The following is a 72089-nucleotide window of genomic DNA, read 5'->3' as shown; positions in this document are numbered from 1 at the left end:
GTACTTTATACTCCTGAGAAAATATATAACATAAACTAAATTTGCCATACTTTATATATATTCATTTATGAAATCTGATTAAGTAGAGACTTCCTAGAGGGTTATCCCAAACTATACCCATTATAGTTTATTAGAATTTGTATGGAAAATGCTTTGTAAAAACCTTTCTGAAAGCTATGAAGTTAGATTTCCAAAATAATAGTTTCCCTTATGCTCCACATATTACAAAAAGAGATAAAATATTCGAATATGTTATTAAACGTGAAAATCGTTGGACTGCATTAATAAGTTTAAAACTTAATAAAATACTTTGAGTTTGGCTTGTATTCCCCCCTGAAAACATTAAAAACACGGAAAATATAGGGGTATGAACTCACCTCGGGTGATTTGAATGGAGGGTCGAAACGAAATGTTGGGTGTTCAAGTGAAGCCTTGAATACGACTTGATCCTAGATAACATGTAAGGGCACATAAAGGAGTCAAATGAAGGTATTTCACCAGTAAATGTGATGGAGAACCACTCTAGGAACTTGGGACTACTTGCACTAAATGTTAGAACCTTAAAGGATTGCATGAGGGGAGTGTGTGGCCACCTTAATGGCGTGTGCGGCCATGGGTGTGCGGCCCAAGGAGTGTGTGGCAGTACACTCATGATGGAAGGTGTTCTTGGGGTGTTTCAAGGTCCATACTTGGAATCCATGAAGTGTTCTAGGCCTATACTCAATTGTAGTGCAAGTTAGGGGTCCTAGAAGTGGGTTTGTGGCCCTAGAATGAGTGTGTGGTCGCACACTAGGGTGTGTGGTCGCACACTAGGGTGTGCTGCCGCACACTTGGAGTGTGCTGCCGCACAAGGGTGTGTGCGGCCGTACACAGGTGTGTGCGGTCGTACACCCCACACAAAAAATATCCAAAATGCCATTTCCAAGGTGCAACAAGGCTAGGGTCCCATCTATCTCGAATATGGAAGCCAAACTCTCACTTTGGAGGGTCTTTTAGGAGTGTGAGGCCACCACAAGGGGGTGTGCGGCCGCACTCCTTCAAAGAGATGAAGACCACGTCGGGACTTGATGATTAAAGGCTTAGATCAAGTGGTTCTTCAAGCACAATAAGTTAAGGGATGGATTACTCACGTTTTTGAAGCCTTGGAGGGTTTGTGGTTGAAGAAGCTTGAGAGAAATGGTGTTGTGTGCTGCCAAGGTGTTAAAGGAATGAAAGGAAAGGGGTCTACCCTTTATATAGGGTGGGTGTGCTGCCTAGAAGGGAGTGTGCTGCCAGGAGGTGTGTGTGCGGCCGCACACCCATGTGTACGGCCGTACACTCCCTCTAAGGGTGTGTATGGCCCTGTATTGACAGTATACGACTTGCTGACTCATTCCTAAACTCAACCTTAGTCATACTCAAGCTTAGAATCACTTAAACGAACCCTCAAACAGTGTAAGGAGTCAACAAAACACGTTTAAATTTGATTGAATTGACTAAGTGTGCGAGGTAGGAGTTTCTGGGTTGTCACACCTGGTCTCTATTTGTTCGCCAATCATCTGAAATATCGGGTTCCTACCCGGCTGCGGAGCCAATGGACTCCCACTTAGTCGCCTCACACGACTTCTGAACGAAACCTTCTTTGGAACTAGTTGCCACTAGTTATCATGTCACTGTGGCTCTAATAACCTTCTGATCTAACTGATTGGGTCCATGTGTCAAATCCTGACATACTCAAATCCAGGACTAAAAGTGATTGCTACCTAACCAATGGTAATCTTACATTACAAACGACCTTAAGCAGTCCATTGCTTCCCTGATCTCATGACTGTAGTGACGTCCCTACCGTCTCATTACTGGCTTAACCAGATCTAATCCATTTGGGTAAATCCGAAGTCCAATCCGTGGATTTCCATATCCTCACTGCTACACCCGAACTGGTGGGTACTACTGTTCCTTTCGCGTCCTACCAACACACTCATGCTATCTACCAACCTAGTGAATGCTACAGCTACACCCGCAGACTTACAATACTCCATCGCTATCTGGCTGCTAGTGAGTGCTACGGCTACACCCGCAGACTTACAACACTCTAATACTATCTGACTGCTAGTGAACGCTACGGCTACACCTGCAGACTTACGACACTTCCCATGCTAACTGACCACTAGTGAATGCTACGGCTACCCCCGTATTCTTACAACACTTTCCATACTAACTGACCACTAGTGAATGCTACGGCTACCCCCGTAGTCTTACAACACTTTCCAAACAATCTGACTGCTAGTGAATGCTACGGCTACCCCCGTAGTCTTACAACACTTTCCAAACTGGGTCGAACACGCACTCGACCTAACACACAACTGAACTCGAGTCCTAACCGGAACTCTAACCTGGTTCCCGAAACCTGCTATCATGTGACCCCACTGTATCAGTACCGTACCCATGCCCGTGATCAAAGCGTCACAGTAACCCACGAAATCATCTTCACCCTCTGGTGGGGTGAGAATCGGTGCCTCGCACAACCGCTGTCTGAGAGTCTCGAAGGCTGCCTACTGCTTAGGCCCCCAACGAAAAGCCACCGATTTCTTGGTCAGTCGGGTCAAAGGAACCGCAATCTCGGATAAGTCCCGTATAAATCTCCGGTAATAACCTGCTTGACCTAGGAAACTCCGAATCTCAGATGGAGACCTCGGAATCTTCCACTGCATCACGACCTCTATATTGGCCGGATCGAGTAGAATACCCTTCTGGTTGACAGGGTGCCCAAGAGATTGCACCCCGCGCAACCAGAACTCACAGTTGGAGAACTTTATAAAAAGTCTCTCCCCCACTTAGATTCGACTAAGTCTTCACATTACATGAGAATTGAAGGATTCCCAATCCTTCTCGCTTTCTAATATCCCACTGATGACATCCTGTGCCTGCCAATGCCAGCACTTAATCACCGATTAAACCTTGAGATCTCCCATCCTCGAAAATCTCGATGAGTACTCTTGAACTCTGATCCAGTCTGACACCTCAATCCATCTAACATGCTGTCAATGGAAGACCTTAATCTTCACTCTAGCTGACGAATCCTCGTTCCCACTCCCAATCTTGCAGTACCACTGAACTCTAACCGAACACAGCCCATGCGAAAACACAATTCTCTTGAACATCCAGTGACCAACCACTTATGCATCTAACACCCGCGACTGACACTACCCTCTTCATGTCACCAGTTCTGTCCTAGCAACGGTAGTGCCTTGAACTCCAAAGTTCATCCATAAATAATTACCGACCATACCTGAACAATGGTAGAACCTCTGAACGCTGACTTCATTGGAGAACAATCACTCCAACCCTGATCGAGTATCCTCTAAATAATACTCCTGCATAGATCCCGACAAAGATCCGAAATGATAACGGTATGCGCGAACCCACTCCGCAAGATGCGTCCCTCTTTGGGTTCATCAAGGACCTTTCGACATGCAGGATGGCATATATGATCCTTGGTAACCCAAACACTAGCAGAAAAACTGACCTGAGGTCTGACTTATCCAAACTCACTCACAATTCCAAAGCGGTACGTATTCCAACATCCACCTAATATCATAGAAGATAACATACCCGCAACATCTGGAGGAATACCGACCCCCTTCTGCTGATATGACCAATCCTGCTACCCTGTAGCATCCTAAACCCTTGGAGTGACAAACTCCCTCGTGTACTTTCACGTACGCGCTGCACTGACTCAGGCCCTGCTGGCCTTTCACCCGATGATCAGAAGTCATGGGTCTCTTCCCGGGACCCTCTACTATACGCACCTCTCTTTCTAGGGTGCTCCCAAATCGATCCCGCATCTGCAACTCATGGAAATCATATCCTTCAAGGTCTGACACCCTGTCACGCTCACTAGCTCGCTTGCCAATGGCTAAGCTGCAACAACTGGAACATCCTCTGTCCCCAAACTGGGTCACAAACTCTTCCCTGAAGCTTCTTAGATTCTCCAAGACTCTCACTGATTCGAGTATGGATCCTGTGCTTTCAGTAGTACGGGACCAATACTACCTTCCACACCTATCCATACTTTCCTCAGCAATCCTCCCGAATCCTCCAAGTCACTTCCTCAAACTGGTACACCCAAGTCTCATTGAACCTCACTACTAACTCACTGAAATATATCCTAGGCTTCCCTAGGTTCCCGAACTCACCCAATCCTTAGCTGCTGAAAGATTCCCAGTAATGTCAACTAGCTACCTCATGAATATAGCCACATGCAACAGAGATCAGATAATCCTTCGAGTAAAAGACCCATCCCTAGAACGGTTGGACTCAGACAAGAGTTGTGCAATAGGGTCAAGTCTCTCACTCTGAGATTATCCGGCTTGTGTCCCATGTGACCTAGCATATTCACTTAATAGTTAGCTCACATTACTAAGAGTCCCACAAAGCACAAAGCAAGCAACATTCAGACAATGGAAAATCTAACCATCATATTCCAATCAGATCATTCTATCCTCTAATCAGGAATCTGTACATGCAATTCAAAGGCTCATACAATCAGGCATAACCTAAACAGGCTATCCTATCACTGACTGATCGGTACTAGCATGCAAGTCTACAAGCACATACAGTAGGCATATAAGGTATCCTCCTAGATCCTCAGCCCTAATCTAGCATGCAGTTCTCATAATCATATCAGATCATAACATAACATGTATGGGTATCTTGGGGAAAACTTACTTGAGCTCGGCTGATTGCACGCATCACACACTTTGTTCTTCTCAAAGTTCTCTTCTCTTTTCAGATTCTTTTCGAACTCCTTTTTATAAAATGGTTTTACTTTTGAAAATTTTCATACCAAGCCCTTAGTTTGAGTTCAGAAACACCCGAGAGTATGTCCGAATCCCTCAAACCAAGGCTTTGATACCAACTTCTAACATCCCAAAAATGCAGGCCAAAAATTTCATTTTTAAATACATTATTATAAAACCAACAGTATAAGAAAACATCCATAATATCATATCATTTCAAAACCCAAGTAGAAATAATCAAAACATGTTATCATAAAACAATATCAGAGTGTAATCCCAAAGATCTCGTGTGCGGAAAACCATAGTGTGATGCGCTGCGATCAAGCCGGATCCTTTCCTTCAAAAACGAAGTTCCTGAAACCAAAACTGAAAACTGTAAGCACAAAGCTTAGTGAGTTCCCCCATCATACCACATACCATACAATCACATAGCATACATACTGCCGGACAATTCTGGGGTGCCCGACCTACCCGATACGACCATTCTGGGGTGCCGACCTACCCGGTACGGCCATTCTGGGGTGCCGACCTACCCGTGTCAAGCCATTCTGGGGTGCTGACCTACCCGTGTCAAGCCATTCTGGGGTGCCGACCTACCCGTCGGTCCTAACAACCGACCCTCGGGGACTATTCCACCCCCTACTGCTACTATCACATATATCATAACATAAACATACTATCAGACATATCTGGGGTGTCCGAACTACCCTTCGGTCCTAACAACCGAACTTGGGGACTATTCCCCTCCTACTACCACTATCACATATAACATATCATGCCAGGATATAAACATATCATCACATACTGTTAGACATATCTGGGGTGTCTGACCTACCCTTCGATCCTAACAACCGAACTCTACTACTATCACATATAACATATCATGCCAGCATATAACATATCAGGTAGTAGCAAACCTAGATGATATCACAAAGACAATCATCTAACATACAACTCCTACTGGTGGGCCGACATTGTGGCCGTAGACCCACCGCTACTGGAAGGTAACTCACCTCACACTGCTGAAGTCCCGTAGACACAATCCCACACTGCTGAAGTCCCGCAGACTCAACCCCAGCTGCTGGCTGACAGATTCCCGAACTGTCAACACCAAAATAACACCCAATTAATAATTGGGTTCCACTACATAACCATAAGTACATACTTTGGATAATTACTACATTACCCCGTGCTGGGCTTTATTCAAGCCCAAGGCCCAATCCAAGGCCCAAAAGTCCAACTATGGCTCAAAGCCCATCATATGGCCCAATTTTCCAAATTGGGCCCAAAGCCTTACAAGGTCTTACCATAAGGCCCAACTATTTAGTCCAGTCCAACATTCAACATTCTAATGGCCCAATATCATATAGTCATAAAGGCCCAAACTATGGCCCATCTATGGCCCAATTTTCCAAATTGGGCCCAACTCCTCATATGGGCCTTACCTCAAAGCCCATTAATTATTCTAGTTCATTTGCTTGATCTTGGATGGCCCACTAATAACTCAATCATCAAGGCCCAATAGAAAGGCCCAACAATAAACCCAAGTGAAATTAGGGTTTCACATCAAATGACGATTAGGATTAAGTTTTCCTACTTAACCCATTAGGGACTTAATCCACTAAGGACTTAATCCATTAAGTCCAATATTGCTTAGATTAATTTTGCCAATGATTATTATTTAATATCTCCAGCTATTAAATAATTCCCGTATGTCCCGATTAATTCCCTAAATTAGGGTTTTATTGGCATAATGGTTTTCCAAATCCTACTTAGGGTTTCCAACCCAAATACTAGCTCATTTATCAATTTGTTGGGCTTTTAGGTCAATTAGGGCTTTATTGGGCCCATTAGGCCCACAAGAATATCATTAAGCCCATTAGGGTTTTATTGGGTCAATTAGAGTCCATTAGACCCATTAGGGTTTTCACTAAGCCCATAGGCTTCATTGGGCCCATTAGGGTTTCAAACACCCTAAACGAATCAATCTCACAAGGCAAGCGCACCGTCACTCGACAGGGCGGCCGGTGGCGGCAGCCGCCACCCTACGGTGGTGGTTTGGGTTTCTTTTCATTATACTTTAGCTAATTACAGTTTACAATGCCTTAACCAAGAATAAACACACACACTAACTACATCAACACGCACCCATGGCTGCTTATGGTGGCAGCCACCACCTTACGGTGGTGGCAGCGGCTTTTCCGGCCAACAAGCTACACACAACACATGCTATAGAAAGAACAAACACACACACTCTTTTCTTGCTTGCAAACAGGTCCAGCCACCCTCCTGGTGGCGGTTGACGACGGCGGAAGTACAAAACCACGGCAGCAGCGGAGATCCATCGCAACCTCTTGACGGCCTTGCTTGCTTCCGACGTAGAGGTTGGCTCCGGCGGCTGGAGATGGGGAGCCGGCAATACAGCAACGGCTTGGTGGTCGGAGGAGCAAGGGTGGCCGGTGGTGGGAGGCATAAGGGAGGAAAAAGAGGGTAACGGCTGCACATGTCCTTAGGGTTAGGGTTTACTTGACCCTTTATACCCGGTTCCCTTAAGATCTATCCCATAATCGCATAAATGGTCCCTCTTTCCTTATTGTTTCCAACTAACATCCGAAATTTACGATTTAGCCCCTCCAGCTAGAAATGATTTCAAAGTAAATCCCATATTTACCTTTTAAACCCTGTCCCGGAAAATCTTTACTAATTAAGTCCAAGATTTACAAAACAGCCCCTTGCTTGACAGATTCTTTTCAATTAAGGTTCAGAATTTACCATTTAGTCCCCGCATTCATAAATACTTACAAAATCAGTCCGGAACTACACTTTTAACCCTCAACTTCCAGATTATGACAATTAGCTCTGGGAGACCATCCTTTTACATGTAATTATTTATTTTAGGGCTACTATTCGCTCATTAATTAATTTATTTATTAAATAAATAAACAGGGTGTTACAACTCTCCCCCACTTAAATTAGATTTCGTCCTCGAAATCATTCCTTACCATCTCTTATGCGTCGAACCACTCAAGTAACATAGTCACCATCCTGGGCACACCCTAGCCTTTCCAGGGTAGTCGTGACCAATCTTTGCAAAGCCCTAAAATCCGCAGATGAACGAATTCCTCGCAACAAGATAACATCTACTCGGTCCGAAATCTGCTGTCTCGAGATGGTTCGAATCCTTGACAGACCACTCATACTGAATCATTATCGTTGAACCCAGTCCGTTTATCCCTCAACTGACTACTCAACTTCTGATAACCTGTGGTTCCCACTAGAAAACTAAAATCAAAGACCCAATTATCCCTGTAGGTCACTTATACTTGGCCAAGGCTCAGCTGATCCCGCTGTGGGTGACTTGTCACTTCCCAGATCAACCAGCTATTTCGTCCGTAATTGCAACCTGAAAGACAAATGCTAGTACTGCCCTAACACTGAAACTGCCCGAATCACTGAAGGTGCCCTCAAGTTTTGGAATTTGTAAAGTTACCCCTCATGTATACTTTAGTTCCAAAACCTTGAATTTTAATAGTTTAAAATTCAACCCTTATACTATTATAATATTATAGGTTTAATATTTATATATATGTATAAGAGTAAAAGTCAGTCTTACCGTTAGTAGGCCTCATTCACGAAGCCAGTCTATAAGGGGGTATAAGGTTACTGCCTATAAAACGGCAGCTTAATGGGTGTCCACTCTCACCCACCGTTTCCTTGACTGGTGGAGGGTCGTTAGCCGAACGAGTAGGACATGACTCTGATCTCCCTTCATTAAAAGTATAATGATAAATACTAAGTAACTAAACACTTATAAATTCCCAATCTTAGTTACTTAGGAAAATGTGAATTTGGTGCTAACCCATGAAATTGCACTTTGCACCGCACCCTTGTTAAGTCGTTAGTGGAGCGTGTGTGGTTAACCGGTACACTAACATGGGACTGAAAATGTGTGGCAAAGGGTAGCTTGATGTTAATCATAGATCAATGGAGCGTGTGTGGTTAACCGGCACATTGATTAGGTGGTTGTTACATTGGGTGTACCAAGTTAATTTGCATGGTTATTCAATCCTTGTTTGTGATCCTCAGCATCCCAGTCACAAACTTGAAGGGCACAATCGAGATTTAAACATGTCATTGAATAGTTCAATGAATCTCAAAGGATCTAGGAGTTTCAATCCAATTAAAACTTAATGAACAATTTCGTTTTTCATGGTGGAAATTGGTAAATCGTCATTTACCTACCTGCAAATATTTTGTAGCTTGGATTACGACATCCCTCTTCTAGGTTATAAAATATTGTGTTGGGTCCTAGCCTTAATATTTTATTTGGGTGTTATATTAAGGACTTAAATCAACTAACTTGAATTTCTCCCTTGTAGATGTCTAGTTCAGACAACTATGGTCTTCCCAAATCTTTAGGAACAAGCTTTCCCAATGAAGACGATATACCACATGACAATCAAGGTGAAAGATTAATCCCTTTGTTGTGCATTAATGGGACTGGAAATCATGCTTCACTTCTTCCACCTTATCCAATAATTCTCCCTAACCCACAAGTTCTAGGTCACTCAAAGCCCTATTGGCAGGAAGGAAAGTCTGTGTATACTCACGTATTGGAGATGAAGTTACATATTGACAGGCTGGGAGAGTTGGGTGTCGAAGTCTCGAGGAAGTTGGTTGTTGATTGGGTTCTTCAGTCACTTCCTAAGTCATATAGCGGGTTCCCTTAAGGACTACTATATGGGAGATCACGACATGACCCTTATTGATCTAACATATTTATTTGTTGCTACTGAATCAGAAATGGTTTGGTGCACTGGTAAAGCAAAATTGATTGGAAGATCTACTCCCCAAGCTTCCATGGACAGTGACAATGGTAACATTAAAAGTCCAGAAAAGCTTTCTCTTCCCTATGGAAAGGGATCAGCCATAGTCAACTCGGTTGACCAAATGGTAAAGAGAATGGCTAAGTCTGAGATTGTCCCATGTGCCATTCTGAAAAAGTCTGTATGTTTCTATTGCCAAGAGAAGGGGCATTGGTTGCGAAGCTGCCATATTTACCTGAAAGATCCAAGGATGGTAAAGTCAGAATATTTGACTCTGCTTCAGGTAAAATCCACTGTCTAAATCTATTAAGTTCCTATTTGGAGATTCTTAATACATGATGTAATGTAATTACATTTTGATGTTTTGAAGAATCGAAGAAATGAAAGGAAGTTTAAACGAAGAGTATGCCGAGTCTGATCGCGAAGAGATGGATTTCGATCGCATGGTTCAATGATCAAATTTGTGAGTTGCTGCTTAAGAGTTATGATAGATTTCTTAGGAATAGATAACAACATATTTTCATTTGTAATTGCATTGTAAGGAAAAGTTTTCCGCGTTTTATAAATAAATAAAATTTTGATTTTGTATTATTTTATATCTCCTTACAATGGCATTTGTGAAAAATTGTTGCTTATATGTTTCCATTGATAACAATATTGGAAAATGGATTTGATTCTTTCATTTGTGGTAGTGTCAAAAATTTACCAAATAAAGGGAAGATTCTCATCTCCCAAGTTTCAGTTGAATAGAAACTTGGAATCATGCAACTTGTATTGTGTGATGATGTAGAACCTTCATCTTTGGGAAATTAAGACTAATTCCTTGTTCACATGAATTTGTGAGTCAAGTGAAGGAGTAAGGGATCATGTACACTGGGTGTGCGCTGGTCAGGTCCACCACAAAGAACGATAAGACTATTCGTCATGATTTACTAAAGTTTGGTAAATATGGTTATGCTTACAAGTTTAAGTATAATTCTAAACATTGGAAAAGTTTCAATGTATGGCAGGACGAATAAGAAGAATCAAATTAGGTAGAAAGATAGAAGTTTCTCCAATCTGAAAAGATGGGAGAATACTTGAGTATCGTGTTTTATGATCATATTAATGATTATGAAAACCATGTCACAATTGATCCTCTAAGGATATCTTAGTGCATTTGTATGGCTAAGAAGAGGAATCGTAAATTGTTGAAATGGTTAAATCTAGAAGATGAGTCATACTTCGTTCCAAAAAAACAAGTCTTAGAGTCATACTCCAAGCTTGTGCCTTGAGTGACACTAAATTAAGAAGGTTTATAACACTCATCAAATGTAGAGTAACATGTTTCTTACTCTTGTACATTTGAAATTGGTAAGTTGTGATGTTTTGGATAAAACAAAGACCAACTAAGACCAATTGGTAAGTTGTGAAGTGTTTTTGATAAAACAAAGACCAACTAAGACCAGAAGAACTAGAGGGTATTCATAACACCTTCCATGTGTGTTATTTGAGGAAGTTCACGGGAGATGTACCCGACATAATTCCAATTTTTGAATTAAGGTTGGATGAAAACAAGAGGTTAATTGAAGAACCAGAGGCAATCGTTGACCGTAAGACTAAGAAGTTGCGACGCAAAATGGTCGATTTAGTGCTTGTGCGGTGGAAACATACGAATGGGCCAAATCTCACCTGGGAAACGGAGAGTGATATGACGAGTCGCTATCCGCATTTGTTTGCTGATATGTGATTTCAGGGACGGAATCATCCTAAGGGGGAGAGAATTGTAACGCCCGTGTTTCCAGGATGGGCATTAATGATGATGTAATAGTCTAGGTCAACCTTTGTAACCCATTTTGAAGAAATGAAAAGGAATTTTGTGATTATTATGTGAATTATGTGTTTTATGCTTAATTATTAGGATTTAATTAATTAAGAATAAAAATAAGCGTTGAAAATAAATATTAGATAAACCCAATATCTATAAAGGAAGTTGTAGTGGTCGTGACAAAGATTCCGGATATATAAATAATACCGAAATCCGAGTTATAACGAAGAAGTTATGACCTGTCGAAGTTCCGCGACAAAACCGGCACGGCGCCGAATGACGTAAAAAGTGAGTTTTTGATAAACTACTTTTTAGCCTTGGTGATCTAAATGAAAGTCGTAGTGTTTGTTAAACCGAGAGTATGTATAAAAAGAACGCCCAAATCTGACTTCGTATGAGGAAGTTATGATTTTTCTAAGTTTCAGCTTAGCAGTAGACAGCTAAAAACTCGAATTTTAGATCGAGTGATTTTTAGCCAACACAACGTAAACGAGAATTGAAGGTCTCGTCAATAGTAGTACAACGGTAAAAAGACAGACGAAAACGGACGTCGGATGAAGAAGTTATGAATTTTTAACGGATTTTCCTGTCCTGGTCTGTTAAAAATAATAATATTAAAATTAAAGTCAAAATTAGCCGACGAAGTCTAAACGAAAGTTGTAGAGCATAATTTTACCTACGCGTGCATATAAAGAACGTCAAAAACGGAGCCTGTATGCGAAAGTTATGGATTTTAGAAGTTTTTGGCTCAAAAATCGAGAAAAACACGAAATCCGAGAAATTTCGCATGGTCCGGAATAGGCCACGTCACCCACTCCTTGCAGGCGCCCCGTGTCCGATCTCGGTGAGTCATCAGACGCGTGTCCGATCCGGAGAGTCGTCCGAAGCGCGGTCCAATAGGCGTCCGACGCATGCCCGGTGACTCCTCGCTTCCAAAGCCGCCTCGCCTCCGTCCGACGCGTGTCGCAGCAGGTGTCCGAGCCTCGCATGCGCACCACCTGCCCCCTCGCATCTGCTTCCGCGTGTTCGCTTCTCAGCCCTCGGATCCGAAGCCTCCCCCTATAGATAGAAGGGTGCGAACCCTCCCGATGATAATTTGGAAAATTGCCATATTTCACCCCTATACCCATATTTCTTCCATTCCAACTTCCCCCAAAGCCCCGGTATCATACCAAACACCCGAAACACGTCCCGAAGAGCCCGAGAAATTTATCTTTTCGGTTTTGAAGCCCAACCCTCGCAGAGCCCGGTTTCTCATTAAAACTCTCGGTTTTATCAGAAACGATTGTTTTAGGAACCGAAGTGTTGCCCGATTATCGCTAAATCAAGTGAGTATGTAGTCACTTTCATCTTACACATAGATATGAAGTATTTTCTATAAAATACGTGTTATGTGTAATTATATTAATTGTTTATTTGAGATGACTGTTGAATATATGTTTTATACAAGTTTTAAACTGTATATGTATTTTTATCTACAAATTTGTTGGGTAAAAAATGGGTAGAAAAAATAGTCGATGTGTGTTAAAATGATGAGAGTCCTCGATGTTGTTGTTGTTGTAGTCATCTAGCGGAATATAGATGACGACCACGGACCTTTCTAGACAGTCCAGTCGAACACTAGCAGGTTCGCAACTTGTAGGTGTTGGTGAACTATATGTCCATTGGTGTATTCCATCCCCCTCATGGTTGCCTTTAGGACATGTATGGCTGAGGAGTCCCCTTAGCAGTAGTGTCCATCCCGATGATAATCCTTAGGCTAGGTCCCTAGTGTTAGGTGTTTAGGGACGTAAAGTGAGGATAACGGGAATGGGTAATCAGGGTTATTGTTGGTTGGTGAATTTAATAAATTTATTATTATTGTGGGTTGAAAACCCTATATGCTCACCAGGCTCCCAAGCCTGACCCACTCAGCTTTTTGTATTACAGGTAGTGGACCCCGAGCATAGTCGGATGATAATGAAATATTTTTGGATTATAGGCCAGTAGTTGTAAATAACTGTTGAAGGCTTATAATGTCTTGTTTATGCTTTTGATCTGTATCGGAACATGACATCCCGAGGTTTTGATATAAAATGAAAATATATATTTCATAAAGAAAGGTTTTGATAAATTTTATCATGTTTTGTTTTGGGGACAAATTCCGCAACATCTTTTAAAAGGATTACTCTGAATTTATTTTAAAAGCATAAATTAAATCGGTCTTTTCTGGCCGAGAAATTAGGGGATGTCACAGTTGGTATCAGAGCATTAGTTTAAGCGAACTAGGAATTTGTAGGATTTCTAGACTTTAACTTAGAATGCTAAGTGATGATTGTGAGATGAGTGTCTAGTATATTTTAGACACGAGCACTAGTATATTTTAGGAAAGATGCCTAAAATGCTTTTATGTGCTAAATGCTATATGTTTACCATATATGCCATTATTTGTTCGGATCTATGGTCTGTTGCCGACCGGATCTGGAAAAACCTTATGTGTTTAGGATTCTAAGCATACGATTACGATATTAGAACTAGCATGTAAACGTTTTGGAGTGATAAGGAGAATTTAAACGTCTATCGTGAATAAAGATCTAAATTCGCCTTATTTGGTATATAGATTATAATGGCAAGAACCCAAAGAGGAGCTGGAAATGCAAATAGAAACCAACAACCTCAACCCCAAGTGATGGAACAGGTGCCAATAGTAGAAGCTGCACCAGAACCCATCACAATGGTTGGAGTACAAGCCATGATTCAGACAATGATGGCTGAACAAAGGGAGGAAATAAGGTAAATGTTGCTGAACAACATGAGTGAACCCTCAATTCCTGTTGAACAACCTGAATTAAATGACAGTCAGTCTGGGGAAGGAAACAACAGTAGATCTGTTGGTCAAACTGAACCGCTTGTGGTTGGGAGAAATAACCACGAGGATAGAGTGGAGAGAAATGGATGCAAGTATAAAGACTTTATAACTTGCAAGCCATCAACTTTCACTGGAAAAGAAGATCCCGTCGGAGTATTGGTATGGATCTAGGAAATGGAATTGGCTTTCATGACATGTGGTTGCCAAGGCAAGTTACAAACCACATTTGCAGTGCGTCAGTTCAGAGGTAGCGCTGTTCGTTGGTGGAACACTCTGGGGAAAACCCTAAGCCTCAATGAGCCACTGCAACTGACTTGGGCAGAGTTCTTGGTGCAATTCAAGCGCAAGTACTGCTCGGCCCAAAATGTGCTTGAGCTAGAAAACCAATTTCTGACGTTGAAGAAGGGAAGTATGACCGTTGATGAATACACAAATAGCTTCACAGACAAAATGGAGTTTTCTTTGTGTATTGTCCCAGATGAGCTGACAAAAATTGACAGATACGCAAAGGGACTTCCATGGGAGTATGCGGTGCCAGTACGTCAGGCACTTACATTGGAGGCAACTATCTGGGCTGCCAAGTCGGTTGAAGATATGATTAAGGGGAGAGCCGCCAGCAAGGTTGAAGTTGGCGAAAAGAGAAAATTTGAAGGAACTTCAGGTTCCAATAAAAAGAACAAGTTCTCAAAGACTGGTTCGAGGAAATTCGGAGGAGGAGCCAAAACCAAGTGGTGTGACAAGTGAAGAAGAAACATGCTGGGAAATGTAGCGATGAAGTCACCTGTTACAAATATGGAAAGCCTGGGCATTATGCCAATGAATGCACCTTCAATAAGAAAGTTTGTTATGGGTGCAATGAAGAGGGGCACATTTTGAAGGATTGCCCGAAGAAGAAGGATGCAGCAAAGCCCAATCTTCCACCAAAGCCGAAGAGGAAAGCCTTTCAGATGACACTTGAAGCTGCGAAAGAAGAAGCTGATGTCACTTCAGGTACCTTTCTCATAAACGAATTGCCTGCCCAAATTTTGTTTGATTCTGGAGCCAATTACTCCTTTATTTCGCATGAATTTGGTAGAAAACTAGCTTTGTCTGTTGATAGACTAGTTAATGCTTTAATAGTATAGGTTTCTAGTGGCAAGTTTATACATGTTAGCCATCGTATTAAAAACATCTTCATTGACTTGAATGGGAATAATTTCCACGAGGAATTATTGCCTATCGAGTTAAACGGTTTCGACATCGTTCTAGGAATGGATTGGCTTAGCGCCAATGATGCCGAAATATTGTGCAGGAAGAAGATATTAAAAGTAAAACCGCCAGGGAAAGAGTCGTTTATGGTGTATGGAGACAAACACAGAGTAAACTCTGGAATCATTTCCCTAATGAAAGCCAGAAAGTGTTTGGCCAAGGGATGTACATCATATGTAGCATTCCTGATCGATGCTAAGAAGGAAAAAAAGGAGGTGCAGAATATTCCGGTAGTGTGTGACTATCCGGAAGTCTTTCCCGAAGATCTTCCCGGATTACCCCTGATCGACAAGTAGAATTCCGTATCGACTTGTTACCAGGAACGACGCCAATAGCAAAAGCACCGTATCGGTTAGCACCAACAGCGATGAAAGAGCTTATGACACAACTTCAGGAATTATTGGACAAAGGTTTTATTCGACCTAGTTCATCACCCTGGGGAGCTCCGGTGTTATTCGTAAAGAAGAAAGACGGGAGCATGAGAATGTGCATCGATTATAGTGAGTTGAATAAGGCAACAATAAAGAACAAGTACCCGTTGCCAAGGATTGATGACATGTTCGATCAGTTGCAAGGTTCGAGCTATTTCTCGAAGATCGATCTTAGGTCAGGATATCATCAGCTAAAGGTAAGAGAGCAGGATATTGAGAAGACTGCATTCAGAACAAGATATGGACACTATGAGTTCTTGGTTATGTCGTTTGGACTAACCAATGCTCCAGCAGCTTTCATGGATTTGATGAACAGGGTTTGTAAACCATACCTTGATAAATCTGTGATAGTGTTCATAGATGATATTTTGATTTATTCAAAAAGCAAGCAGGAGCATGACAAGCATCTGCGTGAAGTGCTAGAAGTTCTAAAAAAGGATAAGTTGTATGCAAAGTTCTCCAAATGTGAATTTTGGATTCAAGAAGTCCAATTTTTGGGTCATGTGGTTAACCAAGAAGGGATAATGGTTGACCTAGCGAAGATTGAAGCTGTGATGAAGTGGGAACAACCGAAGAGTCCTACGGAGATCCGAAGCTTTTTAGGATTAGCTGGATATTACCGAAGGTTTATCCAAGGCTTTTCTTCGATCGCTACTCCATTAACAACTTTGACCCACAAAGGAGCTACTTATACTTGGAATAAGAAGCATAAGGAAGCTTTTGAGAAGTTAAAGAAGAAATTGTGTGAAGCACCGATTGTTTCCTTGCCTGAAGGAGTTGATGACTTCGCAGTTTATAGCGATGCATCTGGAGTTGGGTTAGGTTGTGTTCTGTCCCAAAGGGATAAAGTGATAGCGTATGCATCGAGGTAATTGAAAGAGCATGAAAAGAACTACCCCACTCATGATCTGGAGTTGGCAGCGGTAGTATTTGCCTTAAAGATATGGAGGCACTATCTTTATGGTACTAAATGCAAACTTTTCACTGATCATAAGAGTCTTCAATATCTCTTTAATCAGAAGGAATTCAACATGAGGCAACGACGCTGGCTAGAGTTACTCAAGGACTACGACTGTGAGATACTTTACCACCCTGGTAAAACAAATGTTGTTGCTGATGCTCTCAGTCGGAAGGTAAATCTTGAAAAGAAAAGGCCAAGAGCGTTGAGAATTGAAGTTGTCTCGACAATTGTGGAAAGTATAAAGAAAGCTCAAGAGGAAGCTTTAGAGAAAAATGACCGAAAGGAAGAACGTTTGAGAAAAATGTTAGTGTTTGATACAAACGGTCAAGGACTAAAGGTATTCCAAGATAGGATTTGGGTACCTAAGACGGGAGGAGTAAGAGATCTTCTGATGGAAGAAGCTCACAAGACCATGTACTCGATTCATCCCGGCAGCACAAAAATGTATAGGGATCTAAAACCCTACTACTGGTGGCCGACGATGAAGATCGATGTTGCTAAGTATGTGGCCGAGTGTGTAGCATGTGATAGGGTTAAGGCACAACATCAGAAACCGTATGGGAGTTTAAAACCTTTACCTGTACCCATGGGTAAATGGGAAGACATCACCATGGATTTCATGACTAAACTGCCCAGAACAAAGAACGGTCACGACATGATTTGGGTGGTCGTTGATCGCTTCACTAAGAGTGCGAATTTCATAGCAGCCAACGAGAAATGGTCTATGGATAAGCTTGCGAATTTTTACGTGAAGGAAATTGTGAGGCTTCACGGTGTTCCGTTAACGATTGTATCAGATGATGACAGTCGTTTTACCTCAAGGTTTTGGAGGAGTCTACAAGAGGAATTGGGTACCAAGTTGTGTTTGAGTACAGCTTACCATCCGCAAACCGATGGTCAGAGCGAACGAACAATTCAAACGTTGGAGGATATGCTGAGAGCATGTACCCTGGAATTCCAAGGTAATTGGGATGAACATTTACCTCTGGTAGAATTTTCCTATAATAATAGTTTCCACTCAAGCATCAATATGGCACCTTACCAAGCTTTGTATGGAGAAAAGTGTCGAACGCCGTCATGTTGGCTGGAAGCTGGGGAAAAGCAGTTTATGGGACCTGAAATAGTCCATCAGACTGCTGAAAAGTTGAAAGTGATTAGGGAAAGGATGTTAGCTGCTCAGGATCGTCAAAAAAGCTATCCTGACAAGAAAAGACAACCGATATCATTCGAAGTTGGAGATTCGGTTTTACTTAAAGTCTCGCCGTGGAAGGGACTTATAAGATTTGGTAAAGGGGAAAGTTGAGTCCAAGGTTTATTGGACCGTTTAAAGTTCTTCAGAAGATCGGGAATCAAGCTTACAAGCTAGAATTACCAGAAGAACTAGAGGGTATTCATAACACCTTCCATGTGTGTTATTCGAGAAAGTTCACGGGAGATGTACCCGACATAATTCCAATTTCTGAATTAAGGTTGGATGAAAACAAGAGGTTAATTGAAGAACCAGAGGCAATCGTTGACCGTAAGACTAAGAAGTTGCGACGCAAAATGGTCGATTTAGTGCTTGTGCGATGGAAACATACGAATGGGCCAAATCTCACCTGGGAAACGGAGAGTGATATGACGAGTCGCTATCCACATTTGTTTGCTGATGTGTGATTCCGGGGACAGAATCATCCTATGGGGGAGAGAATTGTAACGCCCGTGTTTCCAGGATAGGCATTAATGATGATGTAATAGTCTAGGTCAACCTTTGTAACTCATTTTGAAGAAATGAAAAGGAATTTTGTGATTATTATGTGAATTATGTGTTTTATGCTTAATTATTAGGATTTAATTAATTAAGAATAAAAATAAGCGTCGAAAATAAATATTAGATAAACCCAATATCTATGAAGGAAGTTGTAGTGGTCGCGACAAGGATTCCGGATATATAAATAATACCGAAATCCGAGTTATAACGAAGAAGTTATGACCCGTCGAAGTTCCGCGACAAAACCGGCACGACGCCGAATGACGTAAAAAGTGAGTTTTTGATAAACTACTTTTTATCCTTGGTGATCTAAATGAAAGTCGTAGTGTTCGTTAAACCGAGAGTATGTATAAAAAGAACGTCCAAATCTGACTTCGTATGAGGAAGTTATGATTTTTCTAAGTTTCAGCTTAGCAGTAGACAGCTAAAAACTCGAATTTTAGATCGAGTGATTTTTAGCCGACACAACCTAAACAAGAATCGAAGGTGTCGTCAATAGTAGTACAACGGTAAAAAGACAGACGAAAACGGACGTCGGATGAAGAAGTTATGAATTTTTAACGGATTTTCCTGTCTCGGTATGTTAAAATAAAAATATTAAAATTAAAGTCAAAATTAGCCGACGAAGTCTAAACGAAAGTTGTAGAGCATAATTTTACCTACGCGTGCAAATAAAGAACGTAAAAAACGGAGTCAGTATGCGAAAGTTATGGATTTTAGAAGTTTTTGGCTCAAAAATCGAGAAAAACACGAAATCCGAGAAAATTCGCATGGTCCAGAATAGGCCACGTCACCCACTCCTCGCAGGCGCCCCGTGTCCGATCTCGATGAGTCATCAGACGCGTGTCCGATCCGGAGAGCCGTCCGAAGCGCGGTCCAATAGGCGACCGACGCGTGCCCGGTGACTCCTCGCTTCCGAAGCCGACTCGCCTCCGTCCGACGCGTGTCGCAGCAGGTGTCCGAGCCTCGCATGCGCGCCACCTGCCCCCTCGCACCTGCTTCCGCGTGTTCGCTTCTCAGCCCTCGGATCCGAAGCCTCCCCCTATAAATAGAAGGGTGCGAACCCTCCCGGTGATAATTTGGAAAATTGCCATATTTCACCCCCTAAACCCATATTTCTTCCATTCCAACTTCCCCCAAAGCCCCGCTATCATACCAAACACCCGAAACACGTCCCGAAGAGCCCGAAAAGCCCGAGAAATTTATCTTTTCGGTTTTGAAGCCCAACCCTCGTAGAGCCCGGTTTCTCATTAAAACTCCCGGTTTTATCATAAACGATTGTTTTAGGAAACGAAGTGCTGCCCGATTATCGTTAAATCAAGTGAGTGTGTAGTCACTTTCATCTTACACATAGTTATGAAGTATTTTCTATAAAATACGTGCTATGTGTAATTATATTAATTGTTTATTTGAGATGACTGTTGAATATATGTTTTATACAAGTTTTAAACTGTATATGTATTTTTATCTACAAATATGTTGGGTAAAACATGGGTAGAAAAAATAGTCGATGTGTGTTAAAATGATGAGAGGCCTCGATGTTGTTGTTGTTGTAGTCATCTAGCGGAATATAGATGACGACCACGGACCTTTCTAGACAGTCCAGTCGAACACTAGCAGGCTCGCAACTTGTAAGTGTTGGTGAACTATATGTTCATTGGTGTATTCCATCCCCCTCATGGTTGCCTTTAGGACATGTATGGCTGAGGAGTCCCCTTAGCAGTAGTGTCCATCCCGATGATAATCCTTAGGTTAGGTCCCTTGTGTTAGGTGTTTAGGGACGTAAAGTGAGGATAACGGGAATGGGTAATCAGGGTTATTGTTGGTTGGTGAATTTAATAAATTTATTATTATTGTGGGTTGAAAACCCTATATGCTCACCAGGCTCCCAAGCCTAACCCACTCAGCTTTTTATATTACAGGTAGTGGACCCCGAGCATAGTCGGATGATGATGAGATATTTTTGGATTATAGGCCAATAGTTGTAAATAACAGTTGTAAGGCTTATAATGTCTTGTTTATGCTTTTGATCTGTATCCGAACATGACATCCCGAGGTTTTGATATAAAATGAAAATATATATTTCATAAAGAAAGGTTTTGATAAATTTTATCATGTTTTGTTTTGGGGACAAATTCCGCAACATCTTTTAAAAGGATTACTCTGACTTTATTTTAAAAGCATAAATTAAATCGGTCTTTTCTGGCCGAGAAATTAGGGGATGTCACAGTTTGTGACCTATTGTGTTGACATATTATTTTTTATGTGCCCATTCCAGTTAAAGTTGACTATGCATATGAGTTCTGAGAGTTCTCAATTGGTTGCATAACAACCTGGAAGCAATGGTAGGCCCTTGTGCTGCCAGGTGGCAAGAAATTAAGAATGAACAAGTTCAGTGCATATGAGTTTGGATTTGTCACTAACCTTGTCTTGTGATTATGGTTTTGACAAATTCACATGGGTAGGAACAGATACACCATAAAATCTAAGTGTCATAAGGTTTCTCTCCGATTCATGAAAATGATGGTGAGGAAACGCTTTCATTAAGTAGATTTTAAGTAGATAACAATTATGAAATTTGCATTCTCAAAGTCGTTAGTGGAGCGTGTGTGGTTAACCGGCACACTAACATGGACTAGTGAGAATGGAAAAAGGTCTAAACATTATGATTACGACATCCCTCTTCATAATTGTTTAGACAGACATGTGAGCTATCTAAGGAAAGGTGTATGATTTTGATAAAGCCTTATCGAAGCATCTAGTATCAGAAATCTGAACTTTGGAAAGAAAGTCAATAAGTATTGATTTCTATAAGTCCAGCTGATTTCTGGATACATGTCAAAGCTAGTGGGAGCATAAGTGTTATGCTAGTAATATAATAATTATTATGCTAGTGGGAGCATAATCAATTATGGTAAGTATTGTAAGTTAGCAATGTTAATTATAGAAAACAAAAGTTTCAATTCGCTTTGAAAAGTTGTTTTGCTATAATTAAGGGAGAGGAATTTATACTTCATTCAAATTCTAAAAGCTTAGATTGAGATTTTAATCAACTTTAGTCAATGATATATATGAATGTTATGTTGGAACGGTTCAACATAAGGAAATTCTATATATGTTGCGTTCTCAAAATTCGATTATGATTACGACATCCCTCTTCATAGTTCGAATCATGAGAACATGGCAAATAAAAATTATTGTAGCAAAAGACTGGTCACTGGTCAAGTACCACATCTTTATGTAAGACATCATGAATCGTGTCCCATATGTTTCGGGTATAGGATCGATTACATGTGTTATAATATTTATCCGTTCTAAAATTTTCCAAATGCCTAGGGCATTAAGAGAGAAAAAGGACTTGAACTGGATATGACTAAAATGATTAAGCCATTGTCGAGGACAATCTGAGGTTTTCCAAAGATTGGTTGCTCATGGACAGTTGGAAGTATAGAGTAAGGACCATATTGACATATTCTGAAAAGAGGCAACTCTTGTTAAGAAGTGATAGTCAAAATGGGAATATGGAAATGTTTCATAGGTGGAAGTTATTCTTTAAATCTGTGTAAGATTAGAGAACTTAATGCAAGAAGGATGTTCAAAGGAATGTACTTTGAATGTGAGACTTAATTTCCATGGAATTGCTCTCCATTGGAATACTCTGTAATGTCTGTTGCCAAGTCTTTGTGACTTGTACATAGCCATTACAAGGGGATCATTGCATATAAGTTTAGAATCTAACAGATTTCGGTAAATGGCAAGAATTTGGAATTCTTACATTTATCATAAAGATTTGGGATTGTGAAATGAGCATCATTGGAATCATGTTCAATTGATCTATTTCACAAAGAAAGGACCATAGGTGAACATAGTCTGCATGCTTGGAGCATGGCATGACCATTGTTTTAATTCAAGTATTAAGTTGATTATTCGAAACATTAAATAATGAGTAATGAGTAATCAATATGGCTCAAAGTTTAGGGGCCATATAGGATTAGTATTATTCTTGTGTTTCACTTTACATGTTTTGACTTCCCGAATAACTAGGTTATTCAAACCATCCACAGTCGATCATAATTTGGAAGTAGGTATTGAGGCAAGACTGTCATGAATGGGTCTATAGAGGTGTGTTTTGGTCATAGCACAAGTTTGCTACAGTGTTCATGAGTGCTCCTGGAATAAGATTCGAGTATTGGATTCAACCCATGCTCATTTGAATCACTTCATGGATTTTATCACGAGTGATCATGAGACGATAATATCTTATATTCTTCAAACGGAGACATGTGAGTTGTAGTTGCAAGTCGGCTGCACATTGACATATGTAAACGCACAAGTAACTTGGTTGTTATAAAACATATCGTTGTGTGTAATTTGATGAGTAAGTACAAGCGAGCATCTGGGTTGAAGTTTATCCATTCCTTTTACCACATGTGGATAAAAGCGATATCTGTGGGTCCCTCGATGATTTAGTGATGACACCCCTAAGTGATTGGCCAAGCCTGACTGATTTGATTTGTTCAATTAATCGGTCGTCATAAATCGGAAATCGGGAAACAACAGATGGACAAAGAGAATGATTATAATCCATGTCCCAGTCCATATGATATCTAGAATGCAGGAATATATGATCCCTTATCTAATGGACACGTCATTGACTGGGTCAGAGTTAGGCAGCGACTTAAAGAGCTACGATTGCTAGTCGGGTTGCAGAGTCATACTTGCAATGATAGTTATTAGACTTATCCAAGTGGGAGACTGTTAGATTAGATGTCTAAGCCCATAACTATAATTGGTATGTACTTGACCCGAGGGTAGCATGGTCCATTTGGGTTGCATGGCATCAGAACAATTGGATAGACAAATGAGAAAAAGGATACTTATGATTTGTTAATATATTATAAGTTCTAATATATTAATATGAAATCATATTATTTAATTAGTATTGATCAAAAATTAGTTTGGAATTAATTTTGTGATCAAAAGAGACTATTTAAATAAATGGGGATTGATTATGTAAATCATTCATTATTATATAGTGGGTTTATGATTCATAGTTCTTCATGTTGGGCTAAACCCATGGAGTGATCCATGGATACTCCATGGAGGTTAAAACCCATGGATCATGAAGAATATGAAAATCCATACACATTAGGGTTTGCATGGTGTAACCCTACATGTGGCACACTATATAAAGACCCCATAGGCTACCAAAATCGGCACTAAGACTTATCTAGAGGGCTAGCCGAATTTTGGAGCACAAGTATCTTCTTCTCAAGTTATTCCAATTGTTGGTGGTGTTGTGTGAACCATTTGAGGTGCAGCACTTGGGGCACTAAGCTCTTAAAGGTTCAAGACTTCAAGCTCCATCAAAAGGTTTGTCATCTAACTAGAATTTTATAGCATAGCTACTTCATAACATGCTAGTTAGGATGATGCTTTGGAATTTTGAATGTATGCATGTATAATATAGAAAAAATAGATCCAAAGCACATAGGGTTGCATGTACACCATAGGAGTGTTAGAATGCTCAAAACCCATCAATGTTGTATGTGTTAGTGGTAGTAGGAGGGGAGTAGTCCCCGAGTTCGGTCGTTAGGACCGAAGGGTAGGTCGGCACCCCAGATATGCCTGACAGTATGTTTATGCTATGTTTTGTGTGGTAGTAGTAGGGGTGAAATAGTCCCCGTAGCCGGTTGGGATAAATCGGTGGGTAGGTCAGCACCCCAGAACTGCTTGACATGGGTAGGTCAGCACCCCAGAACTGCTTGACATGGGTAGGACAGCACCCCAAAACTGCTCGACATGGGTATGTCAGCACCCCAGAACTGCTTGACATGGGTAGGTCGGGCACCCCAGAATTGCCCGACAGTATGTATGTTGTATGGTATGTGGTATGATGGGGGAACTCACTAAGCTTTGTGATTATGGTTTTCAGTTTTGGTTTCAGGTACCTCTTCGTCGAAGGGGAATGAGTCGACACGGTAACAGCGCATCGCACACACATGATTCCGCATTTTGAGATCCATTGGATTGTACTCTGACATTATTACTATTTTGATGATATGAATTTTTAGACATGTGATTATGGTTTGATGAATTGATATGATGATGATGATGTTTTTCAGTAACTGTTTTATAAGTAATAAGATTAAAAATAAAATTTTTGGTCTTGAAAATTGAGATGTTACAACGGGAATCAACAAATCCCGGTAATTGTTCCATGTAAACAATTTCAGATAAGTTGTCATTTAATAATGCATTTTTGACATCTAGTTGGTGTAAAGACCATTTGTTGAGCACTGCAAGAGAAAGAATGATTCTGACTATAGAAGCCTCGACAACCGGACTAAAAGTGGCAGAATAATCAAGACCCAAAACTTAAGTAAACCCTTGAGCAACAATATGAGCTTTAAATTTGTCAATGCTACCATCAACAAAAAACTTGGTATGAAATACCCATTTAGTTCCGACAATATTTGATTTAGAAGGACATGGCACCAAGTCCCAAGTAGCATTGAGTTGCAAGGCTTTCATTTCATCACACATTGTAGTAAACGATTACGGACCCTTGGAAGCGTATTTAAACACCTCGGGCTCCTTGGTAGTAAATAGTGCTTGATGTAAAGGAGAGGTAGATACATAGGAAAAATCTGCAAATTAGCGAGGTTTGAAAATACCTACCTTTGAGCGTGTGATCATCAGGTGACCTGAAGCGGATGGTGGATGCGACGCAACAAGAGGCAGTGGTGAGGGTTGATCAGTGCGTGTCTCAACAATAGAAAGAGACGCAGGGGGAGGTAGATCAACACATAACTCACATGAGGGAGTAGGAGCCGGTGGCGGAGAAACATGAACTCATGGTGAAGTTGGGGAAAAAGACGATGTTGTAGGTGAGGGGATAATCATTGGGTAGTCATCACAATAAGTGGACAATAAAAGTGGAGTTGATGAGGTTGTAGGTTGATGAAACTGAAACGAAAAGTAACTTTCATCGATGTGAGCATGAAGAGTAGTGTAAATACGCTTTTGTAGATAAGTCAAGGCAATGATAGTCCTTATGTTGAGAACTATAGCCAATAAAAACACATGGTGCACTTCTTGGAGCGAGTTTGTGAGAGGAGTAATCCCGTAGATATGGGAAAACACAACATCCAAAACACACAAAAATTTCGATAATTGGGTTTCAGAGAGAACAACAGTTCATGTGGAGACTTTTTGTTAATAAGCTTTGGTTGCAAACGATTGATGATGAAAGTGGCTGAGCTAAAAGCATGTTTCCAAAAATTTGTCGAAACATGGGCGTTGAACATAATGGCTGAATGGATTTCAGTAATGTGAAGGAGACTGCGTTCAGCTCGGCCTTTTTGTTATGGTGTGTAAGGGCACGAGAGTTGATGATGTGTACCATTTTGTGACAATAGAGTACGCACGTGGTTATTTGTAAATTCGGTGCCACCATCAGAATGAAAGACCTTAATTTTGCATGAGAATTGTGTTTGGACAAAGGCAATAAAGGTAGCAAAGACATTATAAAAATCAGATTTGGCATTTTGTGGGTAGAACAAAGTAAACCTGGAATAATCATCAACAAAAATAGCATAATATCAAAAACCATCAACAAATATAACAGGTGAGGGTCCCCATAAATCACAGTGAATCAAATCCAATACTGTTGGATAAGGTGTCTAAGTCCATAACTATTTTTGGTATGTACTTGACCCGACCCGACATGGTCCATTTGGGTTGCATGGCATCATGCATTTGGATAGACTAAATGAGAGAAATAACACTTGTGGTTTACTAATATATTATAAGTTCTAATATATTAATAATATTATTTAATTAGTATTGATCAAAGATTAATTTGGAATTAATTAGGTGATCAAACAAAAAGACTAATTAAATATATGAGTTGATTATGTAAATCATCCATAACTTGTATAGTGGGCTAAAGGCTCCATGGGTTATTAAGTTGGGCTAAGGTCCATAAGATGCTCCATGGATGCTCCATGGGAGTTACAAACCCATGGGTCATGGAAATGAAGAGCCATGTTACATTAGGGTTTACATGGTGTAACCCTAAATGTAACACACTATATAAAGAACATGTTATCTACCAAAATCGGCTACACTAGTGAGACAAGAGGTCAAGGCCGATTTCAAGTGTTAGACATTCTCTCAAAGTTTATTCCAAGAGCATTTGGTGTTGTGTGAAACATTTGAGGCATCACACTTGGGGTGCTAGGCTCTCAAGGTTTTCAAGGTTTTCAAGGCTCTCAAGGCTCTCAAGGTTTTCAAGGAATCAAAACAACTTCAAGGAATCAAAACATTTGAGACAAACATAGATCCAAGGTTTTCTAGGGTTGCATGTACACTTAGGAGTGTTAGAATGCTCAAAACCCATCAGTGGTATCAGAGACTATGCTTGTTTGTTTGATACTTGATGCAAAATTGTGGAAAAAACTCGTTTTTATGCATTCTGCAGCATGAACTCGCCGAGTCCATGGGGGGACTCGACGAGTCCATGATCAAACTCATCCTACTCGTAGAGTAGGTTCTTGCACTCGACGAGTAGGAGCCCCTGAATGCAGTTTTTTGAGTTTTGCTGCTGGAAATGGACTAGAAACATTACCCTGAACTGTTTTGGTGTAATGGTTGGTCTAATCCATTTTCAATGGCTAATATCAAAATTACATGATTATATGTGTTCATATGTTCTTGAAATTTTGATATGTTGATTCATGTTCTTATGAGTTCTTGATAGATCATAGGAATTACTTGTTTAATGCTTAATTAATGATCTTTATGTGTTTTAATGGAGTCCATAACTTGTCCTCAAGTTATGGATAACCAAAAGTCACTTTGTATTAATTCCATTAAAAGAACACATAAGTTACAAAAATGAAGAGCCTTCATTTTAATAACTCATAAGTTATGAATTGAAAGGTTTTGTAAAGTTACAAAACTTGCCCTCAAGTTTTGGAACATGTAAAGTCATCTAGTAAACTTTAGTTCCAATCCCTAGAATTTTAAAAGTTAAAATTCAACCCTTATACTTTATAATATTACAAGTTAATATATATATATATATATATATATATATATATATATATATATATATATATATATATGTATAAGATCAAGTCGTTTACCGTTAGTAGGCCTCATTCACGAAGCCGGTCTATAAGGGGGGTATAAGGTTGTTGCCTATAAAATGGCAGGTTAATGGGTGTCTACTCTCACCCACCGCTTCCTTGACTGGTGGAGGGTCGTTAGTCGAACGGGTAGGACAATGACTTAAAAAATTCTCATTAAAAGTATAATGATTATTATAAAGCAACTAAATGTGTTTTATAAATTCCTAATCCTAGTTACTTTAGGAAAATGTGAATAAGGTGCTAACCCATGAAATTACACTTTGCACTTTGATTAAGTCGTTGGTAGAGCATGTGTGGTTAACCGGCACACTAACTTGGACTTAACAAGGTAGGCAAAGGGTGACTTAAGGTTTTTCATAGGTCGGTGGAGCGCGTGTGGTTAACCGGCACATCGATTAAGTGAAAAACATTAAGAGTACCAAGTAATTTGCATGGTTACTTCACACCTTGTTTTGTGATCCTCGGTATCCCAGTCACAAAACATGAAGGGCACACTCGAGATTGAAACATGCCATTGAAAAGTTCAATGAATCTCAAAAGAATCTAGGAGTTTCTAAAAACCAAATAAAACCTAATACTTATATATTTCGTTTTTCATGGTGGAAATTGGTGAATCGTCATTCACCTACCTTTCAAATATGTTTTAGCTTAGATTACGGCATCCCTCTTCTAAGTTATAATATATTGTGATTGGGTCCTAGCCTTAATATTACAGTTGGGTGTTTTATTAAGGACTATCTTTATATCTAAACTAAACTTGTCTTTTCTTCTTTTCAGATGTCTTCCAACAATGCTACTTCTGGCTCAAACCCTACCGGCTCCTTCTCTCTCATGAACCTTTGTGGGAGAGTCATCTTTGATGGATCCAACTTTACAGATTGGATCAGGAACATCAGGATGGTCACTCGGTATGAGAACAAAGAATATGTTCTCGACAAGGAGCTTAAGGTACCCGAGCAAACTGCTACTCCTGAGGAGCTTGCTGAATATGAGGCACATGAAAGAGATGCTACAAAAGTGGCATACATCATGATGGCCACTATGACAGTCGAGCTTCAAAAGTCCTATGAGGACTACTATCCTTTTGAGATGCACCAGGATTTGATGGGCCGCTACCATCAGAGTGCTCGTCAAGAGCGATGAAATCATCTCCTCCATGATAACAACCCGAATGAAAGATGGAGAACCCATCACGGGCCACATGCAGAAAATGCAAAGGTATGTGGACCGTTTGATGAAGCTGAATGTGAACTTTCCAGAGGAGTTAGCAATAGATATCATTTTGCACTCCTTACCATCGTGTTATGATCAATTCCGCATGACATACCACATGAACAAGGAAGAACTCACCCTCAGCAAACTTCAAGGACTCCTAAAAACCGCAGAATCAGGTCTTAAAGGTAAGTCGGTTGTTACCACTCCTACTCCTACTCAAAAGTCCGTAACTGTCCTGGCAATCGGGAAAGGTAGAGGGAAAAAGAGGAAGAACCCTTCGAAGGGTACCAAGGGTAAGACCCTTGATGGCTCCTCTTCAAGTGGAACCAAGAAAGGTTTCGTCACTCCTTCTTCTGACCCAAAAGAGGTTGAATGCTTCTATTGCCATGAAAAAGCGCACTGGAAGCGGAACTGCCCAAAGTACCAGCAATATTTGAAGGATGGGAAAGTAAAACCCAACCATGCAGGTATTTACACTATATTATCTAATAACTCACCCTATTCTAACTCTTGGGTCCTTGATACCGGTTGTGGTATTCATATTTGTTCTGATTTGCAGGGACTAAGAAGAAGTGAGAATGTGGAGCATGGAAAGATAAACTTGATCATGGGGAATAGGAAAGTTTCACCTGTCACCAAGATTGGAGTTTATACTTTGTTGCTAAGTAGTGGGTTTACTTTAGATTTGAATAAATGTTGTTACTCGCCTGAAATGGCAAGAAATGTTATTTCCTTTCATGCTTTGTACAAACAAGCGTTTACCTTTTCTTTTGATAATGAAGTTGGTGGAATAAATGCTTTCTTTAATAGTGTGTTTTATTTTAAAGCATTACCTTGTGATGGTGTGTATGAAGCTGTGTCTGTTGTAGATAACTTAGGAAATAATGTGTTGTGTATTGATTCTACTAATGATAATAACTTGGATAAAGCATCATTATGACATTGTCGTCTTAGACATGTAAGCAAGAAACGCATAGGCCAACTCCAAAAGGATGGAGTCTTGGAGTCATTTGACCTAAAGTCAGATGATAGTAGTGAATCATGCTTACTTGGAAAAATGACAAAGTCACCCTTTACTAGTTCTTGTGAAAGGGGTGAAGGTTTGTTGGATCTAGTGCACACAGATGTGTGTGGACCCTTCAAAACTGCCACAAGGGATGCTAATCGTTATTATCTGACTTTTACTGATGATTATAGTAGATATGTATATGTCTACTTAATCAAGCATAAGTCAGAGACTTTTGAAAGGTTTAAAGAGTTTAAACAGGAAGTCGAGAATCAATTGGGCAGGAACATTAAGATGCTTCGATCCGATCATGGTGGTGAGTATCTTAGTACAGAGTTCCTCGACTATCTTAATGAATGTGGGGTTGTCTCACAATTGACACCGCCCAGGACACCACAGTTGAATGGTGTAGCTGATAGGCATAATCGAACCTTGTTGGACATGGTTCGTTCCATGATGAGTCGAGCTTCGCTACCAATCTCATTCTGGGGGTATGCCATGGAGACTGTCGCCTATATCCTGAATCTGGTCCCTACAAAGAAGGTTGCCAAAACACCTCACGAGATGTGGACTGGAAAAGTTCCTAATCTAGCCCACATCAAGATTTGGGGTTGCGAAGCTTTCGTGAGACGCGAGACTCACGATAAGCTCGAACCTCGAAGTGAGAGATGTATTTTCATCGGCTACCCACAGAAATCCTTTGGTTACCTCTTCTACAGACCTAGTGAGAATGTGGTCTTTGTAGCAAGGAGGGGTGTCTTTCAAGAGAGAGAGAGAGAGAGAGAGAGAGAGAGAGAGTTCATAAGCCAAGGAAACAGTGGGAGGCAAATTGACCTTGAAGAAATTCAAGAGTCAAGTGGTGAAGGAACCTCAAACCCTAGCAGTCAACTTGAGGAGGAAACTCCTGTTGATCCAATTGACGAGTCTGTACCTCTGAGGCGTTCCACGAGAGTTAGGAATGCACCTGAGCATTACTATGGTTTCCATATTACTGCAGAAGGTGAGACACTTATCAGTGATGAGACACTGGTAAGTCTGGATGAACCTAACAGCTATGCGGAAGCCATGACAGGCCTCGAGTCTGCTAAATGGAAAGAGGCAATGGACAGCGAGATACATTCCATGTATGACAACCAGGTTTGGGACTTGGTTGACAATGTACCAGGTCGTAAGACAGTTGGGTGCAAATGGATCTTCAAGAAGATGACCGACATGGATGGTAATGTACACACGTATAAGGCACGACTGGTTGCAAAGGGCTTTTCTCAAACTCCAGGAATTGATTATGATGAGACCTTTTCACCAGTAGCCAAGATTAAGTCTATTAGGGTATTGTTAGCCATTGCTGCATTTCATGACTATGAAATATGGCAAATGGATGTCAAAACCGCTTTCCTTAATGGAAAGTTGGCTGAGGATGTTTACATGAGTCATCCAGACGGTTTTGTCAGTACAGAGTACCCTAATAGAGTGTGTAAGCTTGAGAAATACATCTATGGATTGAAACAAGCACCTCGCAGATGGAATCTTTGCTTCGATGAGAAAGTCAAAGAGTTTGGCTTTTCGAGGGTTGAAGATGAATCTTGTGTATATGTCAAGGCTAGTGGGAGTATAGTCAGCTTTTTGGTACTGTATGTGGATGACATACTACTCATAGGAAATGACATCCCAACCCTGCAGGAGGTGAAGTCCTGGCTTGGGAAGTGCTTCGCTATGAAGGACCTTGGAGAAGCTGCCTATATCCTAGGGATAAGGATTCTGAGAGACCGGAGTAAAAGACTAATTGGACTTAGTCAGAGTACATACTTGGATAAGGTGCTGAAAAGGTTCAACATGCAAGATTCCAAGAAAGGAGAGTTACCCATCCAGAGTAACGCTAGATTGAGTAAGACTCAGAGCCTGAGTACCGAGGTTGAGTTAGCAAAAATGAGTCGAGTACCTTATGCGTCTGCTGTAGGCTCGATCATGTATGCTATGACGTGTACTCGTCCTGATGTAGCCTTTGCTCTGAGCATGGTTAGCAGGTATCAGGGGAACCCTGGTAAGGCTCACTGGACGGCGGTAAAGAACATTCTCAAGTACCTGCGGAGGACTAAGGACTGGGTCCTTACCCTCGGTGGGAGTGATGACTTGAGAGTTGTAGGGTATAGTGATGCTAGCTTCTAGACTGATAGGGAAAATTTCCGCTCTCAGTCGGGCTGGGTCTTTACCTTAAACGGAGGAGCAATTTCTTGGAAAAGTTCCAAGCAGGAGACAGTGGCTGATTCAACTTGCGAATCAGAGTATATAGCGGCAAGCGAGGCAGCAAAGGAGGCGATATGGCTGAAGAACTTCATTGGAGACATTGGAGTTGTACCAGCTATGAAGGAGCCCATAGAGATTTTCTGTGATAGTGAAAGTGCAGTTGCCTTGGCGAAGGAACCAAGGGATCACGGGAGATCCAGACACATCGACAGAAAATACCATTTCATCAGACATCGAATAGAAGAAGGACTCCTCGTGGCAAAGAGGGTATCTTCAGATGAGAACCCGACAGATCCCCTCACGAAGGGACTGGGCAGGGTTAAGCATCTCCAGCATGCAAGGAGCATAGGGCTGAAGGATGATATTAGTTTTAGTAGTTTGATAATTTTTTAAATTTGTAAAGTGTAATTGACATTTGATGATGAATAAAAGGTCTGTTTTATTTATGAGTAAAGTGTTGCTATCTTGTGTCGATCGTTTACTATTATTTCTTTTGCATGTTTTGACTTCCAGAATATTTATGTTGTGTTTTACATATTATTCAAATTATCCACAGTCAGTCATATGTTGGAAGTAGATATGAATTAAGACTGTCATGAGTTGGTTGTAGAGGTCTAAGATGTTGGACATGGCCTCAACACTCATGAGTGCTCATAAGTTCTGAGTATTGGATTCAACCCACGCTCGCTGGTATCACTTCATGGAATTTATCTCGAGTGATCGCGAGACGGTAATATCATATAAGTCTTCAAACCTAGAGATATGACTTGTTGTCTATGAGTTGGTTATGCATTGATCCTACGAAAACGCATTGGTAACTCGATGTTATAAAACGTGCCTTTGTGTGTGATTTAAAAAGTACTAGAACAAGCATATGAGTCGAAGTTTATCTGTTCCTTCTTGGATTAGAAGCGATATCTGGGCCCTTCGATGATTTTGTTTTGACCTATGTACCGGGCCCGGTCAGAACTAAATTGATGTGTTCAATTAAGTTCTATGTCAAACAAATCGGAAATCGGGAAACAAACTGTTGGACAATAAGTAAGACATTGTTCCATGTATTTGTCCGGCTGATATATAGAACAGAGGATTATATGATGACTTATCTTAAATGGCGTATCATCATCTTCTCAGTTCTGAGAGACCTTGAAAAGAGCTACGATTGCTGATCGGTTCCTGAAGTCATACTTGCAGTTATAGTTATTAGACTTATCCAAGTGGGAGACTGTTGGATAAGGTGTCTAAGTCCATAACTATTTCTGGAATGTACTTGACCCGACCCGGCATGGTCCATTTGGGTTGCATGGCATCATGCATTTGGATAGACTAAATGAGAGAAATAACACTTGTGGTTTACTAATATATTATAAGTTCTAATATATTAATAATATTATTTAATTAGTATTGATCAAAGATTAATTTGGAATTAATTAGGTGATCAAACAAAAAAGACTAATTAAATATATGAGTTGATTATGTAAATCATCCATAACTTGTATAGTGGGCTAAAGGCTCCATGGGTTATTAAGTTGGGCTAAGGTCCATAAGATGCTCCATGGATGCTCCATGGGAGTTACAAACCCATGGGTCATGGAAATGAAGAGCCATGTTACATTAGGGTTTACATGGTGTAACCCTAAATGTAACACACTATATAAAGAACATGTTATCTACCAAAATCGGCTACACTAGTGAGACAAGAGGTCAAGGCCGATTTCAAGTGTTAGACATTCTCTCAAAGTTTATTCCAAGAGCATTTGGTGTTGTGTGAAACATTTGAGGCATCACACTTGGGGTGCTAGGCTCTCAAGGTTTTCAAGGAATCAAAACAACTACAAGGTATGTAATCCTAGCCATCGTTTATGCTTAATGTTCCCCATGTATGCTAGATAGGATTATGAACCTTGGAAAAAGTATTTTGCATGTATTTTTAGACAAACATAGATCCAAGGTTTTCTAGGGTTGCATGTACACTTAGGAGTGTTAGAATGCTAAAAACCCATCAAATACATGTAAGGAACGATTAATATTAAGATCAAAAGACAAACGATTGCTCTTTGACAGTTGACAAGAAGAGCATAAGAGTGGATTTGGTAAGACAAAACTAACAAATAAACAACCCAACTCATTTATAGACATAAACAATGTCCTGAGAAGCATGACCTAACCGACTATGTCATAGTTCAAAAGAAGATTTAATGCATTTAGAAGAGAGTTTTGCCAGAAAATCTTGTTGTCCTTCCTCAATAACACATAAACCATTTCTACGTCTTCCTTATGCTAGTGTTGCTTTGGAGTGGCGATTCTGAATAAAAACCATACGATCAGAAAAAAGAACATCAACTTGATTGTCTTGTGCGAGGTTGCTAACCGAAAAAAGACTTTTGGAGAGCTTGGGAACCACAAGAACATTAAGTAAAGAAATATTAGGGGATATGTGAGATCTGCCAATGTGAGAAATAGAAGCACCATCACCATTACCAAAAAGAACATAATCATTACCAGAATGAGAGGTGGCAGCATCAAGGTGTACAGAAGTTGGTTTCATATGTGTCGATGCCCCTGTATTAACAAACCAATCAGAAACATATGTGTTGGATTATGCTTGGAAGGCCTCAACAGTGTTGGCATCAAGTTTGGAGGGTTGTCGAACAAAGAGCTACAAGTTGGGACAGTTGCTTGCGTAATGCCCCTCCAGTCGACATAGTTGGCAGTAAGGTGGGCGTTTGTTTCCACGCCCCATACCTTGATAGAATGAACCACGAGTGTAAGATTTGCCATGTCCTCATGATGATGAGGAATCAGTTGATGATCGAGACTGAATGGTATGAAAAGCGGCTGGAGCGACATTGGAGTCACTAACAGATTGAATAAAGAGTTCGTGACTTTCAGCTTGAGAAACAAGGTCATGAAACCTAGGTATCAGGGTGATCAGTCGTTGAGTAGTAGAGAATGTCTCAAACGATGAACCAAGGCCACACAGGAACCGGTGAGATTTATCATCATCTTCCAGTGGGTGACCAATAGGCTGAAGTTGATCACAAATGCTCTTAAACTTGTGAGAAAATCCAGAAATAGTGGAGGTACCTTTTTGAGATGTCAAATTGAATCCCGAAGAGTGTGAGTTTGTTCAAGGGAGTCATGTCGATAGGTGTTTGCGAGGGCATTATAAACTGCATGAGATGTGGTATGACCAAGAGTCTCGGTAATTGCTTCCTCAGATAATGAAGACTGAATCAAAATAAGGGCACGTTGATCAGCAGCAATCCATGAAGCATAAGCATGATTTGGGGATGATGTGTCACGAATAATTAAGGTGGTCGGCGGATGTGGGATCGAACCATCAACTAAATTATTTAGTTTCTGATAAGAAAGAATAGGGATCATATGTTTATGCCATAAAAGATAATTAGTAAATGAAAGCTTGATTGTGAGCATATGAAGCACAGTTGATAGAGGAAGAGGGGGATTGGTGGTATTAGAATCGTTGGCCATGATGATGAATAGTGAACAGAAGATGATGACCAGGAATTAGGCTAATACCATATTATGTTTAGAGAAAACTCACCTTACTGTGAGTACGTTTATTGAATAATATATATCAAATTAAAACAAACTTCCAATAATATAGGAGATACAAATCTAATCCTATTTTAACTAAGATTATTTCCATTAGGGATGTTGTTTTCAGCTTTGATTATAAGGTTTGTTTTCTTTGATCATCCTGATAGGTTGGGGGTGGTCGATTGATCCTTCTGGCGACTTTTCTTTTTCTCTAGCTAGGAGAATTCTAGATAGCGAGACTGTATCTGGAACTGACACTTTAACTAGATGGAATAACCTTGTTCCTGTCAACTTGAATATATTACCTTGGAGGATTAGTTTGGGGTGTATCCCTACTAGACTGGGTATTGATATGGATTCAGTTTTGTGTTCGACGTGTTTAGATCATGTGGAGATGGTAGATCATTTTTGTCTTGAGTGTCCAACTACCTCTGCTACTTTGCATATTATCAAGAGATGGTGTTCTATTGATGTCCCTTCTGTGATGTCAGTGGATTCTTTTATTCATTGGTCGAATCAGGTTTCCTTTTCAGCTCGACAACATGAAGTCCTTGTGGAATTTCGGAATGCTCAAAATTTGGATAAATAAACCCTAAGAAAGCTAGTATTTTCGATGATATCATCCCTATAACGTTTTTTTTGTTTTTTTTTGTAATAGAAAAAAGTGCAAAATGCAATGGCTTAGATGGTTGCAGAATTATGTTTGTTATATTCTACGTCTTTGTAGTTTTTTGTTAGTTTGTTTATACTATTTTAATTGATCTAAAAATAATAAGACAAAATTGCAAAAATGGTCTTTGTGGTATGCATTTTTTTCGAGGGTTAGTCCAAACCTCGACTTTTTTGTCTTCATGGTCATTTTGAGTTAGTTTTATTGCGTTTTTTGTCCCTCCGAATAGTGAAATGACTGTAATGCTCTTGGAGTAATTATTTCCCATTTTTTTTTCATTTATTTTTAAATATAATACTAATTTATTTATTTTAATAATCAAAAGAATAAGAAAGGTCCCACATTCTCTCTCTCTCTCTCTCTCTCTCTCTCTAAATTCGTCTTCCACCTCCACAGCCAAAAGAAATTTGGCCTCAAATCAGAAATACATTCCTCTCATCCCTCCTCTCGACGGAAACCCCTACACATAAAAATCCGACAACATTTAGCGTCTCCCCACTCCTCCCCATTCTGCCACCATCACCTTCGTTTATACGAATGATATGTGGGGTATATTAATTTTTTAAATATATAAAAAATAAATATATAAATAAGAAAATTAATTAAAAAATAAATTAATAAGGGCAAAATAGTCTTTTTAGGTAAGACAGAAACCAAACGCGCAACAAAAATAAACAGTAGGGACCATCCAAATTAAAAAAATAAGTTAGGGACAAAAACACAAATTCCCCTAAACCACAGGGACCATTCGTCTAATTTAATTTTTATTTTTCGTTTTGTTCATATTTAGGTAACTATTTTTTTTGTACACATCTAGGTAACGAACTTGTTGGAAGCGTTCACATTTAGGATTTTACCTGCTATAGCAGGTCATAATGGGCATATGTGAACACTTCCAACAAGTTTGTTACCTAGATGTGTACAAAAAAAAGATAATTACCCAGATATAAACATACTGAAAAGTTAATTATAAGTCATATTCCCTATATATTTTTATTGATTGCTCTTGATTTTACATGTAAATATGTAAATATTAATAAACTTTGAAACAATGTCGTTGCGGCGTCACGAGGCAGAATATAAAAAAAAAAAAAAAAAGTGCCAGCTGGTCCGGCCGAACATTCCAACACGTGTCAAATATCTACTCACGCGTGGTATTTCGACACGTTGCCTTACCCCTTTGTACCTAGACAACTACTTTTTCTTAAATTAATAATAAAAAGAAAAAACAGCCAGTCAATAAGTAACACACGTGTCACCACTACCCTTCCATTTCCATTGTCTTTCTCACATGTCCTTTCCTGGGTACTTTCCTCATAGGTCCCCCATCTTTTAAAAGGGTACTTTCGTCATTTACTATTGGGTTTTATATTGCTTTCAATTGCCCCTTGTGGCTAAGAATTATACAACACACGCCCATCTACCTTCAATGTTTTTACATTATTTATCGACATAATTGGTTTAAACTTTATAGTTAAGTATGATAGATTGAAAATGTTGATGTAAATGTGTTTGACAGATTTTGTCTGAACCATTTAATATGCTTCCATGTTTTCATAAAATTTTGGGTAACAATTTTTGTATGTCAAATATTTTTCTGAATTTCTTGGTGTTTCTATGAACATTATAGAAAAGAGTTTATTTATTTATTTATTTATTTATTTGTTTATTTATTTTTATTTTTATTTTTATTTTTATAATTTATGTGTTATTTTGATTTTTTATATTGATATATGTTTGTCAAAACTAATTCTAATTTGTAGCCGGAAACTGAAGTCTTTATTTATATCAAAATGTTTGTTAAAAAGAGTTATAAGTTTTTTAAATGGTGTAAAAAAACAAAACTCTTCTAAAAAAAAATACTTGAACTAGCTTTTGAATTAGATGGTATTTTGTTTGAAATAAAAGTTTAAATTTTCTACTTTCAAACAAAAAAATTATTGAATTTAAATTTTTTCATAAAATATATAAGTTTCTAAAAGCTTTTACAACTCATTGTCGAATTAACATACTATAAGTAGATGCTTTTTAATTTAAACAAAAACGATGCAATAAAAGGTAAATTTGAAGAAAAAAAATAACCATATTGAAATAAATAAATAAGTAGAAGACTAAATGTTATATCTATAGGTAAAATATATTTCAGGCAAATCACAATATCATCAAAGTAAGTGAAGATGATATCCAAGCATAAACGGCTTACAAGGACAAAATGAAATCTAAGTATTGTGTTACAAGTATGAACTAGTTTGTGTATATCAAACTTGTACAAGAATCAATAATAACAATATATTTGTTAAAATATAGATTGACATTTAAATTTTAAAAAAATAAATAAATAAAATAAAATAACTAGCTTTCATTTACTTTTTCCTTTTTAAAACTAGCATCGGGTTGAGTACTCTTTACACTTTAGTATTAGGTTGAGTTTTTTTATTTAAGCATCTGGAGAATAAAGCATAATGATATTATACATAAATTAATATCTAATGGCAGTTCACATAAATAATATAATATATAATAAATATACACAAGTGATCTTGCGCTATAATTTCGATCGTTTTAATGATTGAAGAACAAACCCGATTCATTCTATTTTTTTTTTGTTGTATTTTTTAGATATTATTTTATAAAATTATGTTTTCATCAGTTGATGCTTATATCATGAAGCTAGCATGGTGAAGAGGGCCTAACAGATAATTTAATCTTATATGTTCTGTGGGATTCATCGTAGAATATTATATCGTAAACATGGTAGATTACTAGATTATATAGATGTGTGATTTTATTTAAAAAAATGATTTTTTTATGAAGAAGTTAGTGTAAATTGAATTACATTTTATAATATACTAAAAAAAGATTAATGAACAAATTCATTTAGTGAACCACTCTACATACTTGTGTTTGGTTCTATATTTTTCTTCATATTTTGTGTAGATGTTTCTGCATTTATATATTGTATTCGCGATTAAGAATATATATAATACTATTTTGTATTTTTATAAAACATTGTATGTTATGTCCTTGTTTGTGATATTTTATGTCTTCACAAGTTTTGATTTCAACTCCTAAAGTAAAATATTATGGACTTGCATGTGGTAAAACTATCTGAAATATAATGGTTAGTAGCGGGAAGCTAGATGTTGTAGATTTAATTTGAATATGATTTTACAAAAAAAATAAAATAGTTTCAAACTTTTTTAAAATATATAAAATTACATAAAAATACATTTACATGATTAGGATAATAATTATTAAGAGTAATCAAGTAAATTTGTTATGATATATAGGAGTTTTTTTATTTTTTGTTTAAAAGAAAATTTTTAAATTTCAAACCCCTATTTAACCCCTTCAAAAAATTCTAAACCTCCTTTGGTTAAAAAGTCCCTTAAGGACTCATCTAATAAATTGAGAAGGGAAAGGGACAACACAGCAGCAATCTGTCAAACTTGAAGGGGACAATTTGATAAATCTGTCTTCTCCACTCCTGCATCTATTTCCTTTTCCCCTTTCGATGATTCTCTTCTCGATTTGCTCCATTACTTCTCCCCAATCTATAATCTCCTCCTTCCTCCCACTGTTTCCGGCGATTGCTTCTTTCACTATTTCCAGTTGAATCAATTCGTTGGCATGTGATTCAGTTGTGAGGAGTAATTTCAATTTTTAAGCTCAAAATCAGTGCAATAGTGAACAAGATGCGGATTATAACAACCTTTTTCCATCCAGGTTTCTTTAAATCGGATCATCGGGTACTTGAATCTTATTTTGATGAATGAGTTGTGTAGGAGTTGAGAATCTGATTTGTGTCGATTATGGGCGAAAGAACAAACAATGAGATGGAGAATTTATCTTTACAGACGAAGAAGAGGTTTTCGAGAGATTTATTGCAGAGATTTATGGTGAGTAGTACCAATTTAGGAGATCCGAGAGGATCCGACCCGGATGATGAAGTAGAGCTGAATCTCGGATTGTCGTTAGGTGGAAGATTTGGTGTTGACAAGAGTAATAGCTCGTTGGTAAGGTCGTCTTCCATTGCTGCGATTTTGCCGGTGGTAAGGGACGACGATGACGTTTTGGGGGGTAGACAAGGGGGAACCGGAACTGGTCATGGTGAGGCTTATTCGAGTTTGATTAGAACGGCGTCGTTGCCGTTGGAGTCGGAGGAGTGGAGGAAGAGGAAGGAGCTCCAGAGCTTGAAGAGGCTCGCGGCGAAGCGACGGCGGTCGGAGAAGCAGAGGAATCTGACCAAGGTTGAACGGGAGGAATATGTAGCAGCTATAGGAAAAGGACCATCACCATCGTTGGGATCTGGTAACTGGGATTTTGGTGTCGCGACAACTACTGCCACATCCGACGGCAGCGGCGGGGGGCTCACTCCACCGTCGTTGCCGGGATCGGTGGAATCACAAACTTCAAGCAAATCGGAATTCGAGAGCAGACATCTTCAAGGTAATAATTAATTAATCCATCTCTCTCTACCATTTTATTCCACTAGCAAAAAAAAAAAAAACAACAAAAAAACTTACCGTTCTTATTGTCCTTTCAGGATCCAGTAACGAAAGCGAAAGTAGCGCACCAAGCAATCAGGACGGGAGCAGTTCATCGAGGTCGAAAATGGCGGATCCTGCACTCCGAGTTCCGAGACCCAAAACAGAAAATCCATCAAATAACAAGGGGAAAGAGGTTGGAATGAATACATTCGACATGCCATGTGTGTTCACGCAAGGAGACAGCCCTAGTGGCAGAAGAATCGAAGGAATCCTGTATAAATACGGGAAAGGTGAAGAAGTGAAAATAATGTGTGTTTGTCACGGCAGTTTTCTGTCGCCGGCGGAGTTTGTGAAGCATGCCGGTGGGACAGATGTCGTACACCCATTGAAACACATAGTTGTAAACCCTAATTCTTCTTACTTGTAATCCTGTGTTTTATCATAAACCCTAATTATTCTTACCTGTTTCTTTGTTTTTCTAGTATTTTATCAAACTCTATTTAAGATGCTAATCTCTCGTAATCTGTCTCGATTTTGGTTTAAACTTAGACCCAATACTCATATTATCATCATCATCATTATCATTATCAATCAGCCATAGCACAATTAGGCTTCTACTGTGTGAAAAAACACTACAAAAAATGTGAAAAAGATTGAAATCAAGCATCATGCTAAATTTACTTCGTCGCAGCAATGGCAAGAACATGACCATGAACGAAGCCGAGGCCCCTTTTTAGAAGCTGATGGCTTCTTGGGCCCACTTCCTTCCGTACTACAAATGCAAACAACCAATTTTCAACATAACCCTTCTTTTTATACAATTAAACAAGAAAAAAATGGAGTTTATAAAAAATGTTAAAAAAAACTTACGAATGAGACGAAGAAACTTTTTTTGGTTTACAAATGGAACACGTCATGCTTTTCCAGCATCCATTCCAACACGACCACTTTGAGATGTCACATTTACAAGACCACCATAACTTTTTTCTGAAACAAAATTAAGATGCTAAATAAATGAAAAACAAAAGTAAGCTGTTATCATTTTTTGCTAAGAGATATATAAAAACATACTTAGGTTTGGTGGTGGTGTGTTTGGTGGGTTCATTAGATATGTGATTGTTAAAAGGAGATGGCTGCCATTGATGACCATCAGGAGGAACTCCTTCTTCTGCAGGACGTTCAACTTGAGTTTTCCACCTAACAACTTTTTGAGGCTCATCTAATTTAGATGTGGTTTCAATTTTTAAACTTTCAAAATCACTTTCCACATTTATTGGACCAGAAAATGTTGTTAAATCATCGGATTTCACAGATTCCCCGGATTGGAATACGTCATTGTCATGTGTTAAACTATTGGTTATGTGAATGCTGAAAAGGGATTCATTGGAAACAGAACTCCATTCCGATTCCGATTCCGATGATGATGATGACGATGATGATGATGCGTCCTGAAATTCAAAATCTTCGGGTCTTTCCATTAGTTGGATTGGAGGTGATTGTGTGGGTGACAAACTACGGAATGTTGATTCCCGTGTGAGGTTTGAAACTGATGATGAACGATTGTTAAGCTCCTCTGGATCCATTTGGGTGGTTGAATCTACTTAAAAAAAAAAGTTTTGATTTAAGATGTGGAAAAGGAGGGATTATATAACTTATTGTGCAAAGATCATCATCATTATTCAGATCAGATCGGCATCAGAAATTCCTCCTTTTCCACAATGATGCTCTGGATCCCCCTAGAAATTAAACATGACAAGCTAAAAATAAGTTTTCCCCATATTAGTTATAAAAAATATAAGATGTATTTTTTTTTTTGCATAAATAGTAAACCGAATGTATGACAAACTGACAATATCAATGGACACAACACAAGTACAGAATCCCATCTAGGATCAAAGAAGTAATTTTGAAGTAAATTTGTCATTTCTGTTACCAATGATCCAGTTGCAGTGATAATAAATAGATAGCCATGGAATTCAATTCATTACAACCTATTTCCGGCATATTCAAGTAGCATCACAGTATGGTATTGGTTAGGTTATTTAATTTCATCATCATCAGAATTCAGGAGCTGGAATCATGAAACAATTGTCCTACATGAATTTCATCAATACCAGATAAATTACAGCATTAGAAAATCTGAAAAATGCAACTCATCTGGAGCTGGGCATCAAAATTCAACCAAATTCTCTCAAATTTCACAACAAAAACCGCACGCTATCAATCTAAATCGTATACAAAAACTTATATACGCGCGAATTTGTTGAAAGTCTAATTAGAATACATATAACGATAATGTGACTTGGGAAATTACCTCAAGTGGAGCTGCCAATCGAATACAATTTCCTGAAATATTGTCCCCTTTGTATTTTATTGTACAGGGGTTGTCGAAAAGAGGAAAAAAAAAACATAGGGTTTTTAGGGTTTGATAACATTCAAGATCGAAAGGTATAGCGATAATTTCGTGAGTTTTTTTTTTTTTTTTTTTGATACAGCAACAGATTTCATATTGATCCCCAACTTCTTTTGACTTCCCATTCGCGCCATTATTATGCAAACGCCTTTTAGTCGCGCCATTTTGCACGTGGCTAAATGTTGAAACCTAGTAACCTACTCATCAATTTAACCAAAACCAAGTCTTTTTTTTTTTTTTTTTTTTTAATTTAATGTAAAAATAATATCCTATTTATCTTTTAGATTTTCTCAAAGGTTCAAAAATGTTTATCATAGTTTCGTCTACACCATAGCTTTAAGACTTATATTTAACGTCACGTTTTAACAAAATAACGTCTTAAATCATATATACATGAATAATAATAGAATATATATATATATATATATATATATATATATATATATATATATATATATATACAAAATTATCGCTTTAACTCACGTCTTACAAACAATATGACACACTACGACTCGTAAAAACTTGAGGCTTTACATTGCCGCCAAGTCATGTCTAACATTATTTAGAACTTTGGTTTTCTGGAGTACCAACACCAACCATAAATTTGGTGGATATCACATCATTGTCACCTTATCACCACACATAACCATATTATCTTGGTATATTCACCACTCCACATCACTATATATCTCTTTTATATTTTAAATTTTTTTAAAATGTAGAGAAAAGTATATATATATATATATATATATATATATATATATATATATATATATATATATATATATATATATATATATATATATATATAGAGAGAGAGAGAGAGAGAGAGAAATTCATTGGGCGTTGTGGTTCGTTGTCTACACCAGAAAACACCACGACCTCTACCGAACACTAACCACGGGGTGGTGTTCACAGATAGTGTTCGTTTCCACATATATTACAACCCCCTCTGTTGTATGTACTCCGAAGGGCATTAGAGCCACCTTCTCAAATTAATACAGAAAAATCTCATTAGTAACAGGTCTCAAGTTTTATGTCTTAGTATATCATGCCAGTTAGCATAAAATAGACAATAAAAGATATGTCATAGGAGAGTTGAAAAGTAAGACCAAAGGATAATATGACCTTGAAATAGTGGAGAATGTGCTTGTAACAGCCCAAAAATTCAGATAAATTTTTTCATTTAATAATTAGAAATTTCATTCATATTTGTTTCTCCAAAGTTCCATTACATAAATATATTATTCAAGACCAGAGCTTCGTAAACAACTAATGCGGAAATACCGGAGAGTGCACGTTGCGCCATCAAGTCGGACCCTTGCCCTTAGAACCAGAAGTACCTGAAACACCCAACAAAATTGTAATCACACGCTTAGTGAGTTTCCTAAAATACACAAAACACATAACCATATAATGCAATGCACATATACACATAAATCTGCCATGGTCTTCAACCGGGATGCCATGGGCTACCCCTATGGTCTTATACCCAAGGGCCATGGGCTCCCCCTCATGGTCTTACCAAGTGCCATGGGCTCCCCCTATGGTCTTTACATAAATCAACACATACCAAATAACAAACCATTGCATATTTAACTATAGAAATCACTTATCAAGTAATGTGCCGGCATTGGTGCCTTCGACCCATTGGTATAGTGAGAAGACTCACCTCAGTCTGCTGAAACGGTCACTGCTCAACTACCAGCCAACAATCTCACACTAAACAAATATACAAATACCCTAACTAGGATTATAATTCACCCTAAATAAAAATCCCAGAAAACTAAGTCCAAATTCCTCCATAGTGGCCCAAAGGTCATTCCTTCACTAGTGGGCCTAACATCCAAGGTCCGCAACCATTATGGGCCACAAGGCCCAAAAGTCCCAACTAAGCTACTAATGATCAAATAATGAATTCCAGGGCCCAACAGATCCAAAACCTCAGGCCCAAGGTCAAAATCCCAAAACCCACATAAGGCCCAAAGATTTGAGCCCAACGCTTAACAAGACTACATGAATTGTACGCCGAACGTACACACTGGTACGCACAACGTACCTCAGCCGGAGGCAGTACGCACGACGTACATGGGTGTACGCGCGGCGTACACGCCAGTTATACAACAATCCATGCAAAGACTTAATACATTAAGATTTTACGTCCAAAACTCAGATATGGGCCCATTAAGATCTCTAGGGCTATAAAGTTGCCAACTTTAAGTCCTTACATGGCTACAAGAAGTCCAAAAACAAAGATCAAGTCTCTTAAGCCCTTTCCTACGTCTTATCTCAAGAATGGGGACCAAACCACCTCAAATCTTCCACCTTTAAGCATTGAGACACTAGAACATAACTGGAAATGCAACTAAAAGGCTTGGGAGTAGCTCATACTCACCACGATCTAACCTTTTTGGGTCAAAAGGGGAAATCTAGCCTCAACCAAGAACTTAAGAAAACACAAGCAAAGATTTGAGTTTTATACCTCTATGTGGTGCCAAATGAGTAGCAAACGATGGATCTAAAGTCTTGGAGACAAAGCTTTCTTCTTGCACCACCTTCTTCACCACCAAAGAAGCCCAAAATCTCACTAAAAGATCAAAAGGTTAATAAATGGCTAGGGTTAGCTAAGAGGGTTGAAATGACAGTGGAGGCTAAGGTGAGGGAAGGTCTTAGGGTCATAATGGGGTTTAAATAGTGCACAAACCCTAATCACTAGGGTTTTGGTATGAGCCACATACGCCCAGCGTACGAGATGTACGCGCAGCATACGCACCCGGAGTCCCCTACTCCCAGCGTAATAAGAGTTACGCCCCGCATACTAAAAAAGGTTAAGATTCCAATCTCGGGGACCAATAATGCCATAAACTCAAATTCCAAAAGTTAAAAAACCAACCTGATCAAACTTGGATGTTACAACTCTCCTCCACTTGGTCTAGACTTCGTCCTCAAAGTCCGCTAGTGCAAATAGATCTGGATGATGTTCTCGCATCTCATCATCCGGCTCCCAAGTCCATTCGGAATCCTTCCGGTGCTGCCATTGCACCTTTACTAGCTTTACCACTTTATTTCGAAGAGCTTTAGTTTTTCTATCTAAAACTGCAATGGGCTTCTCAACATAGTTCAAGCTCTCATCCACCTGAATATCATCCAAAGAAATCACTGCGACCTCCTCTGATACGCACTTCCGAAGCTGAGACACATGAAAGGTGTTATGGGTCTGACTCAGCTCGTCTGGGAGATCCAATCGATATGCAACCTTGCCAATTCGGGCAGAGATCCTGAATGGGCCAATAAATCGGGGTCCCAACTTGCCCCTCTTCCGGAAGCGGATGACACCCTTCTAGGGTGACACATTTAGCATCACAAAATCTCCTACCTGAAACTCGAGATCCGACTGGCATCGTTCAGCATAACTTTTCTGACGGCTCTGCACAATCCGCAATCTATCCCGCACCTGTTAAATCAATTCAGTGGTCTTAATCACCACTTCGGTGCTTCCCATGACTCGATGTCCAGCCTCCCCCCAACAAACTGGAGTCCTACACCTCCGACCATACAACATCTCAAACGGGGGTCGGTCAATACTAGCATGATAACTATTGTTGTATGAGAACTCTCCTAGTGGAAGATAAGTATCCCAACTCCCTCTGAAGTCTAATACACATGCCCGAAGCATATCCTCGAGCGTCTGGATCATCCGATCGCTCTAACCATCAGTCTGGGGATGGTAAGCAGTGCTGAAATGCAACTGGGTGCCCAACTTCTCATGAAATATCCTCCAGAATCTGTAGGTGAACCGAACATCGCGGTCCGAGACCACAAATACTGGCACTCCGTGCCTGACCACCACCTCCCGGACATAAATATCTGCTAATTTCTCGGTGGAGATACTCTTGGAAATCGGAATAAAATGAGCACTCTTGGTCAAATTATCCACAATAATCCAAATGGAATCAACACCCCGCGTCGTCCTAGGTAGCTTTGTGATAAAGTCCATGGTGATCTCCTCCTATTTCCACATGGGGATGGGTAACTGATATGTGCATATTTATACACATAATTATACATCATAACTTAATATTTTAATTACTTTTATGCCCTTATTAGAACAAAAGATACTTAATTTGTTATGACTTATGTTGTAGGGATAAAATATATGCTTGGAGCAAAAAGGAAGCTGGAAGCTGGACCTGGGAGTTGGGAGTTTGAATCAAAGCTTTAAAATGAAGAAAAAATACCCAACACGTCGTGGTGGATTTCCCACGGCGTGGTGACTTGAAGAATCTCGATTTGCTTCGAAGACTTGTAGACCACGAGATAAACACGAAGACCACGACGTGATGGCCTTACCACGTCGTGGTGCTCTGAATTCGAGAAAACTATATATTGATCTCATTCTCCTCCGAATTGGAACCTTTGGCTCTGGAAGTAATCATCACTTTTGAAGGCAAAGCACCTGTTCTTAGGCTTGGAAGCAAGGATTTCGATCAACCCATTGGAAGGAGGAGCATTAAGGCAACAAATCTCTACACTTTGATTTTTCATTAGTTTCTACCATGCAAATTCTTTGAATTTTGATTTTGTGTTTTTGTTTGCTGAAATCATGAGCTAAATACTCACGACTTTCGTTTACCCTAGGATGGATTGATTATTTAGGTTGAATTTATGGATTGGATTTAGCTATTTGGTTATTTGTTGATTTTTCTTATTAAAGAACCTCAAGTACTTTTGATAACTATTTTCTCTACTTATTGCTGAATTTGATTAATTTAGTATGACTATCTTCTTAGTTAAATTTAATTCTTATGATCTTGTGAATTGCAAAATTATAGGACTAGAGTTGTGAACAAAACCTAGGGTTAAGTAGAAAAGTGGGTAAAAAGGTATAGGATCTAATATATGACGACAAATCATATACTGAATTTAATCAATAAACTAGATTGATCAATTGATTATAAGTCTAATCAATTCGAACCAAACACTAGTAAACTTGTAAGTTTGTATGCTTGATCAACGAATAAATAAGCTAGTTTGCTAAAGGATTAAATTAGTGAATATTAATTTGGTCATCTTAGGAATCGGTAACTGAAGAAACTAAAATCCATTGCACTTCCATAAATCAACCATTTATAACAAGTAAAACCGAAGCTAAACGAAAGTCTCTTACTCATATTAGTTAATTCATCGTTGTTCTCTTGCCTTAGTTTAAGTGTTAGTTTAATTAATTGATAATTAGTTAGTTTGGTAATTTAAGTATCTGGTCTTGCAAAACTAGGAAAACAAAACCTTTTCGAATTTTATTATTAAGTAGTAAATAGTGGAATAAAGTTAGCCAAAACACCGTTTCTTGAATTCGACACTTGTTCTTACCATAGCTATACTATTACACGATTAGGTACACTGTCTCGTGTGTTTAATAGTCTAGTGAAAGAAACATTAGTTTTATCAATTTGAAACTTGAACAAATATATATACACATTAAATACACATCAACTTTTTCGCGCCGTTGTCGGAGAACGGTGCAGTTTTAGTTACTTTAAATCTGCTATTTGCATATAGACGCATGTCTTTTGGGTTATGCAATGCACCGGCTACATTCTCAAGGTGCATGATGGCTATCTTCCATGACATGATCGAGAAATTTATGGAGGTTTTCATGGATGACTTCTCGGTTTTTGGGTCCTCTTTTGAGGATTGTTTATCCAACTTATACCTAATGTTAGCAAGATGTGAGAAGACAAACCTAGTCCTAAATTGGGAAAAATGTCACTTCATGGTAAATGAAGGGATTTTGTTAGGACACAAAGTCTCAAGGTCGGGGATAGAGGTGGATAGAGCCAAAGTTGACACGATAGCTAAATTACCACCCCCAACGAATGTAAAATGGGTAAGGAGCTTTCTAGGCCATGCGAGATTTTACCGTCGTTTCACTAAAGACTTTTCGAATATCACGAGGCCGTTAACTCAAATTCTTTTAAAGGATGCCCCATTTGACTTTTCTAAGGAATCTCATTAAGCCTTTCAATTGTTAAAGGAAAAGTTGACTACTACCCCTATTATGATAGCCCCAAATTGGAGTCTTCCTTTTGAGCTTATGTGTGATGCTAGTGACTATGCGGTGGGGGCAATTTTGGGACAAAGAATTGACAAACATTTTCAACCTATCTACTATGCTAGCAAAACCTTAAACCCAACTCAAGAAAACTACACTGCCACCGAGAAGGAGCTGCTCGCGGTGGTTTATGCTTTTGATAAATTCCGCCCATATCTAGTTTTGTCAAAGACAATTGTATTTACCAACCATTCTGCCCTTAAGTATCTCTTTGCTAAACAAGATGCTAAACCAAGACTAACACGTTGGGTATTACTTTTACAAGAGTTTGACATTGAGATTAGAGACAAAAAGGGAATGGAAAACGTAGCAGCTGATCACTTATCGCGACTAGAGAACCCGCACTTGGAAGAATTAGAAGAAAACAAGATTGGAGATGATTTTCCCGAAGAGTATCTTATGGTTATAGCAGGAGAAATACATTGGTATGCAGATTTAGCCAACTACTTAGCAAGTGACTATATTCCAAAAGATTTGACGAGACAACAGAAGAAGAAATTCTTTTCTGAAATCAAGTATTACTTTTGGGATGAGCCATACCTCTTTCGAAGCTGCGCGGACGGTATGATAAGAAGATGTGTATTCGGGAAGGAGAGTCGAGAAATCTTGAAACATTGTCATAGCGGGCCCACCGGAGGACATCATGGAGCACAATATACGGCTAAAAAGATTTTTGATACGGGTTTTTATTGGCCTACAATTTTTAAAGATGCCGCTCAATATGTTAAGGAGTGCGATTCATGCCAAAGGTCGGGAAATATTTCATCCCGAAATGAGATGCCCCAAAATAACATTCAAGTTTGTGAGATACTTGATATATGGGGGATTGACTTTTTGGGACCGTTCCCAATGTCCAAAGGAAATAAATATATATTGGTGGCGGTAGATTATGTATCTAAATGGACGGAAGCACAAGCATTACCTTCTAATGATGCTCGTGTGGTGGTGCGTTTCCTTAAGAAGTTGTTTTCAAGATTTGGTGTTCCTAAGGCTCTAATAAGTGATCGAGGCACCCACTTTGCAAATGATCAATTGGCTAAGGTGTTAAAAAAATATGGTATACACCATAGATTTTCAACATCATACCATCCACAAACAAGTGGGCAAACCGAAGTTACAAACCGGGCATTAAAACGAATATTGGAGCGATCGGTTGGAAGTAATAAAAAAGAGTGGTCGGATAAGCTTGATGATGCACTTTGGGCATTTCGAACGGATTTTAAAACACCTATTGGTACTACACCATATAGGTTGGTCTATGGAAAGAACTGCCACTTGCTAGTTGAAATCGAGCATAAAGCATTTTGGGCTTTGAAGATATGTAATTTTGAACTAACCGAACTTCGTGCCAACCGATTGATGCAAATGAATGCCCTTGAGGAACTTAGAAATTAAGCATACACTAGTTCATTAATATATAAGGATAAGACAAAGAAATGGCATGACATGAGACTAAAAGGTCATAAAGATTTTCATGAAGGACAAAAGGTGCTACTCTTCAATTCAAGGTTAAAGCTTTTCCCGGGCAAACTACAAAAAAGGTGGGATGGGCCATTCATTGTTAAACATGTTTTCCCACATGGAGCTATTCGGCTTTTATCAAGAGACGGAACCCCTTTCAAAGTTAATGGGCATAGAGTGAAACATTATGAAGAAGGAATGCCAAATGAAGAAAAAGAGGGGGAAATCGTCAAATTCACACGAGCTAAAACAACTTGAAGCGGGAAGGAGTCCGGCTTATGACTCCCCAAAAAGAAGTGCTTGCAGGAGGCAACCTGTGATTTTGAGTTTGCATTTTTCTTTCCTTTTATTTTATTTTATTTTATTTTATTTTCTTTTATTTTTGCTTAATGCTTTATACTCTCATTCTTCTAAATTTATATGGAATTCAACGTGGGGAATGGAATAAAACGAGTGTGGGGTGGATGGTTTTTTATAATATTTTGACCAATTTGGAGGTTTTTCTAAAAAAACATCACCACGAGGTGGCGAAAACCACCACGACGTGGTGAATTTACAGAACTCGATAAACATTTTCTCTGGGCGATACCACGACGTGGTGTCGGTTTAACTGCAGTCAAATTAGGGTTTTTAAACCCCAGTCAAAACATTTGTTTACCTTTTACTCCGCCTCTCTCTCGACGTGTTCCCTTTCCCCACGAAGAACATCCCTTTCTTCTACTCGATTTTTTGCGTTTTTCCACTAAAATGTATGATTTTTGTGTGATTTCCTTACTCTTAATCATTTCTTATGCTAGTATAGGGTATACATTTACTATTAGAACACTTTTAGGCCATAAATTAAGAACCTAGGGTTTCGATTTTTGCAAAAATCGAACCCGATTAATGATGTTTTTCATTTGATTTTGTTACCTTCCTACTTGAATTCCTAGAACAAACCCTGAAGTTGTATTGAGTTGGTATGGTGTTGAATATGGTCCGATTAAACCATAGACCTTGACAGTACGTCGACCACGATGACTCGTCGTGGTGAAGTTTTTTAAGCCCAATCCTATTTTGTTCTGATTCCTTGCATACACATGGTTTCCTCTTGTGTTCTTTTTGGTTATTTTGCAGAAATGGCTAGCCGTGCACGACGCCAACAACCCGGGAGTCGCCCTGAGTTTCCGTGGTATTCTTTTCCTAGGACTGTTGGGCCCGAGATTTACGCAAGATGGAATGCAAAACTTGACTGGATGAAGAAGCGAAAAGTCCATGTTCCTGTAGTTGTAGATTGGCACTGGATTGGACAAACCGGGTTAATGGAGGGAATTGAGCCATACTTGGACAAAGCATTCAATAGCATTCATGGGCCGTTTGTTTGTATGGGGTGGAGACGGCTATTTGAAATTCAGGAAGGCGTGTATAAGGAGTTAGTCGTCGAGTTTCTGGCCACGGTTTATTTTGCACGGAAGGATGGTATTTTTGTTGAAGACAACCTTTCTTTTTGCCTTGGTGGAAAAAGGCGTACCTTAAGCCTTGCTGATTTTACGCTAAGGACGCATATTTATCTTCCATCTGAGGTCCATTCCGAAGCTTATGAACAATATATTGCTAGATGTATTCAGATTACCAAGGGGTTCAAAGCGGAAACACATTGGAATGAAATAGAAAATGGTGCTTATGATAAGGGGACTACGCAAGAAATTGACATTCGCTCTCCTCTTCATCGTCTTTTGCACCGGCTTATCACAAACACCATTAATCAGAGACAGGAGGGGGACAAGTGTCCAACAATATACGTGTTTTTCTTATGGGCTCTTATCACCCCCGATGTTTATGTGGACTTACGATCCTTGTTGGCGGATTTTCTTGTGGCCCGAGCAGGAAAGGATAGGTTAGGTTCTCCTATTTACGGGGGTATGTTGATCACTCGACTTGCATGTTATTTTGGAATCCTTGATAAGCGCGAGGCCGTGTTTTTGACTGTGGAGTCCCATAAGCCTTTCTCTACACTATTTTATAAGAGGGCAGATATCGATGTTGATCATGGGATGGGTGGTTTTGCTATTCCTGACGATACTCCACGAGGCCGAGTCCCGAGGCGGGTAAGACAAAGAAGGGAGACTGAAGAAGAAGAACCACCATTTGTACCAACCGATGACGAGCTACCCATGGATCCCTATAGAATTTCAAGGAGGAGGTTTGATGATAATTTGGCAAGGAGTGCCAACTACACCAAAAAGTTCATTTTCCTCCTGCTTACCCATACGCACCGAGTTGGGAGGAATTGTGGAGAGAGCAACGCGGTGGAGCGGGCGGTAGTGGAGGAGGAAGTGATGATGGAGATGATGAATAATGAGCGTTCTATCCTTTTATTTTAGTGGATTGAAGACTTTGTTTATTTTATGTATTTTATTTTTGTGTGTGTTTGGTTTGTGTGGTTTGGTTGTTTGATACTTATTTCTTTTTGGTTTGGTTGTTTGACAATGTTTCCTACTTTCATTTCTCATCTTTGCTTTAGATTTCCAGGTGTAATGTGTAGAGTCCAAGAGAGGGTATTATTGGAAAAAGAAGATGCTTTTTAGAGTGTTTGTTTGCGTCAATAAGTGAGGAGTCACGCCTAACAGCTTCATACATTAGTTGGTGCCACAAATATTTCAGAAAACAGTTGATTCTGGCACACTTTCTTGCAATTTCAAGACCACCACGCCGTGGTAATATCCACCACGTCGTGGTGTCACAGTTAAAATACCAAAATCGCATTCTGTTTGGTTCACCACAAGGTGGTGCTTTTCGAGTCCGTTTTCAAGTCTGATCCCGTACATTCAGAAATCTAGCAGTTCAATAGTGGTGTCTCTAATTTTATATTCATTCTCATGGTATGGATGAGCTTTTCCCACACCATGGAATTTATTTTAACGCGATAAAGAAGTATTATCCCGGCTGCCACGACATGGTTGACACTTTCCTATGTTGTGGGGGAGTTGTTCATCACATAAGGAGGCTGCCATTATACTCTCCAATTCCGTTTTACACTTTCAAGCAACCGGGATTTTCTACACATTTCCACACGATTCGAGATGCATCTTCTACCCAGGGGAGTCTGTTCCTTTTTCTCCCTCTTTTTAAATTTTATGTTTTGCATAACATGCAATGAGGGCATTGCATGGCATAATTGTGGGGTAGGGGGTATATTATATTGCATGAGAAAAAGCATTTGATTTTAAAGTTTTTGCATCGCTAGTTTCAGAACTTGCATTCATATAGACTTGAAATAATAAGTTTAACTTAGGAAATTTAGCTAATTAAAATCTTTGCTAGCATAGTATGGGATGATCCGATGAGAACCCAAATGTTTACCTAAGCCGACATATGTTATAGTGTATTTGTGGTTTCCTTTTTCTTAGTGAAGAGTCATGAGGTATGAAAGGTAATATGGTAGCTTATATGACATAATACGTTCTGCAGCCTAAACCTGAAATCTATCCAGGAAAGCTTAGTTAGTCATTGCACCTAGACTAATACCTTAACCAATAAAGGTTGAATCTAAGCCCCTTGCTTAAGCATGTAGGATTTGAGTGAAAAAAAGTGAGATACGTGTGAAAAAAAAGAGAGAGAAATTACCAAAAAGTTCAAGAGTTTTGGAGCAGTCAAATTATGAAATTCAAAGATCAGAATTCTGAAGAAACCCAAAAAGTTGAAGATACCAAAAATCAAACAAGAAAGGTGGTGAATTCAAAGAAATCAAAGATCAAATATACAAAGAAAATGAAGAATTCAAAGAGCTCCATTGTGGTATCAAGTTGTAATTTCTAGAATTTATGTATGCTTGGTTGTTTAGCCAAAAATACCTTGAGGGTAAGGAAGATTTCTGATGATTGATTCGGAGGGTTGAAAAAATGAGTGTCGTATAAGCTAAGGGGTGAAGGTTCATAAGGATTGTGAGTATTTAGGAGTGGGAAGTTCTTAGGAATCATAAACACATGCATTGAGGTCTTGGGATAATTGTTGGGTTTGAAATGGATTGTTTTGTAATTTGCTGGTAAAATAAGAAATCAATTTGCTTGAGGGCAAGCAAAGAATAAGTGTGTGGTATTTTGATATGTGCATATTTATACACATAATTATACATCATAACTTAATATTTTAATTACTTTTATGCCCTTATTAGAACAAAAGATACTTAATTTGTTATGAATTATGTTGTAGGGATAAAAGACATGCTTGGAGCAAAAAGGAAGCTGGAAGCTGGACCTGGGAGTTGGGAGTTTGAATCAAAGCTTTAAAATGAAGAAAAAATACCCAACACGTCGTGGTGGATTTCCCACGGCGTGGTGACTTGAAGAATCCCAATTTGCTTCGAAGACTTGTAGACCACAGGATAACCACAAAGACCACGACGTGGTCGCCTTACCACGTCGTGGTGCTCTGAATTCGGGAAAACTATATATAGATCTCATTCTCCTCCAAATTGGAACCTTTGGATCTGGAAGTAATCATCACTTTTGAAGGCAAAGCACCTGTTCTTAGGCTTGGAAGCAAGGAATTTGATCAACCCATTGGAATGAGGAGCACTCAGGCAACAAATCTATACACTTTGATTTTTCATTAGTTTCTACCATGTCAAACTCTTTGAATTTTGATTTTGTGGTTTTGTTTGCTGAAATCATGAGCTAAATACTCATGACTTTCGTTTAGCCTAGGATGGATTGATTATTTATGGATTGGATTTAGCTATTTGGTTATTTGTTGATTTTGCTTATTAAAGAACCTCAAGTACTTTTGATAACTATTTTCTCTACTTATTGCTGAATTTGATTAAGTTAGTATGACTATCTTCTTAGTTAAATTTGAATCTTATGATCTTGTGAATTGCAAAATTATAGGACTAGAGTTGTGAACAAAACCTAAGGTTAAGTAGAAAAGTGGGTAAAAAGGTGTAGGAGCTAATATATGACGACAAATCATATATTGAATTGAATCAATAAACTAGATTGATCAATTGATTATAAGTCTAATCAATTCGAACCAAACACTAGTAAACTTGTAAGTTTGTCCGCTTGATCACCGAATAAATAAGCTAGTTTGCTAAAAGATTAAATTAGTGAATATTAATTTGGTCATCTTAGGAATCGGTAACTGAAGAAACTAAAATCCATTGCACTTCCATAAATCAACCATAATAACAAGTAAATTCGAAGCTAAACGAAAGTCTCTTACTCACATTGGTTAATTCATCGATGTTCTCTTGCCTAAGTTTAAGTGTTAGCTTAATTAATTGATAATTAGTTAGTTTGGTAATTTAAGTATCTAGTGTTGCAAAACTAAGAAAAGAAACCTTTTTCTAATATTATTAGTAAGTATTAAATAGTGGAATAAAGTTAGCCAAAACACCGTTCCTTGAGTTCGACACTTGTTCTTACCATAGCTATACTATTACACGATTAGGTACACTGCCTAGTGTGTTTCATAGTCTAGTGAAAGAAACATTAGTTTTATCAATTTGAAACTTGAACAAATTTATATACACATCAGTAACGGCTGAACCTTGTCGTGAGGCCTCTGATGCTCGACTTTGACCTTCCTGCAGGTCAAACACCGCTCGACAAACCAGGCAAACTCCCGCTTCATGTAGGGCCACCAATAGCTCGATCTCAGGTCTCGGTACATCTTCATGGCCCTCGGGTGGATAGAAAACTTGGACTTATGCGCCTCCTCCAAGATATTTTTGATGGGTTTTGAGCATTCTAACACTCCTAAAGTGTACATGCAACCTTAGAAACCTTGGATCTATGTTTTACTAATATACATGCAAATTTGATTTTTCCAAGGTTCTTAACCTAACTAGCATGGCATGGGGAACTTGAAACATAAAAGCTAGTAGAAGAACTTACCTTTCTTGTTGCTTGGATTCTTTGAGAAGTTTGTGAGCCTAGCACCCCAAATGTGATGCCTCAAGTGTTTCACATAACACCACAACTCTTGGAATAACTTTGAAAGAAGTACACTATCACTCAAAATTGGCTAGCCCTCTTGTTATACTCTTAGTGCCGATTTTGGTAGCTCATGGGGTCCTTTTATAGTTGTGAACAAGTAGGGTTACACCATGTAAACCTTAATTGACATGGCTTTTCATTTCCTCCATGATCCATGGGTTTTAACCTCCATGGACCATCCATGGAGAACCCTATGGGTTTTAACCCAATTCAATAAACCATGGATCATTAGCCCACTATATAAGAATAGATGATTTACACAATCAACCCCACATATTTAATTAGTCTCAATTTTGATCACAAAATTAATTCCAAATTAATTCTTGATCAATACTAATTAAATAATATTATTAATATATTAGAACTTATAATATATTAATAAACCATAAGTGTCCTTTTCTCATTTTGTCTATCCAAGTGTCATGATGCCATGCAACCCAAATGGCCCATGCCAACCGGGTCAAGTACATACCAGAAATAGTTATGAACTTAGACACCTAATCCAACACTCCCCCACTTGGATAAGTCTAATAACTATAACTGCAAGTATGACTTCAGGAACCGATCAGCAATCGTAGCTCTTTCAAAGTCTCGCGGAACTAAGATGACGTGCCATTTAAGATAAGTGATCATATGATCCTCTGCTCTCAAGATTTCAGCCGGAAAAATACATGGAACAATGTCATACTTATTGTCCAGCAGTTTGTTTCCCGATTTCCGATTTGCTTGACATAGAACTAAACTGAACACATCAATTAGTTCTGACCGGGCCCGGTATATAGGTCAAAACAAAATCATCGAGGGGCCCAGATATCGCTTTTAATCCTCCAAGGACTAAAAGGAACAGATAAACTTCAACTCATATGCTTGTTCTACTACTTGTTGAATCATACACAAAGGCACGTTTTATAACATCTAGTTACCAATCCGTTTTCGTACAATCAATGTATAACCAACTCATAGTCAACAACTCATATCTCTAGGTTTGAAGACCTATATGATATTGCCGTCTCACGATCACTCGAGATAAATTCCATGAAGTGATACAAGTGAACGTGGGTTGAATCCAATACTCGAATCGCTATTCCAGGAGTACTCATGAACATTGCAGCCCCTTTGTCCCAGACAACTGCAGACCCTTCATGACAGTCTTGCCTCATTACCTACTTCCAAAGTATGATTGACTGTGGATGGTTTGAATAATATGATATATCATAACATAATTATTCTGGAAGTCAAAACATGCAAAAATTGAAATGATAGTAAACGATTGACAGAAGATAGTAACACTTTACATATAAATAAACAACAACTTTTATTTATCATCAAATTTCAATTACACTTTACAAATTTCAGAAGATATCTAATTTCTAAAACTAATATCATCCTTTAGCCCGATGCGCCTCGCATGCTGAAGATGCTTAACCCTACCCAGTCCCTTCGTAAGGGGATCTGTTGGGTTCTCATCCGATGATACCCTCTTTGCCACGAGGAGTCCTTCTTCTATTCAATGTCTAATGAAATGGTGTTTTCTGTCGATGTGTCTGGATCTCCCGTGATCCCTTGGTTCCTTAACTAAGGCAACGACACTTTCACTATCACAGAAAATCTCCATAGGCTCCTTTATAGCTGGTACTACTCCAAGGTCTCCAATGAAGTTCTTCAGCCATATCGCGTCCTTTTTGCTGCCTCGCTTGCTGCTATATACTCTGATTCGCAAGTTGAATCAACCACTGTCTCCTGCTCGGAACTTTTCCAAGTAATTGCTCCTCCATTTACGGTAAAGACACAGCCTGACTGAGAGCGGAAATTATCCCTATCAGTCTCGAAGCTAGCATCATTATACCCTACTACTCTCAAGTCATCACTCCCACCGAGGGTAAGGACCCAGTCCTTAGTCCTCCGCATGTACTTGAGAATGTTATTTATCGCAGTCCAGTGAGCCTTGCCAGGGTTCCCCTGATATCTGTTGACCATGCTCAAAGCAAAGGCCACATCGGGACGAGTACAAGTCATAGCATACATGATCGAGCCTACAACGGAAGCATACGGTACTCGACTCATCTCAGCTATCTCAGCCTCTGTACTCGGGCTCTGAGTCTTACTCAGTCTGGCGTTACTCTGGATCGGTAACTCTCCTTTCTTGGAATCCTGTATGCTGAACCTATTCAGCACCTTATCCAAGTAGGTACTTTGACTAAGTCCAATTAGTCTTTTACTCCTGTCTCTCAAAATCCTTATCCTTAGGATATATGCAGCTTCTCCAAGGTCCTTCATAGCGAAACACTTCCCAAGCCAGGACTTTACTTCCTGCAGAGTTGGGATGTCATTTCCTATGAGTAGTATGTCATCCACATACAGTACCAAAAAGCTAACTATACTCCCACTAGCCTTGACATATACACAGGACTCATCTTCGCTCCTCGAAAAACCAAACTCTTTGACTTTCTCATCGTAACAAAGATTCCATCTGCGAGGTGCTTGCTTCAATCCAAAGATGGATTTCTCAAGCTTACACGCTCTATTAGGGTACTTTGTACTGACAAAACCCTCTGGATGACTCATGTAAACATCCTCAGCCAACTTTCCATTAAGGAAAGCGGTTTTGACATCCATTTGCCATATTTCATAATCATGAAATGCAGCAATGGCTAACATAACCCTAATAGACTTAATCTTCGCTGCTGGTGAAAAGGTCTCATCATAATCAACTCCCGGAGTTTGAGAAAAGCCCTTTGTAACCAGTCGCGCCTTACAAGTGTGTACATTCCCATCCATGTCGGTCTTCTTCTTGAAGATCCATTTGCACCCGACTGTCTTACGACCTGGTACATTGTCAACCAAGTTCCAAACTTGATTGTCATACATGGACTGTATCTCGCTGTCCATTGCCTCTTTCCATTTAGCAGACTCGGGGCATACCATGGCTTCCGTGTAGCTGTTAGGTTCATCCAAACTTACCAGTGTACTATTATTGATAAGTGTATCACCTTCCGCAGTAATATGGAAACCATAGTAATGCTCAGGTGCATTCCTAACTCTCGTGGAACGCCTCAAAGGTACAGACTCGTCAGTTGGATAAACAGGAGTTTCCTCCTCAGGTTGATTGCTAGGGTTTGAGGTTCCTTCACCACTTGACTCTTGAATTTCTTTAAGGTCAATTTGCCTCCTACTGTCTCCTTGGCTTATGAACTCTCTCTCGCGAAAGACTCCTCTCCTTGCCACAAACACCACATTATCACTGGGTCTATAGTAGAGGTAACCAAAGGATTTCTGTGGGTAGCCGATGAAAATACACCGCTCACTCCGAGGTTCGAGCTTATCGTGAGTCTCGCGCCTCACGAAAGCCTCGCAACCCTAAATCTTGATGTGGTCCAAATTTGGAACTTTCCTAGTCCACATCTCGTGAGGTGTTTTGGCAACCTTTTTGGTAGGGACTAGATTAAGGATATGGGTGACAGTCTCTAAGGCATACCCCCAGAATGAGATTGGTAGCGAAGCTCGACTCATCATGGAACGAACCATGTCCAACAAGGTTCGATTACGCCTCTCAGCCACACCATTAAGCTGTGGTGTTCTGGGAGGTGTCAATTGTGAGACAATCCCACATTCCTTAAGATAGTCAAGGAATTATGTACTAAGATACTCACCACCTCGATCGGATCGAAGCATCTTAATGTTCCTGCCCAGCTGATTCTCCACTTCCTGCTTAAACTCTTTGAATTTTTCAAAGGTTTCTGACTTATGCTTGATTAAGTAGACATAACCATATCTATTGTAATCATCAGTAAAAGTCACATAGAAGCGGTTAGCATCCCTTGTGGCGGTTCTGAAGTGTCCACACACATCTGTGTGTACAAGATCCAACAAACCTTCACCCTTAGCACAAGTACAAGTGAAGGGTGACTTTGTCATTTTTCCAAGTAAATAATATTCACAACTATAATCTGACTTTAGGTCAAATGAATCCAAGACTCCATCATTTTGGAGTTGGCCTATGCGTTTCTTGCTCACATGTCCAAGACGACAATGCCATAATGATGCTTTATCCAAGTTAGTGGAAGAATCGATACACAACACATTATTTCCTAGGTTATCTACAACCGACACAGTTTCATATACACCATCACAAGGTAATGCTTTAAAATAAAGAACATTATTAAAGAAAGCATTAATACCACCACATTCATTATCAAATGAAAAAGTAAATCCTTGTTGCTACAAAATGTGGAAGGAAATAATATTTCTCGCCATTTCAGACGAGTAACAACATTTAACCCACTACTTAGCAACAAAGAATAAACTACAATCTTGGTGACAGGTGTAACTTTCCTATTCCCCATGATCAAGTTTATCTTCCCATGCTCCACATTCTCACTTCTTTTTAGTCCCTGCAAATCAGAACATATGTGAATACCACAACCTGTATCAAGGACGCAAGAATTAGAATAGGGTGAGTTATTAGACAATATAGTGTAAATACCTGCATGGTTGGGTTTCACTTTCCCATCCTTAACATCTTGCAAGTACTTTGGGTAGTTTCGCTTCCAATGCGCCTTTTCATGGCAATAGAAGCATTCAGCCACTATAGGGTTGGCAGAAGGAGTTGAAGAACCACCTGTGGTTCTACTTGAAGAGGAGCCATCAAGGGACGACTTTACCTTGGTACCCTTCGAATGGCTATTCCTCTTCTTCCCTTTACCTTGCCCGATAGCCAAAACAGGGGCGGCGGTAGGAGTAGGAGTAGTAACAACCGATTTACCTTTAAAACCACTTTCTGCGGTCTTCAAAAGTCCTTGAAGCTTGATGAGTGTAACTTCCTCCTTGTTCATGTGGTAGGTCATTCGAAATTGATCATAACAAGAAGGTAAGGAGTGCAAAATGATGTCAATCACCAACTCCTCAGGGAAGTTCACATTCAACTTCATCAAACGGTCCACGAATCTTTGCATTTTCTGCATGTGGCCCGTGATGGGTTTACCATCTTTCATTCGGGTTGTTATCATGGATGAAATTATTTCATATCGCTCTTGACGAGCACTCTGATGGTATCTTTCCATCAGATCCTGGTGCATCTCAAAAGGATAAAAGTCCTCATAGGACTTTTGGAGCTCGGATGACATAGTGACCAACATGATATATGCCACTTTGGTAGCATCTCTCTAATGTGCCCTAAACTCATCAAGATCCTTCAGCTCCTTGTCAAGGACATATTCCTTGTCCTCATAGCGAGTGACCATCCTTATGTTCCTAATACAATCATTGAAATTAGTCCCATCAAAGATGACTCTCCCACAAAGGTTCATGAGAGAGAAGGAGCCGGTAGGGTTTGAGCCAGAAGCAACATTGTTGGAAGACATCTGAAAAAGAAGAAAGACAAGTTTAGATTAGATATAAAGATAGTCCTTAATAAGACACCCAAATGTAATATTAAGGCTAGGAACCAACACAATATTTTATAACTTAGAAGAGGGATGTCGTAATCCAAGCTATAAAATATTTGAAGGTAGGTGAATGACGATTCACCAATTTCCACCATGAAAACGAAATGTATTATTAGGTTTTAATTGGTTCTTGAAACTCCTAGATTCTTTTGATATTCAGTGAACTTTTCAATGGCATGTTTCAATCTCGATTGTGCCCTTCAAGTTTTGTGACTGGGATGCCGAGGATCACAAAACAAGGTGTGAATAACCATGCAAATTAACTTGGTACTCTTAATGTTTATCACCTAATTGATGTGCCGGTTAACCACACGCGCTCCACCGATCTATGATAAACCTTAAGCCACCCTTTGCCAACCTTGTTAAATCCAAGTTAGTGTGCCGGTTAACCACACACGCTCCACTAACGACTTAAGCAAGGTGCAAAGTGTAATTTCATGGGTTAGCACCAAATTCACATTTTCCTAAAGTAACTAAGATTGGGGATTTATAAAACATTTAGTTACTTTATTATAATCATTATACTTTTTAATGAGAATTTAAAGTCATTGTCCTACCCGTTCGGCTAATGACCCTCCACCAGTCAAGGAAGCAGTGGGTGAGAGTGGACACCCATTAAGCTGCCATTTTATAGGCAACAACCTTATACCCCCCTTATAGACCGACTTCGTGAATGAGGCCTACTAATGGTAAAACGACTTGATCTTATATATATATATATATATATATATATATATATATATATATATATATATTATTAACTTATAATATTATAAAGTATAAGGGTTAAATTTTAACTTTTAAAATTATAGGGGTTGGAACTAAAGTTTTCTAAAGTGACTTTACATATTCCAAAACTTGAGGGCAAGTTTTGTAACTATCCAAAACTTTTCAACTTCTTAACTTATGACACTACAAATAAAATGATATTTAGTGGCACAGAAAAAGTGTCACTAAAAACCAAAAAAGTGCCACTAAAGGCCCCCTGGCAATCAGCGACACAAAAAAAAAGTGTCACTAAAAGAGCTGCCACTAAAGACCTTTAGTAGCACTTTTTGGTTGTGCCGCTGCAGCCTAATTGGGTTTTAGTGGCACTTTTCGATTATGCCACTAAAGCACTTGTAAGTTTTAGTGGCACTATTTTTATGCCACTACTTAACTACAAAAATAATAATTATTTTCATTCTTTTAATGACATTTTTAATAGAAAAAATTATATTAATAAATTTAATCAATTTTTTTTAATTTTAACTGAAATATAAAACAACAATAAGACAATTAAAATAATAAATGTAAAACATGTCTTACTTCAATTAAAACTTTTCCTATAACAATATTCTCAATAACTAAAACACAAATGTCTTGAAAAAATAATAAGTCTAAATCGTGCTAGTACTCAAAACATAATGTTCCTAGCTTCAAGATCAGCATCGCTAGGAAAATCAAACGGATTGTGAGATTTTGTATCAAGTCCATGTGATTGTGCTCCATCCTGAAGCAATCAAATATAATTTTTTTTTTAATAATAATAACAATAATAATAATACTAATGTGCTTATAAATCATGTTAGACTTTTAACATAAAAGAGCAAGTCGGTTGAACAAAAATATAATACAACAATAGACAACAAAAAAGACTAAAGAAGAGGTGCCCCAACTATAACAATGCGAAATCTGGAAGCAACCAAAAATCAAACTATTGTAAGGGCTAAAGAGAGAAAACATAACCAAAACAGGGGTAAAATGGTCCAGAACACACCAAATCATCCCAAAGTTTGAATCACTTTTCACTACCAGTAATAAACAATAAAAAATGAACCATCAAGGCAAATCACTTTAAAAGAAGCAGCAGACAAACCTAAAGCAGAGCCAATGACTGGTTAGATGTTACATATGCAACTAGAATCACAGCAACAACCACAAGATCACTCTCATCAGGAACCCCAAACCTTTAATTTCTTAGTAAAACTCAAAGTAAGGGCAAATTATAGTGATAAATTCAACGCATATTCAAACTTAGGATACAAAAAAATAAACAATCACTCGCAATCCATGCTCCTTGGCAACAATATATTGTATGAAAGTTGTTGTTTCCTTTACTGATGGTTTAAGTCAAATAGAGAGAGAAACCTAGAATTTAAATTAAATCAAAACTGAGCAAGTATAACCATGGTTAAATAACTTAACGGGCTGGAATGAAATATCCATCAATGATTCATTCCTAGTCTTGAGGATATTTTTAGTCTCGCATAAGTCGAGGTTCACAATCTTATAATTCTATAACATATACACCATGTTATAAACTTATGATAATACACACCCAATTCGATCTAAATGCATTTATCCTTTCAAGTATAAATGATTACTTCTATTATATATAATAAATACATTTTGTTATATGGACAAAGAATTAAATAAAGTGACACATGTATGTTGTTGGTTTATACTAGTAAGGAAAATGAGTTTTAGGGGTTGTGGAAAGAGGGAAACAGGAGTTGAATTAGCCATATATCATAGAAAAAGAAACATAACATCCGTTCTTTAGAAGTAGAAGGTGGAACCAATTCAACAAAAAAGTAACATGTAGCACCAATGTGCATCTGCTCCTGCCAGTAATTCTAATCAAACTAAAAGAAAGTAAGGTTTGTAATAACCTGGAATTTTAAGAATAATATCTAAAAAATAGTTTTTCAGCTGAAAATAATAGATTTTCATTGTGAAAAACATATTTCTAACTAAAAAAAACTAAATTTCCAACAGTAATAAAAACATATATTTGAGTAAAAAACAAAATTTTATTAGAAAAATGATAAAAAGAAAAAACTTACATCTTGAAAGACACTCTAGTTTCTCTTGCAACTTGTGCTCCATATTTACCAGCTGGGTCATCTGCCTTGTTCTTATAGGAAGCTAGGAACTCACGATTCATGAACAGAATAAACAAAACAAGTAAACATTAAACAACATTACTAATACGAGTAGAATAAAGCCATAAACAACGACAAACAACCTTAACAACATATTAAATAGCAATATAAACAAGTAAAACAGCAAACAGAGTAAGTTATAGATTAAGATATGAACTTTAACTTTAACTTTTTATCTCAGACATTTAATCAAACAGGTTGAGTGCATCAGAAGAATCATCTTTATTTTGAAGATCTTCGTAAATTACATCTAGCCCGCCCAATCAAGTAATAAATCACATGACCAAATATAATCACACCTTTGAATATGGCGATGGGGACAAACGGAGAGTAGATGGATAAAGCTACAGCCATATGAGATAGTGATTCCCGGCGTATCCCAGCTCCTGCTATTGCTTTGTCTAAGGTGGTCATCGGCGTTGGAGGCGACAACCACGACGAGGGCCCGACGGTGAGTGGGCAATGGCAAGGGATGACAGTGAGTTGACGACGTTGATGGCGGAGACGACCAGGGTGAGCAAAGAGGAACAAAGTGAGGGATATCTATTAGCTTTTCGGCTTGTACCCTCGTTGCCCTAAACATTTTCCTATAATTTAAAAGGTTTATGGAATTTTCGGGGACCCGCGTATTTTTGCCCTCTTTAAACTTTTTAGGCCTAAAAGCGAGGAAAATTAGAGGGAACCAAACATTCATTAGTTGAAACATATAGTGTCATAAAAAGAATGCGCCACTAAAGGTCTAAAGCCCATACTATAGTGGCACAAAAATCTTTTGCCACTAAAAAATTGTGCCACTAAATGTAATTTTATTTGTAGTGTGGGTTAATGGTTTATTAAAATGAAGACTCTTCATTTTATGTAACTCATGTGTTCTTTAATTGACTTTAAAAGAAAGACTTTTGGTAATCCATACCTTGAGGACAAGTTATGGATTCCACTAAAACACATAATGATCAAGAATTAACTAACAAACAGTTTGCAAATAATTCCTATGATCTAACAAAACTCATAAGCACATGAACATTCATATCAACAATTTCAAGAATCATATAAACACATATAGAACTTGAAATTTTGATAATAACCATTGTAAATGGATTAGCATAATCATTGCCACATCAAAAACAGGTTTTATAAGTCCAAAACAGTTTAGGGTAATGACTCTAGTCCATTTCCAGCAGCAAAACTCGAAAAACTGCACTCAGGGCCTCCTACTCGTCGAGTGCATGAACCTACTCGACGAGTAGGATAAATTTATGCATGGACTCGTCGAGTCCCCCCATGGACTCGGCGAGTTCACTCAGCAGAATGCATATTTTTCGAGTTTCTTCAACAATTTGCATCAAGTATGAAGAAAACAAGCCTAATCTCTGATACCACTGAAGGGTTTTGAGCATTCTAACACTCCTAAAGTGTACATGCAACCCTAGAAACCTTGGATCTATGTTTTACTAATATACATGCAAATTTGATTTTTCCAAGGTTCTTAACCTAACTAGCATGGCATGGGGAACTTGAAACATAAAAGCTAGTAGAAGAACTTACCTTTCTTGTTGCTTGGATTCTTTGAGAACTTTGTGAGCCTAACACCCCAAATGTGATGCCTCAAATGTTTCACACAACACCACAACTCTTGGAATAACTTTGAGAGAAGTACACTATCACTCAAAATCGGCTAGCCCTCTTGTTCTACTCTTAGTGCCGATTTTGGTAGCTCATGGGGTCCTTTAATAGTTGTGTCACAAGTAGGTTTACACCATGTAAACCCTAATTGACATGGCTTTTCATTTCCTCCATGACCCATGGGTTTTAACCTCCATGGACCATCCATGGAGCACCCTATGGGTTTTAGCCCAATTCAATAAACCATGGATCATTAGCCCACTATATAAGAATTGATGATTTACACAATCAACCCCATATATTTAATTAGTCTCAATTTTGATCACAAAATTAATTCCAAATTAATTCTTGATCAATACTAATTAAATAATATTATTAATATATTAGAACTTATAATATATTAATAAACCATAAGTGTCATTTTCTCATTTTGTCTATCCAAGTGTCATGATGCCATGCAACCCAAATGGACCATGCCAATCGGGTCAAGTACATACCAGAAATAGTTATGAACTTAGACACCTAATCCAACACTTTTTCCTCATTCCATCCAAATCATAACATGCACCATTGTGGGACTTTTGGGACAAGAATGCTTCCATAAAGCTAAAATGACTAGATCTATCTCATACAAGTATAAAGTTCCAAGCTTTTTACCTTCTGGAGCTTCTAGGGAACAAACCAACTTCAGATCTACAAGCTTGATGCAACACCTTCTTCTTATAACACTCAAGAAACACCTCCTTGATGCAACACCTTCTTCTTATAACACTCAAGAAACACTCAAAAAGCTCAAACACTCAAGGAAAAGGCTAGGGTTTGGGGAAAACGACTCTAAGCAGTGGAGGCTGGGGTAAGGGATGGTTTTGTGCTCATAATGTTGATTATATAGTCCCCAAACCCTAAATATTAGGGTTTCCTTCTGCCATGAGTACGCCCAGCGTACGTAAGTGTACGCCCAGCGTACTAGGGCGCGCCTAGTACGCTCCGCGTACCCTTATGTATGCGCAGCGTACTCCTCCTGATCCCAATAATTGCAATTTAGCCCTTAGACTTTCATGGATTCACCCTTCTATCCCTAGGGACTATAAATGGTAAATCTTTGGATGTTACAACTCTCCCCCACTTAAACTAGGCTTCTTCCTTGAAGCCTGCTGCGGCGAACCATTCACGATAATGCTCCCGCCTCTTGGACTCTGGCTCCCAAGCCTACTCGGATCCTTTCCGATGCTGCCACTGGTTTCCGTACATAGTTCAAGTGCTCTCCGAACTAAACATCCCCAGCGATACAACCGCCTACTTCACCCAATATGCGCCTTTTCAGCTGCCAAACGTGAAAAGCGATGTGAATCCAACCGAGCCTTTTCAAAAGGTCTATCCTACATGCCACTTTGCCAACCTGACAAAATCCTGATGATTCAAAGTATCGGAAACCCAACTTCCCCTCTTCCTGAAGCGAACCCCCTTTGTGCTGACAGGATAATACGTCCTTCATCTCCCAAAATATCATACAAAATCAATCCACTAATAAACACGAACACTAATGCCTGGCCCAATCAGCATCGGGCTGGAATACCAGGCATGCCTACGACGGGTCCAGTCATCCCTAGGATGGAATACCCTCGTATCGCCACACATGTTTAGCCCAATCAACCCTCAGGTTGGAATACCAAACATATCAGGTCCAATCAATCACAGGGTCCGGTCATCCTCAGGATGGAATACCCTAGATTGGAATACCACTGAATACATAACTCGGGTATACTCATAATCTTGAGATCCAAGGATCTATCCTTGCATCTCATCCACCATACTCTGATTCGTCACAACCGAGTGCAACTCCACTGAATCTCAACAATACATCCAATCCGAACGTGCTCCTACCAGAGACATAACCAACACAATCTCTATGCCCACAGCCTATGACTGGAATATCCTTACATGGTCCTCAGCATAGGTATGGATTGCCTCTGAGCCCACAACATGAGTCTAGTATGCCCTCTTCGGCCCTCAGCTCATGACTGGAATGCTCCCGATAACCTATCGACACCGCTGTCGTCACTTCAGATATCCAGCACTCCATCCTGGAGGTACTCACCTCCTTCATTGCTCAAGAAGGCCTAATCAATGTCCTTCACAACACCAACAAGTGTCACATTGCTGAAACCTCACCCTACACTATCCACTTGCAGAACAAGTTGCTACCCCATAACATATATATACTCAGAACCTGATCATATAACTAACAAAACCCATACAAAGTCTTCAGCATACTCCATCAACATGTTCAATACTTGGGGACAGACCTACCGATTGCTATAGCATAGCAGCATACTCAACACCCGCACATAGATCTACAAACACATACAGAGTCTTCAGCATGACTGGACCGCCTCATCAGGCCTTCAGTCTATCTGGACCACTCTCAGAACCTTCAGCATGTCTGGGCCGCCTCTCTGGGCCTTCAGCCTGTCTGGACCATTCTCCGAACCTTCAACATGTTTGGACCGCCTCTCTGGGCCTTCAGCCTGTCTGGACCGTTCTCCGAGCCTTCGGCCTGACTGGTACGCCCCACCGGCCTTCAGTCTATCCGAACCGCTCTAAACTGTTGAGCACCTCCCTGGACCACCCCTCCTAGTGATCTTTCCCATGCAGACTGTTCTCACCCACTTGGGGTTCCGAAATCCCGATCCATTCTGTGGACTCTAACCCCGGCCTAACCCTAGGCATCATGTCGATCGTCCACCCTCTCGGAAAACCGTGGTCTGTACCCTGACCCGCGTGTCAATCGCATATGCTAAATAACTCGCACACCCGTGCTGAATGCACTGCCGAGCCCTGGCAGCTAACAAAACCCTCAATCTATCAATCCAAAAACCCTCAGAGTTGAGCACACCCTCGACCAAATACTCGAACTGAACTCAATACATGACTAGAACTCCAACCTGATTCCCCAACTTCTGTTATTTAAGCACCAAGAAGATGTGTTTCTTACGTTGGGGAGTTTTACCGAACCCCCAACCAACACAACCCTCAAACCAAGCAGCCATTGGGGCCTCCATTCTCCCAGACGGGTTGTGTAACTTCTCCCGTTTCAAAACCTCTCCCGCTTCTGCATCTCGGGGTAACTCTCCCCCACTTAGATTCAACTAAGCCTTCATAATACATCAAAAATTAGAGGATTGCCAATCCTCCTCACTTCCAAACGATCGATCCGATGACAACCAACTCTTTCTACTAGCGCTCCATTACTATCCAATCCCAATTGATCACACACATCTAAGAACCAGATGAACACTTCCTGAATCCCAGTGAAACCGACAATCACTAATGCTTGAATGATCCCATACTAAAATCTTGAGGACTAAAAGACAGATACTCCAACTAATGCCTCAGCAACGAGCTACTTCCTTTGGCGCCTTCATCCGCTAATCAATAACAGTTACTAAAACCACTGATTCCTGACAATGCTGAATAACCAACCTGTGGAACCCTGTCTGCAGACCTCCCACATAATACCCCTCTTCCAAAGGTGCTCCAAACAAGTCTCCCTGATCTCAAGTAACTGCAGTCCTCTGCTCATCAAAATATGTCCCAGAAACAAGTCCTGATATTGAAAGCTCGACCAGTTCCTCCCCTGTCGTCGTTACAGCTGTTGCGGCTGCATAGCGCTCGTAGAAATTATAACACCCTATTCTGAAAGTATCAGTTTATGGATTTTAGAGGCCAAGACTAGGGGCGTTTTGGTCTTTTATGGGTTTTGAGTTTTTATTTGAGAGGCTTTGGTCCGGGGTGTGTCGCTAGAAGCGTAGGGCTTCTCGCCACCTTTTCGTGGATATAAAATTCGTCGGAAACGGACTTGGAACGAAGGAGTTATGACACTTTGAAGTTATTGGCAGAGCAGGGGCGAGGCCCGGGTTAGGAAGGAGGTGAGTGTGGGCGGGGCCTGTATCTCACTATCAGCAGGGCTGTGGACGGGGTTCCATGACTTATCAGTAGCAGGGCAGGGGCGAGGCCCAAGTTAGGCGAGGCCTTAGATCAGGAGTATAGTAGAGTATGTTTAACTATTTGTTATGTGTTATGTTATATGTTTGTATGTGTTTAGCGGGCGAGGCCCAGAGACAGGCAGGGCCTAAGAGAAGCAGATCTGTATACCGAGCGGGGCTCGATGCCGGTAGGGCCTGATGCCGGGCGGGGCCCGATGCTGGAGCTACTCCGATGCCGGGCAAGTCCCGATGCAGCGGGCGGGGGCCCAGTATGTGGTTATGTATGTGGTATGTGGTAGGTTGGGGAACTCACTAAGCTTCATGCTTACGGTTTTCAGTTTTAGTTTCAGGTACTTCCGGTAGCGGAGGGAAGAGCTCGGGATGATCGCATGGCACACACCAAGAAGTTTTTAGCCTGGGATGGTTACTCCGATAAAATAAATATGTTTGAAATGATACTTGATTTCATATAAGGATTATGTATGACTTGATTATGGATGATTAATGATTTTAAAACGAAATTTTTGGTCATGATTTTTGGGATGTTACAAGTTGGTATCAGAGCCTTGGTTTAAGGGATTCGGATACACTCTCGGGTGTGTCTGAACTCAAACTGAGGACTTGGTATGAAAATTTTCAAAGAAAACCGTTTTTATAAAAGGAACTCTGAGAAAAGATAAGAATTTTGAGAAAAACAGAAAAGGGTGTGGTGCATGCAATCATCCGAGCTCAAGTAAGTTCTCCCAAATTACCCATACAAGTTTATGTTATGATATGATTATGTGATCAGCATGCTAGTATTAAGGCTAAGGATCTAGGAAGGATGACTTGTATGGCTGTTATATGCATTTATTAAGCTGCATGTTAGTGTTGATTAGTCAGAGGAAGGATAGCCTGTTTAGGTTATGCCTGATTATATGAGCTTTATGAATTGCATGCTAGTACAGATTCCTGAGTAGGGGATAGAAAAGTTTGATTGGATTATGTGGTTAGTTTTTCCCATTGTCTGAATGCTGCTTGCTTTGTGCTTGTGGGACTTTTAGTAATGCGAGCTAGCTATTAAGTGAATATGCTAAGTCACATGTGGCACAGGCTGGATAATCTCAGAGTGACAGGATTTGACCCTATTGCGCAGCTCTTGTTTGAGTC

General features: G+C 39.3%; 2 protein-coding genes across 2 annotated transcripts; one reads left to right on the top strand and one right to left on the bottom strand.

Annotated features, from left to right (window-relative positions):
• Nucleotides 1-39972: 39972 nt before the first annotated feature.
• Nucleotides 39973-41457, top strand: LOC145103678 (ninja-family protein AFP3-like). Its single transcript, XM_079040964.1, has 2 exons — nucleotides 39973-40955; nucleotides 41053-41457. Exons 1-2 carry the CDS (start codon nucleotides 40319-40321, stop codon nucleotides 41421-41423), a joined length of 1008 nt encoding a protein of 335 aa, XP_078897090.1. The 5' UTR covers nucleotides 39973-40318; the 3' UTR covers nucleotides 41424-41457.
• On the bottom strand, nucleotides 41430-43398 carry LOC145103679 (suppressor SRP40-like protein). The gene is made up of 4 exons (XM_079040965.1): nucleotides 43311-43398; nucleotides 42068-42732; nucleotides 41867-41983; nucleotides 41430-41768 (listed from the first exon to the last, which is right to left on the bottom strand). The coding sequence occupies exons 2-4, from the start codon at nucleotides 42577-42579 to the stop codon at nucleotides 41663-41665; spliced, it is 735 nt and encodes a 244-aa protein (XP_078897091.1). The 5' UTR covers nucleotides 42580-42732; nucleotides 43311-43398; the 3' UTR covers nucleotides 41430-41662.
• Nucleotides 43399-72089: the final 28691 nt, after the last annotated feature.

This window comes from Lactuca virosa, chromosome 4 (genome assembly GCF_052849685.1).
Source record: "Lactuca virosa cultivar CGN04683 chromosome 4, Lactuca_virosa_CGN04683_v6, whole genome shotgun sequence".
NCBI lineage: Eukaryota > Viridiplantae > Streptophyta > Magnoliopsida > Asterales > Asteraceae > Lactuca > Lactuca virosa.
Note: the sequence above shows the minus strand (reverse complement) of the source record. Positions and strands in the feature narration are given on the sequence as shown.

Coding starts and splice junctions, on each gene's coding strand:
- LOC145103678 (XM_079040964.1), top strand. CDS start 40,319: ATGGGCGAAAGAACAAACAATGAGATGGAGAATTTATCTTTACAGACG. Junction 40,956..41,052: donor CGAGAGCAGACATCTTCAAG/GTAATAATTAAT, acceptor TTGTCCTTTCAG/GATCCAGTAACGAAAGCGAA.
- LOC145103679 (XM_079040965.1), bottom strand. CDS start 42,579: ATGGATCCAGAGGAGCTTAACAATCGTTCATCATCAGTTTCAAACCTC. Junction 41,984..42,067: donor CACACCACCACCAAACCTAA/GTATGTTTTTAT, acceptor ATTTTGTTTCAG/AAAAAAGTTATGGTGGTCTT. Junction 41,769..41,866: donor AAAGTTTCTTCGTCTCATTC/GTAAGTTTTTTT, acceptor TTGCATTTGTAG/TACGGAAGGAAGTGGGCCCA.